Source organism: Macrotis lagotis, chromosome 1 (genome assembly GCF_037893015.1).
Source record: "Macrotis lagotis isolate mMagLag1 chromosome 1, bilby.v1.9.chrom.fasta, whole genome shotgun sequence".
Taxonomy (NCBI): Eukaryota; Metazoa; Chordata; class Mammalia; order Peramelemorphia; family Peramelidae; genus Macrotis; species Macrotis lagotis.
Window position 1 is genome coordinate 697,939,751 of NC_133658.1, and position 72,089 is coordinate 698,011,839.

The following is a 72,089-nucleotide window of genomic DNA, read 5'->3' on the forward strand; positions in this document are numbered from 1 at the left end:
ATTGAACTCTTGTTTTATTCATCATGAAATTAAAGAACCTTCTGCTCAAAGATTTTAGGCAACTTTTGGGTAAATCTGGTATGTGTACACATGCTTAGTCCATTTTGTTTCATCAACTGTAGCACCAATTGTGTCCTCCTTTGAAATCAGTAATTTCCTTTTCATCAGCAATTCTTCTTGCCTCATGTGGAACCATCCTCATCTGCAAACTGCCTTTGCATATCCTTTCACCATTTGTCAATTAGAGAATGGCTTGTTTTGATTTTTTTTAAATGGATGAATATTCACAAAAATATATGGTGCCATAATTTAGTATTTAATTGGAGGTTTTCAATTAATTCTTTCCCTAATTTTTTAGTTGTATGATTAATTAGTTGGTTTCATTTTTACCTATTTTATTCATATAAACATTTATAGATATAAAAATGCCATAATAACTGCTTTTGCTATTTCCCATAAGTTTTGATATATTATCTAGTTATTGTCATTGACTAGATGAAATCATTAATTCAATCTCTAATTTGTTGTTTGATCCACTCATTCTTTAAAATGAGGTTATTTACTTTCCAATTAGTTTTAGGTCTACCTCTCCATGGCCCATTATTGTGATTTTTATTGCATTATTGTCTTTCACATAATTGATTATGAGGTGTTAGGCCCTAGCAATGGTCAAGTTTTGCATAGGTGTCATGTACTGCAGAAATAAAGCATATTTATTTCTATCCCCATTCAGTTTTCTACAAAAGTATATCATGTCTAGGTTTTCTAACATTCTTTTTACCTCCTAACCTTCCTTCTTGAATCTAACCTATTTTATGGTTAGATTTATCTAATTTTGGGACAGGAAGGTTGAAGTCTCCCACCAGTAAAATTTTTTTTGTCCATGTCTACCTGAAACTCCTTCAAATCCTCCTCTGAGAATTTGAATGTTATACCACTTGCTGCATAAATATTTAGTATTGAAATTACTTCATTGTCTATGGTACCTTTTAAGAGAATCTAGTTTCCTTCTTTATCTCTTTTAAAGATATTTATTTTTGAAGCTGCTTTGTCTGAGATAAGGCTTCCTACCCCTGCCTTTTTCACTTCAGTTCAACCATAATATACTCTACTACAACCTTTTACCTTTACTCTGTATTTATATCTGTTTCAAATGAGTTTCTTGTAAGCAGCATATTTTAGAATTCTGATTTTATATCCATTCTGTTATCTGCCTATGTTTTATGGGAGAGTTCATCCCATTCACATTCAAAGTTATAATCACTAACTCTTTATTACCTTCCATGCTATTTTCTCTTTGTAGTTTCCCCTTTTTTCACATTATCCCTATGTCACAATATTTTGCTTCTGAATACCACTTCCTTCAGTGTTTGGCCCTTTAAATTCAAACTTCCTCTCCTTTTTCTCCCCTTTCCCTTTGCCCCATCTTCCTTCTCTTCCTTCTGCCAGTTCCTCTTTTCTCCCCCTCCCTTTCAACTCTTAATACTGGAAAGGTAAAATAATTTTCTAAACTTAACTGAGTCTGTGTGTGTCAATCCTTCTTTTAGCCAGATTGGATGAGAGTAAAATTCAGATGGTTCTCACCTTCTCCTTTCCTTCCCTTCTACTGCAATAGGCCTTTTGTACCTCTTCATGTGATACAATTCAGCTCATTCATTCTCCTTCATCCTCCCTTTTCTTTACAGCCCCTCCCTGATTTTTAAGGAAATATCATTTTTAATTCATTCTATCAGTCACAGACAAGTCATAATTGTCCATTACTTCAGGCAGTTTATTCTTTCTAATACAGTTACAATTCTCAAGAGTTCTGAGAATCTTTCTCCTAGGTGGGGATATAGCCTTTTCTCTTATTGAATAATAGTTTTTTTTTCTTTTCCATTTTTTACCTTTTCATGTTTGTCTTGAGTCTCCTGTTTGAAGTCCAAATTTTCTATTTAGACCTGGTATTTTTATCAGAAAAAAGAAGTCTCCTATTTCATTAAATGGCCATCTTTTCCCTGGATGAGAAGGCTCACTTTTGTTGGATAGTGAAATCTTGCCTGTATTCCAAGCTTCCTTGTTCTTCAGAATATCATATTCTAGGATCTTCAATCCCTTAATGTGGATGAAGCCAGGTCTTGTGTAATCCTTCCTGTGGTACCGTGGTAATTAAGTCATTTCTTTCTGGCTGCTTGCAGGATTTTTTTTTAATCTAATAGTTCTGGGGTTTGGTCACAATATTTCTTATGTTTTTCATTTTGGGATCCCTTTCAGGAAGAGGTCGATATATTCCTTTTTATTTTTTTTTAGGTCTTTTTTTTTTGCAAGGAAAATGGGGTTAAGTGGCTTGCCCGAGGCCACATAGCTAGGTAATTATTAAATATCCGAGACGGGATTTGAACCCAGGTATTCCTAACTCCAAGGCCGGTGCTTTATCCACTACGCCACCTAGCCACCCCTGATATATGCATTCAATAACCATTTTGACCTCTGGTTCCATGATATCAGGGCAATTACCCTTCACTATATCCTAAAGTAGGTCATCCAGAATTTTTTCTCCTCAGTGTTTTCAGGAAGCCCAATGATTCTTAAATTGTCCCTTCCAGATCTATTCTTCAGGTCAGTTGTTTTGCTGATGAGGTATTTTAATTTAATTCTATTTTTTCAGTTTTTTAGTCGTTTAACAAATTCTTGCTGTCTCATGAATTCAGGAGTTTTCACATATTCCAATCCTTTTTTAAGAGAAGATTTTTTTTTATTTATCTTTTACAACTCCTTTTCCAATTGGTCGATTCTATTTTTGAGGGACTTTTCCATTTGTCCAATTGTAGTTTTGAGATTCTTTTTGCTCTTGCCCAATTGTACTTTTGTTTTCTTTTTGCAAGATGATAATTTTCTCTTGCAAAGAATTAATTTTCTCTTGTGTTTCTTTGCCCCAAATTTCCAATTGATTTTTAGATTTCTTAATGATCTTTTCTAAGAAGTTTTTCCTGGGCTAGAGACAAATTTATATTCTCTTCTGGAGCTCTAGTTCTCTCTGAGTTAGGATCCTTGTCTTCATGTCGACATTCAATGGACCCAGCTTTCCCTGACCCTTTTCCATTTTCCTAGGATCTTGTATTGGGGAGGGGCTAGTTACAGACATTTGGTGTTGAAATCCTTAGAGGCTGGACTCACTGGGCATAGCAGTTCTAAGTGGGCTGGTCAATAGGGAGCGCTATACAGTTTCTCTGGAGTGTCTTTGATCTTGATTTGTGTCCCATTCCCAAATCCTGGTGGGATTGGGGCAGTAGAATCTAGGTGTGCTGTGCCCTCGGGCTATATGGTTAATCTCCTTAATCAACACTCAACACTGAGGGAGATCTGCTGCCCACAATTGAACCTGGGGTGGTGGTAGGGGATTCTCACTGTGCTTGCTCTTCGAAGAGTCACTTCCTCCCAAAGGGATGGGGAGAAGGTGACTCAACTGGAAATATGGGGACTCTACTGAAAACATGGGGGCTTGTGGTTCTGGTCTTCTAGACCAGGTGAATTGACTGGATAGATGATGTCTAGTCACACCATACTGAAGCTCTCCCACTCCACACAGTAAACATTTCCCCACTGGTGCTTTCCCTGCCTCACAACATAAGTTTCCATTGCTGTTCTAAGATTAGTCCCCAAGCTTCACCCTATACCCCCTGCCCTGAGTCTCTGCTCTCTGCCCCACTCACCCATGTTCTCATGAGACAAACCTTGTTGGCAGATGTTCTTCTCTTGTGTTTTTCTCTGAGTTCTATGCATTCAAATTCTTTTAATTAGTTTGGTTCATGTGACTTATGAGGGAAAGCCAGAAGAGCTTAAAATAGTACCTGGCTTCTCTCCACCATCTGGGTCTGAAGTTGAAAACTGAATCATTTTTAACTTGAATTCAGCACTATATATAAAAAATCTTTTCCGAGCCATTTCTCAGCAGAATGTGGCAAAACATAACCCAATATACTGGTAACAAATGTGAAACAATGAGCACAAAGACAAGCTTGAAAAAGCTGGAAATGCAAGTAAAAAAACTACAACAATGTACACACAAAGCACAAAAAGTGAGAAATGCAAGGAAAAACATCTACAACCACAGCATAAGATGCTCTTAGTTTTTAGATGCCAAATTTTTTGTAAAAGGGTGTACCTTATACAGGGGAAATATGGTAATCTGTAAACATGTTAAACATAAATGTGTATGTACAACATTCATCAGACTGTTCCTCACTGAAGGGAAGAGGGTGGGAAGGGAGTGTGTAAGAAAATTGTGTAAATTAAAAGTATGCATCTGCATATGGATGAATGTTTAATAATTCCATAACATATAATTAGAAAAATAAAATAAATTATCAATTAAAAAAGAAAAAGAAAAATCAATAAATAAAATGGACCCATTATCGTATATACTATTAATAAGAATAAAAAGACTGACAATTTTTCTGGCAGTGTAGCACCATGCACTCAACGGTCACTCAGGAAATGTTGACCGCCTCCTTTGATTTCATACCTAGTAATTTTCTAAAATATGGTAAGCTAAATTTGTGTTCCTGTAGAAGATATTGCTGTTCAAGTATGAAATTGATGAAATTCCAGGAAACACCTGTAAACTCTAAAATACTGTAAATTAATCATTCAAGCAAAAAGTACTAATAATAGTGAAATACTGAGATAAGCACGGGGAATAAAGAGAAGGCCAAAAGGTCCTCTCAAGGAGTTCACAATCTAATGTGGGAGACAGCACACAAACAAGCATGTAAAAATAACTCTATCCAGGACAAATTGGAAATAATCAATTGATGCTTCAGATAAATTAAAATTTTAAAAGACTGGGGAAGGCTTGTGATTTAGCTGGGATTTGAAGAAAGACATGGATGGAAGAAAGTAGAGATGAAGAGGGTGATCATTTCGGTCTTGGGAGATAGGCAGTGAAAATGCCAAGAGTCTGGAGATGGATTGGATGTGCTACTAAAGGTCACTGTATTATTGAGTATGAGAAGAGGGGATGGGGTACAGGTAATAAATTTTAGGAAGGAGAGAGACAAGTTATGAAGGACCTTGAATGCCAAAAATAGGAATATATATTTTATCATGGAGGTGAGTGGAATTTATTGTGTAGAAGGCTATTGTGTTTAGAATTCTGTTTTATGAAGATTACTTTAACAGTTTAATGGAGGACAGACAGACCAAAGGAAGTCTACTGCAATTGTGCAGGACCTGCAATAGCATGGTAGCATGTCAGGGGAGAGAAGGGGGTCATGTATAAAAGATGTCATGATGACAAAATTATTTTTAATTTATTTTTTTATTTTATTTAATATTTATTCTCATTTTGTACAAATAATGTTTCTTTTATTAATAAAATATGCTTGTTTAAGAGTAAATGAAATACCCCTCCCCCCATAAACATAGACTTGTTTGAGCGATAAAGTAAAGGGGACAGAAAAAAATTAAAATTAAAAAAAATAGTAATAATTGCAGGTATTGCCAGGTGGTGCAATGGATGGAGCACCAGCCCTGGAGCCATGAGCACCCAAGCCCACATGCAGCCCTGTACATCCAACAATCACCCAGCTTTGTGACATGCAAGCCACCCGAACCCCACTGCCCTGCAAAAACCAAAAAGAAAAAGGAAAAAAAAAAAGACAGAAAATAAAATAAAATAGTAATAATAGTAGGGGTGGCTGGGTGGCAGACAGTGCATTGACCCTTGAGCCAGGAGCACCTGGATCCAAATCCAGCCTCAGACACCCAACAATCACCCTGCTATGTGGCCCCAGGCAGGCCACCCTGCACACCCCCTCCAAAATAATAATAATAATAAATATATTTGAGTCTTTGTTCCAACACCAACAACTCTGTTGCGGGTGGATTACATTCTTTATGATAAGTCCATCACAAAGTTACTTCCATATTTTACCACCTTTGCCATTGTTGATCGCAACTCCCTCCTTTCATATTTCTCCACTACCGTGTACTATATTTTCATTCTGCTTTCACTCTGACTCTGCTCTAAGGTAGTTGAGTGGCACAGCAGACAGACCCCTGGCTCTGGGGCCAAGAGGCCTTGAGCCCCTATACCACCCCTTAGGCCTAGCATCCACCTGGCCTTATGGTCCAGGACAGGCCATCCAATCCCAGCCCCTTACAAGAAGTAAAAACAAAATGTGTTATATCTGACCACTCTCCCCCATGGTCCATCCTCTCCTCCATGACTCATCCAGCCCTTCCCCCTGCCCCGCCTTCTTACTCCAGATGTCTATACCCCATTAAGTATATGTTCTGTTTCCTCTCCTAGCCACCTCTGATGAGAGCAAAGATTCCTTCATTCCCCCTTGCCTTCCCCCCTTCCATATCATTGCAATATCTCATTATAATAAAGAAAAATCTTATTCTATGAAATATCTTGGCCTGTTCCCCCTCTCCTTTTTCTTTCTCCCCTTACATTTCCCTTTTTCTCTATTGACTCCATTTTTATACCATGTTTTATCTCTGAATTCCACTTTCTCCTGTGCTTCAACTATAAAAGCTCCCTCTACAGGCTCTATTAACTGAGAAGGTTCATATGAGTATTATCAATGTCATTTTTCTATACAGGAATACATGCAGTTCATCCTCATTAAGTTCCTCATATTTTCCCCTTCTCATCCAATCTCTATGCTTCACCTGAGTACTGTATCTGATGATGAAACCTTCTGTTCAACTCTGGCCATTCCAACAGGAACATTTGAAATTCCCCTGGTTCATTGAAAGTCCATCTTTTTCCCTGGAAGAGGACATTCACCCTTGCTGGATAGTTGATTCTCTGTTGCATTCTAAGCTCTTTTGCCTTCTGGTGTCTTATATTCCAAGCCCTACGAGCTTCCAATGTAGTTGCTGCTAAGTCCTGTGTGATCGTGACTGCAGCTCCACGATATTTGAACTGTGTCCTTCTGGCTGCTTGCAATATTTTCTCTTCGACTTGGGAGTTCTGGAACCTGGTTATAATATTCCTAGGGGTTAGTTTTTTGGGATCTCTTTCTCAGGGGGCTTGGAGGACTCTCTCCATTTCTATTTTGCCCTCTGCTTCTAGAATATCAGGGCAATTTTCCTGTAGTAATTCTTTGAAAATAATGTCAAGGCTCTTTTCCTGATCATGACTTTCAGGTATTCCAATAATTTTTAAATTATCTTTTCTAAGTCTGTTTTCCATATCAGTTGTGTTTTCAATGAGATATTTCACATTTCCTTCTAATTTTTCATTTTTTTTTTGTTTTGAAGTATTGATTCCTGATTTCTAGTAAATTCATCAATCTCCCTGAATTGTATTATTTGTCTGAAGGATTTGTTCTTCTCAGAGAGTTTTCATATCTCTTTTTCCATCTGGCCAATTTTGCTTTTTAAAGCATTCTTGTCCATAACTTTTTGAACTGTTTTATCCATTTGACCTAAGCTGGTTTTTAGCATGCTATTTTCTTCAGCATTTTTTTGAATTTCCTTGACTAGGTTGCTGAATTCATTTTCATGTTTTTCCTGCATCTCTCTCCTTTCTTTTCTCAGTTTTTCTTCTAACTACCCCATTTGATTTTCAAAGTCTTTTTTGAGCTCTGTCATAGACTGAGCCCAATTTCTGTTTTTCTTGAAGTCTTTAGATGCAGGAGCCTGTGCTTCCTCATCTTCAGATTGAGTATTTTGATCCTTCTTGGGCTCATATGCAAAATATTTCTCAATGGTCTTCCTCTTGTTTCTCTGCTTGCTCATTTTCCCAGCCTGAGCCTGGTTTTGGGGTGCTTCTTGAGCTTTTGGGACATTCCCACAAGAGTCGCAGTGTGTGAGGCTCTGTCCTCTCTCTCCTGGTCTGTGAATGACTATATGTGCCCCCTGCTCTGCCACAGGGCTGAGGTGGAGGGGGCCCTGCTGTTCTATGGGCCGGCCTAGACTGCAATCAGGATCTGAATGTGGTCAGAGCCCCAAAGTCCTGTTCCTGGGGCAGAGGACAGAGCCCCACAGTCTCTCTCTCTTTACTCCTCTCCCTGAGTTCAATAGGCTCATGCCCTGGGGGCTCCTGCTTACCAACTCCGCATGCTTCAGTTCCTGGTTCTGGGCTGCTGAAAGACCATGTTTCTCACTGTATGCCCTGAAGGCTGGGTTTCACGTGCTCACTCTGGCAGAAGTCTCCCTGCTGTTCCCCCACTTTGTGCCCAATGCTCCCTGGGGTGTAGCTCTGGAGATTCCTCCACTGCTGTGAGCCTTGGCTTTTGGCAGCCTCGGGCTGCCTCCAGTAGGCTGAAGTTCTTTCGCTCTGGCAGGCCACCCCTCTGGCAGGCCACCCCTCCAACCCCAGGGAGCAGAGCCTTTCTGCTCTTTTCCAGGTTACCTTGAGTAGGAGAATTGCCTCTCTGGGTCCCTCTGTGGGTTCTTTTTCCCGAAAGTTTAGTTAGAGTCCTTAGTTTATGAGTTTTATCAGAGAGCGCCTGAGACGCAATCTTTTCTTGTCGCCATCTTGCCTCTGTCTCCCCATGATGACAAAATTAGAAAAGTTTAGCAATAAATTAGATTTGAAAGATGAGAATGAGAAACGTAGTTTAAGAGAACAAATGATTGGGAGGAAGGAGGAAGATGATTCCTTCCTTAATAGTGGGTTTGGGAAAAGATAGTAGGTTCAGTTTTAGACAATTTGAATTTAAGATATCTATGAGACATCCAATTCAAAACATCTAATAAGCAGTTGGAGATGTAAGGCTAGAGGGCAAGAGAGAGAGAGAGAGAGAGAGAGAGAGAGAGAGAATCATTTACTTAAAGAGGACAGTTGAAACCATGGAAAGTGTTGAGATTACAAAGTGAAATAATTCAGAGGAGAAAGAAATGCTAGAAGAGCCCATTGAAACCAGCCACAGTTAATAGGCATGATTTGAGTGAAGATCCAGTAAAGGAAACTGAGAGATAATACAAGTATGAAGAAAACTGGGAGAGGACAGTGTCATAAAAATCTAGAAAGAGGAAAGCATCAAGAAGGATGAGAATTGAATAAAGTCACAAGATTCCAGAAAATAGTTTTGGTTGAAAGTTTGGAAGTCACTTCCGGTCAAGATGGCGGAGAGAAGACAGGCACAGTTCTAAAGTCTCCTGATCTTTCCCCATCTAACACATTAAACAAACCTCTTAAAAGAAATCTGACCCACAAAACCCAGAAAGAAAAGCCCGAAGAAAGAACATCTACCTCAGGATTTGTCTCAGGCAGCAGCATTGGATGAATTCAGGCAGGTGAGTCTGGGCTGAGAGGGAGTATCAGCCCAAGATCAAGCAAATTAACAGCTGAATTGGAGCTGGGAGTCTGAGGACGTGAGAGCAGGACCTGCTGAATTAGTGGTAGGGCTAGATGGCAGGGGCTTGAGTCAACTAGGGAGCAGAGGTGCTGGTGTTGGTGCTGTCCCCCGGGAGCTTGCTGACAGGGCTGGGGACAGAGTTTCAGAGCAGGAGAGCTGGGGACACTATCCCTGGGCTCCTCTGGTCTGAGGAACTCAAGAGTCCCATCACATCTCAGACTTCTTCCCAGAGTAAACAAAGGCAAACTACTACTGCCTCAGGCCCAGGTGTGTGAGCAGAAGAACCAGCCCAGCTGAAGGATGACCTCAGACCAGGGTGAAGCCCCCCATTGTTTGAAGGCAAAAGAATTCAATAGTTCCAACCCCTCCCTTCAAGCAAAGGGAGAAGGCCTCAATCAAGGTCACAGACACTGCAGAGAAAGTAACCAACACTTCCTACTGGCCAGCCAGAGAAATTGCACTCAGTGAGTAAAGCCTTTAGCAATCCCATGCACCTGTGAACCAGCCCCTCCCCAACTCAAGATTTTAGCAAAATGAAGAATGGTCAGCGGAAAAGTGGATCTATAGAGAAATTCTTGGAAGGGAAAGACCCTAACTCAGAAAGACCTGGAACCTCTGAGGAGAATACAATCTGGTCTTCAGCACAGAATGACTTCCTTGAAGAAATAAGGAAGGAGTTTAAAAATCAACTGGAAAATTTGGGGGAGACAATTATACCTTGCAACAAGAAAACAAAAGCTTAGAAAGTACAATTGGACAAATACAAAAGGAGAATAAGTCTCTCAGATCATCAATTGGACAATTAAAAAATGAGAATAATTTTCTCACATCCTCAATTGAGAAAATGAAAAAAGAAAGTAATTCTCTCAAAACTTCAATTGGTCAAATGGAAAGCTCTTTCAAAGGTAGAATTGACCAATTGGAAAAAGGAGTTGCAAAAGGTTAATGAAGAAAACTACTCACCCCCCAAAAAGAATTGAGTCTACAGAATGTAATGACCCCATGAGACAGAAAGAGTCAGTTAAACAAAATCAAAAAATAGAAAAAAATAGAAGAAAATGTAAAATACCTCATCAACAAAACCACTGACCTCAAGAATATATTGAGAGGGGCAACCTGTAAATTATAGGACTTCCTGAAAACATTGAAGAGAAAAAAAAGCCTGGACTTAATATCACAGGATCTAGTGATGGAAAACTGCCCTGATATCATGGAATCGGAGGGCAAAGTAGTTATTGAAAGAGTACATTGATCCCAACCAGAAAAAGATGCTAAAATGAAAACACCAAGGAATGTTGTGGCCAAATTCCAGAACTATCAGATAAAAGAGAAAATCCTGCAAGCAGCCAGAAAGAAACAATTTAAATATCAAGGAGTCACAGTAAGGATCACCCAGGACCTGGCTGCATCAACATTAAGGGATCAAAGGGCCAAGAATGAGATATTTTGAAGAGCAAGTGATCTTGAAATGCAGGAAAGAATCTACTTTTCTGCAAAGCTGAGCCTTCTCTTCCAGGAAAAAAGATGGATATTTAACAAAATGGAAGAATTCCAAAATTTTCTGATAAAAAGACCAGAGCTAAACAGAAAACTTGGCAACAAACAGGAGGTTCAAGAGACACATGAAAATGTTAAAAAAAAAAAACCCAAAACAACGGGGAGGTAAAAGGAAAAAAAAATGCTATCCAGTAAGTTGAACCTGGCTATATCCCAGCATGGGGGAAAAAAATTCTCATAAATCTTGAGAATTGTTACTCTAACAGAGAGAATATACCTAGCCAGAAATGAAGGATATTCATCACCTATCCATGAGACTGCTATCTAAAGAGAAGTATCTGGCTTTAACCCCACTTGGGAGAAAGTCTCTAATAAAACTCAGGAATTTTGACTCTGTTCAATAGAATATACTGAACTAGCAGCGACAGACACTCAGAATTTTCTATGACTTTTATAGAATGATCTAAAAAACACTACCTCCTTAAAAAGGGGGACAGAAAAGAGATGGGAGAAGGGAGGGGATTGAATGGGGTAAATCTCCTTACACTAAGAGGTACAAAAAAAACTATGGTAATAGAGGAGAAGAAGGGAGCAGATGTGAAACACCTGAATCTTCTCATCAGACTTGGCTTAAAGTCAACCTATACATACTCAGTTAACTTATAAAACATCTAACCTTTCAAGTATTAAAAGGGGAAAAGGGGAGGGGGGATGGAGAAAGGGAAGGGGAGTGGGCAGAAAAGGGGAAATAACAAAAGGAAGGAAATGGGAAAAGGGAAAAAGGGAAAGGGGAAAGAAAGGGGGGGTGTGATATAGGAGGGCAAACACACTGAAGGGGGTGGTATTCGGAAACAAATTACTTGGGAATATGGATGGGGGAAGGGGGAAATACAAACAGAGGGAAGATAGCATGGAGGGAAATAAAGAATTAATAACCATAACTTTGAATGTGAATCAGATGAACTCCACTTTAAAACATAAGCAAATAGCAGAGTGGATTAAAAAACCAGAATCCTACAATATGTTGCTTACAAGAAACTCATTTGAAGCAGAAAGATACATATAGAGTAAAGGTAAAAGGTTGGAGCAAAATATATTTTGCTTCAATTGAAATAAAAAAAAAACAGGGGTAGCAATCCTTATCTCAGACAAAGCAGCAGCAAAAATAGATAGCATTAAAAGATATAAAAAAGGAAACTTTATGCTCCTAAAAGGTACCATAGGCAATAAAGTCATTTCAATTCTGAATATATATGCACCCAGTGGGACAGCACCCAAATTTCTAGAGGAGAAGCTGAAAGAACTACAGGAAGACACAGACAGCAAATCTCTACTAGTGGGAGCCCTTAACATCCCACTCTCAGATCTAGATAAATCAAATCATAAAATAAACAAGAATGAAGTTAAGGAGGTAAATACATTGTTAGAAAAATTAGATATGGTGGACTTATGGAGGAAACTGAATGGAGATAGAAAGGAATATACCTTTTTCTCTTCAGTACATGGAACTTATACAAAAATTGACCATGCACTAGGACATAAATACCTATTGATCAACTGCAGAAAGGCAGAAATAGTCAGATCACAATGCAATAAAAGTCATAAGCAATATTGGGCCAAGGAGATATAGACCCAGAACAAATTGGAAACTGAATAACCTCATTTTAAAAAATGTGGGGACCAAAAGCCATTTTATCCTAGATAATGATAATAATGAAACAACATACCAAAACTTATGGGATTCATTCAAAGAGACTCTCAGGGGTTTATATTATAGCTCTAAATGCTTATATGAATAAACTGGAGAAAGAGGAAATCAATGAACTAAATATGCAGCTAAAAAAATAGAGAAAGAACAAATCAAAAATCCCCAATTAAATACCAAACTAGAAATTCTAAAACTTAAAGGAGAAATCAATAAAATAGAAAGCAAAAAAAACTATTAAATTAATAAATAAAACCAAACGATGGTATTATGAAAAAAAAACAATAAAATTGATAAACCTCTGGTCAATTTGATTAAAGCAAAGAAAGAAGAAAACGAAAATTGCTAGTATCATAAATGAAAAAGGTGAACTCAACACCAATGAGGAAATAAAAGTAATAATTTGAAATTATTTAACCCAACTCTATGCCAATAAATTTAATAATCTAAGTGAAATAGATGAATATTTACAAAAATATAAGTTGCCCAGGTTAATGAAGAAGAGATTAAATACCTAAACAACCCTATCTCAGAAAAATTCAACACACAATCATTGAACTCCCTAAAAAAAAAAATATCCAGGGCTTAATGGATTTACAAGTGAATTCTACCAAACATTTTAGGAACAATTGGCTCCAATTTTATATAAACCCTTTGGAAAAAAATAGGGAAAGATGGAACTCTGCCTAACTCTTTCTATGAAACCAATATGATGCTGTTACCTAAACCAGGAAGAGTTAAAACAGAGAAAGAAAATAATAGACCTATTTCCCTGATGAATAAAGATGGAAAAAATATTAAATAAAATCTTGGCAAAACAATTACAACAAGTTATCACTAGGATAATACATTATGATCAAGTAGGATTTATTCAAGGAATGCAGGGTTGGTTCAATATTAGGAAAACTGTTAGTATATTCAATTATATCCGTAACAAACCAATCAGAAATCATATGATCATATCAATAGATGCTGAAAAATCTTTTGACAAAATACAGCATCCATTCCTATTAAAAAAACTGGAGAGTGTAAGAATAAATGGACTGTTCCTTAAAATAATTAGCAGTATCTATCTGAAACCATCAACAAGCATTATATTCAATGGGGAGAGGTTAGAGGCATTCCCAATAAGATCGGGGTGAAACAATGAAGCCCATTATCACCATTACTATTCAATGTTGTATTAGAAATGTTTGTGTCAGAAATTAGAGAAGAAAAAATAATTGAATGAATAATAATTGGGAAGGAAGAGACAAAACTCTCACTCTTTGCAGATGATATGACAGTCTACCTAGAAAATCCCAAGAAATCATCCAAAAACCTACTGGAAACAATTAGCAATTTTAGCAAAGTTGCAGGTTATAAAATAAACCCTCATAAATCCTCAACTTTTCCATATATGTTTAGCAAGATACAGCAGGATGAGCTAGAAAGAGAAATCCTATTCAAAGTAACCTCAGACAGTATAAAACACCTGGGAGTCTATTTGCCAAGACAGACTCAGAAATTTTCTGAAAACAATTATAAATTAAATTAGATTTAATTAATTAAATTAAATTAAATTAAATTAAATCAGATTTAAATAACTGGGCAAATATCAACTGCTCATGCATAGGTAGAGCTAATATAATAAAAATTATTATTAGAGAAATTCAAATTAAAGTTTCTCTGAGGTACGACCTCACACCTCTCAGATTGGCCAATATGACCAGAAAGGTTAATGATCATTGTTGGAAGGGTTGTGGGAAATCTGGGATACTATTACACTGTTGGTGGAGCTGTGAACTCATCCAACCCTTCTGGAGAGCTATTTCCAACTACGCCCAAAGGGCAACAAAAGTGTGCATACTCTGACCCAGCAATACCACTACTGGATCTATATCCTGAAGAGATGATGAAAAAGGGTAAAAACATTACTTGTACAAAAATATTTATAGCAGTGCTGTTTGTGGTGGCAAAGAATTGGAAATCAACTAAATGTCCTTCAGTTGGGGGATGGCTTAACAAACTGTGGTATATTTATGTCATGGAACACTATTGTTCTATTAGAAATCAGGAGGGACAGGATTTCAGGGAAGCCTAGAGGGATTCGCAGGAACTGATGCTGAGTGAGATGAGCAGAACCAGAAAACCACTGTATACCCTAACAGCAACATGGGAGTGATGTTCAATCTTGAAGGACTCGCTCATTCCATCAGTGCAGAAATCAGGGACAATTTTGGGCTGTCTGCAAAGGAGAGTGTCATCCGCATCCAGATAACGAGCTGTGGAGTGTGAACAAAGTTCAAGGACTATCCCATGCAATTTAGAAAAACACAGATATCTTATTGTCTGATCTCTAAGGATATGATTTCTCTCTCATCACATCCAATTTGGATCAAGGTATAACATGGAAACAAAGTAAAGACTGACAGATTGCTTTCCATGGGGGGAATGGGTGAAGGGAAGTAAGATTGTAAAACTCAAATAATATCTTTAATAAAAATTAATTTTAAGAAAAGAAAGATTGGTAGTCAGACTAAAGAGAAATAATAAGAGTGAGATGAAGGAAAATGTAGGCAGCTATAAGACATAGTCTTCTCAAGGAGGATAGCCATAAAAGGATGGAGAAATTTGGGACCACAGCTACTGTGGGTGAATGAATCAAGAAAAGATTAATCAAGGCTGGGAGGAGACATGGGCATGTTTATAGACATTAGAGGAATAGCCAGTGAGTAGGAGAGATTGCAGTTAGAAGGGCTATGTTAGCGGGTATAATCAGTTATATAAGAAGGTCAGTTAGAAGAGTTTACTTTGGCTAGGAGAAGGGTCACTTCATTATATAAGACAGAGTTAAACAAGGATCTGAGTGATGTCAAATGAGAAGGGGAAAAGCTAGAGCTCCTAGTGAAGGGTCTCATTTTTTCAGTAAAAAATAAGTCAGTTTTCAGTTGAGAGGATGGGAAGAATGGGAATCATCCAGGTTGAGAATGTGAAAAAAAAGGGATTAGAAGAACCATTCTACTAAGATATTGAGCTAATTTGGGAAGTGAAAAAAAGGATTGCCTTGTGACAGTGACAGCCAATATAATGCTATATAATGTAAATTTATGAGGATTCAGATTTCATAATTTTATTTACCTTCATTCAGCAACATGTGTGTAGAAGCAAAGGCAATGAATGGTAGGAGAAATTCAAAACTATTGAAGGCATAACAATGAAGCAAGGGACTCAAGAGAAGAATACAGTATAGCACCTAAGAGATTCCTCAAGGAGTTAAGATATGAAAGGGAGGAGAATGCACTTAGTTTAGGGCTGATGATATAGTTAAGAACACAGTGATTGAGGAATAGGAGGTCCCAGGATAGACCAAAAAACTATTTGTAAGGAAAAGAAGGAGAGATGGAATGACAGTAACTTGTGATTGGATAATGAAATTTCCAAGTTCAAAGACAAAGAAGTAATGCTTTTGTGGGTGATGGGATGTTAAGGGAATGAATGACCATCTTTGTGTGGTTAAAGTGAGATATAGGAAGGGGTGTGTTGGTAAATATTTAACAATAGCAAATGTTAAACAATATCCAAAAAAGATAAAACAAACATCTTAAATTTATTCTGAATTATTAATATTTACATGATCACTTTCTTAAATCTAGCCAATAAACAAAATAATAAATCAAGCCCTGATTTGTAGTTTCTCATTTATAATGTTGAAAGGTAAATGGCATACCTCTGCCAAGGAAACCCCAAATAACATCACAAAGGATGAGACACTGAAATGACTAAACAACAATGTGGAAATACTCACAATGAAAATTTAATAATTGACTCCCAAAGAGGAAGAACTTTTGTCTTATGAATTAAATAAGTTGAAGAACTATGAAATTAGGGATTTTGAGAAAGGAAGAGTGTGCATGCGGAAGAGAGAAGATCAAGACTGGGGGTCAGTCACTGAACTAATTTAAACAAGAAAAGGGGATCACTAGCCAATAAAAATCAAAATTTTGATTAGGTAATTGATTTGTTATGTAACATCAATTCCATTTAATTTCATTTTGTTTCATTAATCACGCCTGTGATTTCATTGGCAAAGGGAAATATTCCAACAGTTAACCAATTTAATTGGTATGGGAATTTCTTCCCTTAAAATAAATATGCTCTTTCTAACCCTAATTTTAGAGAGTTGTTAGGGGGAACTGAGAGCCTAAATCACATATCCAATGAAGTCTGGTCTCTCAGAAACTAAATCCATACCCCCACTAAGTCACCCTACTTTTAAATATCTAATTTAAAGTCAAGGGCAGGGGAGCTTAAATGTGACAGGATTGTATAAGATTTTCAGATTGTGTACTTCCAATCATATTTTCCAATGAGTTGGGTAACATTCCAAGTTTATTAGAAGAGAAACTGCAAACTATAATAACATCTAATAAAATTAAATTGAAATATTTTAAGTATTTATTTTCTACAAAGTTTCTAGGAGCACTAGAAAGGGATTAAAATGAAAAATGTTCATGGACAGTCATAGGTTGGGGAAATGCGCAAACAACAGAAGGGGGAAAAATGACCATAGATGATTACTTTGGTACTATGGAAGATCAAAATGTACATTTCAAACATAACAAAGTTACAGCTACTGTATACAAAGTCTCCAAGAAAAATAAGAATTGGTCTCAGGCTATGGAAGAGTTCAAAAAAAAGAGTTAAAAAATTAAGTAAGGGAGGTAGAGGGAAAATTGAAAAGACAAATGAAATCAATGTGGGAAAATCATGAAAACCAATTTAACAGCTTGGTGAAAGAGCTACAAGCAAATACTGAAGAAAATAACAGCTTAAAAACCAGTTTTGGTCAAATGGAAAAAAAAACAATCCAAAAGGAGAGGAAGAATGCCTTAAAAATAGAAGTGGTCAGATGGAAAAGGAGATACAAAAACTCTCTGAAGAAAATAATAACTTAAAATGTAGACTGGAGCTCAGGGAAGCTGATGACTTTGTGAGAAATTAAGAAACAATAAAATGACACCAAAAGAACAAAAAATGTGAGCTATCTCATTGGGAAAAAAATGACTGACCTGGAAAACAGATCCAGAAGATATAATTTATTAATTATCAGATTACCTGAGTGTCATGATAAGACAAAAAAATCAGACTTCATTTTTCAAGAAATTCTCCAGGAAAACTGCTCTGATATCCTAGAAGCAGAGGGTAAAATAGAAAATGAAAGAATCCAACTATCAGTTCCTGAAAGAGAGATCCCAAAATCAAAACTGCCAGAAATATTACAGCGAAATTTCAAAACTCTCAAGTCAAGGAGAAAATATTACAAGCAGCCTGAAATAAACAGTTAAAATATCATGGAGCTACACTCATGATTACATACTATTTTAATGCTTCTAGTTAAAGGACTTCTAGTGCTTGAAATGATACTCTGGAAGGCAAAAGAACTTGGATTATAACTAAGAATCAACTATCCCTATCCAGAAAAACATACAACTTCAGGGAAAAGATGGACATTTAGCAAAATAGGAAACTTTCATACTTTCCTGATGAAATGACCAAAGGTGAGAAGAAAGGTTGATCTTCAAGTACAGGACTCAGGTGAAGCATAGAGGGTGGGTGGGAACAGTAAATTATGAGGGACTTAATGATGTTCACTGCATGTATTTCTGCATGAAAGATAATACTAATACTCACATAAACCTCTTTTATTTTGGCAGTTTGAGCTTATATAGACAAGGCTCAGGATGGAGTTGAATTTGAAGATATAATATATTAAAAATATGAAGTTAATGGGGGAGAAAGGAATATACTGGGAGAAAGAATAAGCAGGGGTAGAAATGGGTAAATTATTTTACATAGAAGAAACAAGAAGTTTTTGCACTGGAGTGGAAAAGGGAAAACGTGAGGGGGAATGGGTAAGTCTAACTCTTATTGAAATTGGCTCAGAGAGGGAATAACATACAGACTCAATTGAGTATGGAAACATCTCTTACCCTAGAGGAAAATAGGGGAGAAAAGGGATGAAAGAAAGGGGACAGAGGTTTGGGAAGGGGGTGCAGATGATAGACAAGAGAGAAGATCATAGTAGAGGCTAGTCAGACACAACACACTTGTGAGGAGGGACAGGATGAAAGGAGAGAGAATAGAGTAAATGTGGGGAATAGAATTGAGAGAAAAACAGCTGGTAACAGAAACTGTAGGGGAAAAAAGTAGATGGACTTATGCTAAAGAATACTATCCATTCCAGACAGAGCTGATAATGTCTAAATATAGACTGAAGCATAATTTTGTCCCTTGATTTAATGTTTCTTGATGTTTCTCTTTCTTTGTGTGTGGGGGTTCTGTCCAGCTTTTTGTAACCCCGTTTAGGTTTTTCTTGGCAAACATATTAGAGTGGTTTGCCATTTCCTTATCATTTAATAGATGAAGAAACTCAGGCAAAGAAGGCTAAATGACTTGTCCAGAGTCATTCAGTCAGTAAATGTCTTGGGTCAAATTTGAACATAAAGAACTGAGTCTTCCCTGATTCCAGGTTGAACACTCTATGCATTGTAGCCCCAAGTTGCCTCCTTAGTGCTCTAGGCCACTCCTCAAATATATATGTATATATATATATATCTATATATATATATATAGATATATATATATAGATATATATATATAGTGGAGAAGATAGTAATTTGCACTGTTTGCAGAAATTTTCTCATCAAGAAGTTTTCTATACACATGAAATCACAGTTTCAGACTATATCCTTTAAGAACAAGTGATTAGATGGGCTTATCATTAAGAGTTCTTTTTACTAAATAAACTAAAACTTAGTCTATATAATGAGGGAATTGTAGGAATTGAATGGGCCACAGTGATTCCATCTTCTGACAAAGCTGGAGCTAGCTCAGTTCCCTTTCTATTTCATTATGGGTCTAGTCCAATTTCTGTCTTGTAATGAAACTTTATTTCATTATTTACTAGAGATCCTTAACTAATGATCTATGTAATGATAACCAAAACCACAGTCAGATCTTGAGATTGATGCAAGAAGATTTTTCACAATCATGCATATCAAGCAACCCAAATGTTTTGTCTGAAAAATGATCTTATACTAATCAATCAGTTATTGTGATTATTTTGTTTTGATTGAATATAGATTTCAGAGAATTGTACCTGTTTGTTTCGCCCCCCTCAATTCAAAAAGCCCCCAGTCTTTCTTCCAATTAGAAAAGAGATTGCCTAATTTTGTGTACTGGCTAATTGTTTTCTTCTAAGTAATTATTCATATTGCTTAACTATTTTTAAGGATTAAAAACCTATTTCCACCAAAATTTGGAGAATCTGAAGATTGTCTGGTTCTGATTTGCTTTGCAATTGACATGCATTGCTTAATAAAGTTCAGAAACTCAAAGCATACTTTCTACAGTCCTGTTTTGTCCATACAACTACAACTCTAATTAAAATCCAATCTGTCACAGTCTCCACTTTAATGTAATTTAGGTAAAAGTTCCATTGCTTTTGAAATTCACTATATATTCAATTAATTATTTATCTAGACAGTTTACAAACAGTAGTACGGTCCATAGTTTTTATCTAAACCCATTCAAATGTGCCTATACAAATTGCATGTAAATAGAGTTTTATTAGACTGAAGTAGTCAGTAAACTGATTAGCAACTAAAAAAAATTATAAATTTATTTAGTTTTGTAACTTTGGCAGTATCTCCTAAGGTATTCATATCAATATGTGGCAACCTTCTGAAAGAATAATTTGGTTGCTAAATTTAAAGTTCTTAAAGTATCCTATCATCACTGTGGGATATTCTGCAATGCCCTACCATTGAAGAGATAATAATAATAATTCCACATGAAAAATTGCTCTCTATTTTAAACTCACCATCCACACAGTGACAATAATGAATGATTTAAAGCTTGGCATTTTTTCAGGGGGAAGATTTAAAGCCATTATGTTTTTGACTAGTCTTAAAACCTTAAAATTCTCACCTAAAAAGAATTTGATTATGAAAAACACTTTATTAATAATTTGATGTATATGAATGACATCAAACCATATGATTTCACTGATGACAAAAAATGTTAGCTATCTTTTACTCCTGGTGCTTTTTTCAATGATATTTAAATGCCATCTCTATTCAATGAATATAAAAATCATTGAAGTACACTAGGAAATTATAGAAAATAATGACTTTCTGAGCTTGAATCAAAAGGTCAAATTGAACCAATGGATGAAGGTAATACTTAAAAAAAATTTCATCTCTTCTAGGCAAAAGGTATTTTGAATAATGCTATCAAAGAGTATGTTATAGATGGATAAATTGAGAGACTGACTGGTATACTGAAATCCAAATTCATTGGAAAGAACAATATGTTTAAAGTAATTTACATCCACATAATATGAATGTAGTAGGAATCATAAAAATCGATTGTAACCATGTTGAACAAGTATCAGAGTCATACAGATTTGCATATGGCAATTGCTTTCTCATCTGTATAATATGCATAATAATATTAACAATAACACTCCCCTCCTTGTGTTACTGTAAGTATAAATGTTCATAATAGATATAAAGTGCTCTACAAACCTTAAAGTGTCATATAAATGTAGATATTTCGTCTTATTACATAATTATGTAGCTAAGTGATAGCAGATTATAAATGTTAAGCAAACCCCTCAAAAAATGAAACATATAAGTGAAAGAGAAGTTTACTAAAAATAAAATGATCTAATTGCCTGATATAAAAATTAAAAAGATTTTTAATTCAATATTCATATATATGGGGGAGGGTAGCTGTGAGGGGTGGGGGGGGCAGTCAGATTTATTCTTGAACACAAACGAGGAAAAGACAAAAAAGGAATTAGGTTAGTTTTATTGTTCAAATTTGTTGCAAGATTTCAGTTTTTCTGATTTTTCCCTCTTTCCTTGCAGTGAATCTCAGTTTTAATTTTTCCATTGCTAAATGCTGCTATTTCTTGGCTCCTCTAGCTACCATTCTAAGGTTTGTCTGCTTTCACACCATCACCATTCTCCTAAATCAGTAGGGGATGTAAGTGGAGGGGGATAGAAGTAGGAAGGGAAGAACACAACCAATTACTTCCTCTGGATTCAAGAGTTTTAAGTACCAAAATGACTCTTCCTTGAAGCTATCAACTAAACTTTTTTTCATATCCATAGTTTTTTTTTAATAAGAGGTATTATTTCAGACAATTACAGATCTTACAGATAGTGTTCTATAAATTGCATTATTCATCCAGTTAAAATTCATGCAAGGCTAATTACTTTCATTAATGTTCTCTATTCTACAATGCATTCTACTTAAAAAAACAACAACAACAAAAATGGAATACATAATATGTTAATGTCCTCTAAAACTTTGATTAGACTAAATCTTCCCATAGTCTTTAGTGGCAAAAGATATTTTTACTTCTAAAAAAACTTTGTTTCTTTTTGTTTCTTATCATTTTATGAGTTCTTTATAATAGTACTATTCACTTTTCAGTCACACAATCCCGAGCCTTCATTTTAATGAAAAGGAATGGCAAAACAAAAATTAACAACTCCAATTAATTTACAAAGACTACTGAAGTGTGCAGCGTTTTGTATAGGTCACCACCTTTCTATGAAGAGAAGGAAATTATATTACAATTTTAGTCCTTCTGGAATCAAGACTAGTTTTTACATCAATCTGAACTCTGATTTTTTTAAATGTTGTTTTCCTTTATAGTGCCAAGGCTATTGTGCTTTTCCTGTCTTAGTTTTATTTCTCATACTGTGTATACATATCTCCTCAGTTTTTCTAAATTTGTCGTATTTGTTCCTTTTTAATGATAATATTCCTTTACCTCAGTATTCCACAATTTAATTAGCTATATCCTGTTGAAACCTAAAACTAAATAATCTTAAAAATATGGGGTTCAAATAAAATAACAGAAAATATAGGTTAGACATTTTAAGTTTTATTCTCTAAGATTTTACTTCTAACCTGTAGGTGCTTGCCATTAAGAAAATGATTTTGCTTGAATTGTGAGTTTGAATTTTATACAAAAGTAGAGAAGAGGGAAAATTATTAACCTTCTTTGGCAGCCTGACCATGAAAGCTGTACAATATTAAGTTGCCAAACTACACCTCAAAGACTATCATCTTTGTACAATACTATCTGTTCTCTGGTTTTTTTCCTGGTAGGACAAGTCTCCCAGCATCCTGATCATTGTTCTCCTGAGTTTGTAATTAACATGGTGGGAGTTATTTAGGAGTCTTTAATACTTTACTGAGTTGACAAGATGACTGATATGTGAAGACTGAGTAGTCTTTTAAAGAAATCTTTTTACCAGGATTATATTTTGAAAAACGTATTGCTCTTAACATTATTAACCATTTTGATCACAGATGATGCCATTATGTCTGCGATAGATCAACTAAAGAGTTGTATAAAAATATGAGTGGTATATTGGAGGGAGAGATAGAATCTCTTGGAGACCTAAGGTTGCTAGAAAAATGGACAGGCCAAAAGCATGAGATCTATCTATAATGGGGTTCTTAAGGATGGACAATGCATTTACAGGTTCAAGGCAAAGTTTCAGGGATCAAGAGGACAGTTTGCTTTGATTAAATAACCTGTACAAACAAATGGAACACAGCAAAGGAGAATTTAGATCCCTGTCATCTGGAGTCCTAATAATGCAGTTCTGTGGCTTCTGATATTGTTCCAGAGGCCCTCTTCAGTACACATTACTTAAGGAGATGCTTCTTTCTAATAAAACTTCTTAACCCAACTTTTACATAAATTAAGATGTGTTTTATCCAACTTGTAAATAGGACAAAACTCATATTTTCATCATGAGGAAATAAAATGCTGGAACATCATAGATTATGACAATTTTCATTTTGACTTGCCTACTGTCATATTACCCACAGAAAATTCAGTAAAAAATAGAAATTAAGCTAGTTTTGTTTTTGATATCTTATTCCTTTATTTATTCATTCCCCCATTTGAAGGATATAATTCCACTGAAAATAAATTTCCATAAAAATGAGAATTCCACTGAAAAAATGAATTCTTTAAAGATATATAAATTAATTTTGAGTTTGCACATATACATTTGATAAACACTTTAGAATGGTGATTATCCAATAAGTGATTTTTTTTGTTTTAGGGTTTTGCAAGGCAAATGGGGTTAAGTGGCTTGCCCAAGGCCACACAGCTAGGTAATTATGAAGTGTCTGAGACCAGATTTGAACCCAGGTACTCCTGACTCCAGGGCTGGTGCTTTATCCACTGCGCCACCTAGCCCCCCCCCATAAAACAGTTTTACCCTTTTTCCCTTTCTTTTTCCTTTTTTTCCCTTTTGTTACTCTAAGACCTGGAACAGGCAAAAACAATAGATTATTATTTCAACATTCAGTAACATCTCAGTCATTAAAAATAAAATTCTAAAATCAAAGGTTGGAAGGAAGAGTTTTCTACAGAATGATTAAGTTGGCTTCATCTGGAGTCCCTCAGGGTGTCAGTGATGGGGCAGGGGCTGCAAGGATGTTTATTCATTCAATTATTCAATAAATTAGGAAGAACAGAATTGGGGGTGGGGTTAACTACTTGTTTCTGGACTGGCATAAGCTCATCAATGAACTGTTCCTCCTCCATTTCAATGAGCAACTTCACACCACCCACCAATATCTGCACCAACTCCACCTCTGGGAAACCCAATCTGTCAGTTTAGGAAATATCTAAAACATTACCCACAGCTGCTGTGTCAATATCACCTGTCCTCTTCCTTCTGCAACCTCAACTTCTTCTGCCTAGGTGAGGAAATTTGATTTGGATACCTGCTCATAGGTTTGTGGGCACTTTGGTGGGGTATGTTAGGATATAGCCCAGGTGGGGGTTCCACATGAACTCATAGTCTTGGTATTAAAAAGGGTTTTAATCTGAGAGAGTCTATTAAAGAAGCATGTGAACACCTCCTTCTGAGTGTGAACACCCTCTCTGCATGGAGACGACCCCTAAGTTATCTTCTTCATTGCACCATATCAGAAAGGTCTTGTTGTCATTGTGACAAATGCCCCTGTCATCAGGCCAGTCTTGGGTCAGAGACCAAAAGGAGTGGGGAGACATGCTTGTAGAAGTGGAAGTGGTCATCAATCAGCTGCTGCTGTTCCTGCTCAGTCATTTTCTCCAAAGCATAAGACTTCCTATTTAGGTTACCTTCTAAGTTGGCAAGAGCTTCCAAAAGAGTTCCCCTGTGACATGGAGCTCTCCCTGACTACAGTGTGGGGGCAAGCAGAATTCTCAGATGCTCCAACCAGTTTGAACATGAGAACTCAACACATAGTTGAGATTCAGGTCATCATCACCCTGCATATTGTCAGGATTGAGACCAGTTTTATGTTCATCTGAAGGCCTGTAGCCTCCATGTCAAACCTAGGATCAAACTGCTCTTCAAACACATCATAACCCTCTTCATCTCCAGCTACACAGTCCACAGTCATGATGAATGTGTGCCCTAGCTTATCCACACTAGTCTGGATGATATCATCCATAGTGAAGTCACTGTATGCTACCTTATCCCAGAGTTTTTCCTAGAGTTCTGGTGTCAACATCTGAGCCATGTGATCATGCAAGGAGAGATCAGGACATTCTTCCTCAATGGGGTAGTGGGACTTCAGCATGTCTTAACTATTGGATAATAGCTTGGTGGCAGGAGGCACAGGTGCTTAGGGTTTCACAGAAGGCAAGAGATTCTAAAGATGCTGTCCCCACCTGAGCTCGAACTCAGTCATTGAGGTCTTTTTTTCCTTAATATTTTTAAAAAATGAAACAAAATCTTTAATTGATAAATGTATTTTTCTCTTTAAAATATTTGAAAATAGACTATAGCAATGTATAACTGACAATAGCTGCCAAAATTACATGCTAGTCTCATTGGCTGTTAGAAAAATGGCATAAATTTTATATCTGATTTTAATATTAACCACTTGACATGATTATAGAAATTTACCATAAAGATCAGGAACAAAAGGGGGAAAAATTCTTCATTTATTTAGATTTCAATTTCCAGGCAGAGGTCAGATGGATTGTCAAATGCCTTAAGCCAGCCTCTAAATCTGCCAGGTGAGATATTTCCAAATGTCACATTGGAAAAACTGAGTCATAAGAGTCCAATGTAAAGAACATGCTGAATAGTTTAACATTGGTGTTATATCTAAAAGCCCATAGGGTTACTGGCATCAATAGAGCATTGGTCCCCATTTTCTTTGCTCATCATACCTGGAGTCAGAGAGAATAATATCAATCAACAGTCCCATAAGATCTTAAATAGCAAATTCCAAATAATCAGAACTTCAAGTGAGTTCAGCTTATAAGGATTAAATATGAATTATAATCTCACATTGGCACAATGAGAGTATTACAAATCATTTTATTCATGTTCAAATAAACATGAGCAACAAACCACTGCTTCCAGAATCCTTTAAAAACAATTAAAGCATCTTACTATTATAAATAATTTGTATATGGTTCTACAGAGTTTAAATTTTACATGTTAAAAATAAAATAAATGTATTAGATTTCTTAGAATGAACAAAACAAGAAAAAGATTTCCTTAAATTTAAATTTATCAATGGATTTTATGTTTTGTTTCATAAGTTTATTCACTTATACCCAAATATACTCATATCAGTCTCAAAAAGAAAATGAGATTCTTCAGGAATTTGCATATGATAATTTCAAATTTCCTATATATCTTAAAAATTAGCTCAAAACAGAAAGAACTTTTCTACTTGTAATCTTTATAGTAACTTTAAATGCTTTTAATATTAACCCAATGGCTAATTCATTTAATATTACAATGGAAATGTCAAATTTTATATAAAAACTACAAGCAATATCATCACATTATTGCAATAAATTAGCTTATGGATTTGAATATTTATGAAAATTTACAGAAAACTGAAAATTATACAAATAATAGTCCTTATGCAAAAGTTTTTTTTCTGAGAATGTTTCCCTTTTAGAAAGCAGTAATAAATAATCCTAATGTAAAAGGAAAATCACAAGAACCTTTGTGAAATACATTTATTATGAACTTGTAAAGTAATAGATATTTCTTTCTTATTAAATCTTAAAGCAAAAATAAATCCTTAAATTTATAATTTATCAAACCTAAGTTTGGTTATAAAATATAGCATATAAAATATACCAATATAAATATATAAAATATAACAAATAAATATATAAAATATAAGTTGCAATAAAATTTTTCTGTAAGTATCATAAAGAAATCTGAAATGGTTCTTCACACATAATAAACCTCTAATTATCACAAAGTTTCTAAGTACCATTTTCCTTGAGCCAAAAGGTGTTTACAAAAGGGCCTATTTGTTTAAGATAGAGAGAAGATATTCAATTTCACTTAATATATTTCTTTGTTTTGACTTTATCACCACAAATAATCCCACATTAAAATCTTCAAATTAACTTACTTATAAGAGGAAATAATGATACACGAGTTTATTTAATTCTTATTAATTCATTGTTGTTTGTTCCTTGCAAGGCAATAGGGTTAAGTGATTTGCCCATGGTCACACAGCTAGGTTATTATTATGTGTCTGAGGCTGCATTTGAATTCAGATCCTCCTGATTCCAGGACTGGTGCTCTATCTATTGCACCACCTAGGTGCTCCAACAGTACAGTTTTAAACTCCCAGCAATTATTGACCAGTATTTCTTTAGGATACTCAAAATATCAAGATCAAAACTGTTCATTTCAAAAACTTAGAAACTTGTTTTTAGTAATGCACAGAAAAACAGCTATACAAGCTGCTGCTGATCATATATATATATATATATATATATATATATATTCAAAATTGATCATATAGCTTAAACTTCAGTTTCTTAATTTAGGTAGTCTTTGTTGCTTTTCACTTCAGAAATGGACAGTTGGGTGTCTTAGTGGATAGAGTACTGGTGTTGGAGTCAAGAGGCTGAGAGTTCAATCCAGCCTCAGATATTTGACACATACTGAATGACAAACTAATTGTGTATCCCTGATTGCCTTGCATCCAGGTCCATCTCCAGTCATTCTAATTCATATCTGACCACTGGATCCAGATGACTGGCGGAGAAAGTGAGGCTGGGGCCTTGATACAGCACCCCTCACTTAAAATGCAATTCATGAGCTTGTCATGGCATCACCTGCCTGAGATCATCGTCTTCTTTGAGTGCTAAGGACAAACATCGTCATCATCATCATCACCCTTTCAGGACTACAATTTGTATTAAATACACAAAATCTGGACTTATAAACCCTTAACACCTGAATCATATATTCCTCTCTTTTTTTAATTGATCACAGATGATCTCTTAAAAAAACCAAAATAGCAAAAAAATCCATTTCTTTCTACAGCTTCTAACTGAAAACAAAATCAGAATTAATTTTTAGCTTCCATCCTTTATTCTGAAAAACTAAACACTTGATTATTTCATGAGAGTGCACCAAGTTAACATTGTGCTCCCTTTCATGATGCCAGGATTTAATCTAACTCAAACATGAGCACAACCTAAAACCATTTCAGAGCTAGATTCCACAGTTCCAGAAATATTTAATAATCTATCTTTTGATTTATAGTTCTAATACATTCACATATAGACCCAGATACACATAATTTTTAAAACTTACCCTCCTCACATACTTAAATACACTTTTCTTAGGGTCCAGAAACCCAACCTCTCATAACTTCCATTTTCCTTTTAATCTTTTTCTATTCTCTTCCCAAGTCTTTCAAAATCTATTTTTATGTTTCCTTACTATTATTTTTAATATACTGTCTGCTTAATCATATTTTAGACTATTCTTTCTAATAAGAATTCCTTTTTTTTAGCACTATGGTTAGTACCATTTCTTACAGGTACTAACAGTACAACCAACACTAATTAAATATTTAAATTTATCTATCACACTGTTTTTTTTCCTTTGTTATATCTTAGAAATCCCTTAAAAGAGAAAAACATCAGCAACATTCTCTTAAATATTTTTTACCCCTTTAAATTATTTACAAGCTAGAAACAAGCCATTTTCAAGTTACTTTGTCAATATATAGAAAGGAATATGATACTTATTTTAAAGTTTAAAATAAAGATTTTAAAATGTAAATAAATTTCATATATAATTTGTATCAAATTTCTAAATTTTTATAATATGCCTTTAAAATCAACAGAACATTTTACACAGAATAATTCTTAATTTGTAACCTTTAAAATATCCAATTAAAATCTATCTCTCTTCTGTTTTGAGCCCAATTTCCTTAAAACAAACTGAGTTTCAGAATAACAACTAGCCTGTTCTACCTTTTTTTTTTAGATTTACGAGAAGCAGAACTGAGAAATATAGGAGAAAAGCCTCCAATATGAAATGGGATAAGATAAAAGAGGGAGAAATAAAAAGAGTTGCGCTACTTAGTTATCAGAACAAAGTTTAAGAAAAGAATGGACCACTTTTTACCCAGCTAGAAGTAGGGAAAAGGAGATTATCTTTTTTTCCCCTTTAAAAACCTCAATTTATGGCAGAACAAGACCAGGTAGAGAAATATCATTTGAGAGAGGGAGAGAGAGAGAGAGAGAGAGAGAGAGAGAGAGAGAGAGAGAGAGAGAGAGAGAGAGAGAGAGAGAGAGGAAAGGCAACAGATGGCCAAATTCAAACAACAGTTTTTGCCTTTCTTTGCTGCTTATATCAGCTGGGAGAAAGGGTAAGGGAGGAGAGAGAGAGAGAAAAAAAAGAGACAGAGAGCCAGACCCATGCCAGTCAATCAGAACTACAGAAATGTAAAAAGGTAACTGGAAGTAACCAATCTAGTCACAGAGAATGAGAAAGCAGGAGGAATGAAAATTCTCATTGCCAGTCACAAAATTATCAGATCAGAAATTTAAAAAAAAAGGAAGAGGAAAACAGAATTCCTTTCTCTTTTGAAAACAACATGTTTTTCAGGAAAATCTTTCCTGAGGTGCTGAATAATGAGTTTTTGGAAAAGGAAAAAATGTAATTTGCCCTATTTCCTTCTTGTGAAACACAGAGAGAGAAGGTGATGAGATGCTGACCCAGCAGGAGAGTGGAGTGAGAAGAGGGAGCAGAGATTAGCCAGTCAGGACACAGGCATGACAGCAAGCCAACCAGGCAGAGATAGCTGAGAATTTAATTCTACCTTTACCACAAAGACCTCACAATTGTAACAAACATCTTCAAAAGAAATAAACCGAAGCAGAGAACCTCAAAACAAATTCTCATAGCAGAGAGGCACAAGAGACTTCAGGGAAAACTTACTTTGCTCTCACACTAGAGCATCCCCCCAAAAATAGCAGTCAAAGATAACAGGATGCCAGACAAAAGTCCCTTATTGCTAGAAACTCTACTAAGGTGCCAGAAACAGACTTAATAATATACTGGGTCACTTTCCAAAAAAAAGTGCCACACTAAGGTCTCTAGGGACAAGTCATCAATATCCACCTTTTTGAAAATATGCAATGATCACTCTAAAGTGATAAAACCAGAGGTAAAATTCAGAAAATAGAGAATATTTAATTTCAAAATAAAGTAATTGATTTGAAAAAGTGATAGCTTTACCTTATTTCAAGACAGTTTTTACTAAACTCAAATTCTGTCTAGTTTTGTTTAGGAATCCCATGGCCAGCATTATTAAAAGGTAATATTCCCCATTTCCAAATCAAAATTGACTAAACCCATATGTGTCAATTATTACACTGGTTCAGAATAGAGCTAGGGATTTGAAAAGTTGCAGACGTTTTTCCTTCCAAGGAGCATATCTGGGTACAGAATGAAGTCCCTTCTCAAAATTTCCATCCACCTGAGTTATGACACAAAAGTTGTGAAATATATAACTATAAAAATCTTTAAAAATACAGTGTTAAAATAAAATTCTCAATAATACAGGTTAGACATTTTAAATTTTATTCTAACCTATAGGTGAGGGTCATCAAAAGACTTACATACTTGAAGTGGGAAAGTTTGAATTTTACACAAAAATAGAGAATAGGGAAAACTATTGACCTCCTTTGTGGCTTGACTATGAAAGATGTCCAAATTGATCCTAAGAGATCATTATCCTTGTACAGTATTATGTGATCTTTTGTTGTCTCTTCCTGGCTGGACAATGTCCCGGAATCCAGGTCATTTTCCTCCTGAATTTATAATTAACACTGGGGGAGATACCTAGGGGTCTTAATTTCTTAATAAGTTGATTAGATGACTGATGGGTAAAGACTAGGTATTCTTCTAAAGAGTGGGATTCCTTCTATCTGTTATACTATTTTGCCACTCTTTGCTTGTTTGGTTCTTTAACTTTTGATTCAACTGGGCTATAAGCAAAGAGTCTGGGACCTTATTTTTTAACCTCATTTTATATATTAATTTGTTTTATGGCCAATTATTGTTTATAATTATTTGGGGGCAAGCATGCTTAAATGATTGCAGATGCAGAGTCGGTTCAGGTCCTACCATCAAAGAAGCAAAATTCATCCTTAGCATTACTTCCTTTCATTCTTTGCTTTTTTTTTTTTTTTGAAGATCTATCATTTGTGGGAAGGGAAACAGAGAGGAGAGATAATCTGTTTCCTTAAGCTTCCCATAGATGAGCAGGATTCCACATATTGGTGTCTCATCCATGGTTCTTCTCCTTTCATCAAATGCTCTCTTTTTTTTTTAGGGTTTGTTTGTTTGTTTGTTTGTTTTGCAAGGCAAACGGGGTTAAATGGCTTGCCCAAGGCCAAGCCACACAGCTAGGTAATTATTAAATGTCTGAGACCGGATTGAACCCAGGTACTCCTGACTCCAGGGCCAGTGCTTTATCCACTATGCCACCTAGCTACCCCAAAATGCTCTAATTCTTAACTGATTTATCCCCCTAAAACAAAATGATAAAAACAACTTGTCTATTTCATGTAATAGCCAACAGAATGTAAACATCCTCAGGGTTCCAACTTCTATGTTTTTCTTTGTATCCATATAACACCTACCATATCGTAAGTACTTAATAAATGCATGCTAAATAAATGTTTTATATTAATGAATTCTTTCTTGGAAAGTGACTAATCTAATAAGCTGATCTACATTAAAGACTATTAATGTGTTACTGCATTAACCCATTTTCATTCCATAATAAGAATTTTCAATACCTTAAATTAAATAAAATATGTTGAGATTTCAAGTTTGAAAAATAATTTGAATCTTTTTTTTTTCCAGAAACACTGAGATAGACTGATAAGACTAAAATTGGGGTGGGGGAGGGGCTGTCTCATCTATACTTTATGTATTCTGTAGTTCTGACATTCTTTTTTTTAGGTGTTTTTTTTTTTTTGCAAGGCAATGCAGTTAAGTGACTTGCTGAATGCCACACAGCTAGGAAATTATTAAGTATCTGAGGCCAGACTTGAACTCAGATACGCCTGACTCCAGGGCCGGTATTCTATCCACTGCATCACCTAGCTGCCTTGAGTTCTGACATTCTTAATGGCCTTGTTTGGCCACAAGCAGAAGTTATGATCTCAATATAACAGAGCCCTTCATATTGGGAGAAGTGGGAGACATTCTATAGTGCCTCATGTATCATGGGTAAAACTCTTAGCAAAACTTGAACTTCAGAATTTTTATTTTTCGTATTGGTGGCTAGAAGAAAGGAGAACAGAGTTTGATTTAGTCAGCTTGCTATACTGGTAATGTGGGACATTAAAAAAATGTTGTTTTGAAGTATAAACTAAGTAAATTGAATAAGGAAGTCATCGGTAGAAGTTATGGAGGACATTATCAAACATGAACACATTTTATTGCTACTTTTGAAGTGAATTACATTATCCTCTTATGTCTATATATCAATTATAAAAACATACTTCCCAGTAGATTAATCATATACACATAAGTATAATTAGATTTATACATACATACATAATATCACAATCACAAATCTGAAAAATATTTAAAAGATAAATCTAATCTAACCCACTCATTTTACAGATAAAGCAACAGTCCCAGGAAAGAATAGAAACTTGACCAAAGTCACACATTAATTGAGCATGTACAAGGATAGAGGTTATCTCCAGGTTGAATTCTCCTTTCACTACCTTACAATGCTTTTAAGGAATTTGTAATACAATTTCATCCACCATAAAAAAAGAAAATTAATTTGTATCCCACTAATTGAGAATTGCGAAAATTCAAAGATGATTGGGTTGTTAATATTTATGAGGAAAAAAAGATTTATAAAAGCAAATAAAATTTTAGAAGATTACAATAATTTTCCCTGCTTAAAATTACAAACTATTCAAACTCCTTATAACCTTGAAACATTTATGTACTGACAGTAGATATGCTAATTACAACTCCCTTTTATCTATTCATTAAAACAAACTTCCTAAGGAGCAAAGCTAGGTAATTAAAAAAAATTCTTAGAGCTGTGTGTGAGCTATTATTTGGTTGGTATATTTCAAGTTATGTATAATCCCTTTCTCAGATTACTTCCACAGTTCCTGCTTGCACAAATGGATTGGGTCTCCAAAGGAGAATTAACTACTTCTTTCCTTTCAGGATTCAATCAATGGGAAATCTTACAGTGACAAAGAAATTTCTAATATTGTTGCTCATGATCCCTTCCTTAATGTATTCCCCAATATCAATCAACCAATTGACATCAATTAGCTTTTGCAAGTGAAGATTTAATGAGAATGTAGACAAAGGACAGAAGTTACAAGTATCCACCAAATCAGAGGCATACTCACCTTTCTGCATATACATAGAGGCTGTGGATAGATAATGGGCTTAAATGTGAAGTACATAGATGGTCAGGCACACATAAAGAGAATACATGGGGCTGACAGCCTTTGATTCCTAGTCCAATAAGTCCTTTTCAGCTTTAAAGTAGTCCTCCCTAGTTCACTTTAGGTACTATATTATTCAGTGATCAAGAGTTCCATGTTTAATTTGGTTGATTTCCTCCAGGCTGTGGTACCTTGATTTATGGATCAATTCATTTAAGGGTTAGATTAAGTAGGTTAATAAGTTTGGAATTTGATCTTCACCAAACTAACATGCTGCTACCACTAGTTTCAAATTTCTAATGTCAGTGTGAGTTTGGATGACTTTGATTAATCTGGTCTCACTGGTAACACAAATCTTCAGTCTCAGGATGCTCAATCATCTAATATCAGGAAATAAGAAACATAAGACACAAAAATGCCATGTATTCACAGGCAGTGGTGAGGGAATAAAGCTTTTTTTGTTGATGTCTTATTTTTCCAAATCTATATTAGGAATGTTTCTTTTTTTTACTTAAAGATTTTATTTATTTTGACTTTTATAATTTTTCCCTTAATCTTACTTCCCTTCCTCCACCCACAGAAGGTAATTTGCCAGTCTTTACATTGTGTCCATGGTATACTTGATCCAAATTGAATGTGATGAGTGACTAATCATATCCTTAAGAAAGATAAAGTATGAGATAGCAAGATCAGACAATAAGATAGCAGTTTTTTTCTAAATTAAAGATAATAGCAGGGCAGCTAGGTGGCACAGTGGATAAAACTCTGGCCCTGGAGTCAGGAGTACCTGAGTTCAAATCCGGTCTCAGACACTTACTAATTACCTAGCTGTGTGGCCTTTGGCAAGGCACTTAACCCCATTTGCCTTGCAAAAAAAAAATTCAAACTCCACAGTTCTTTCTCTGGATAAAGATGGTATTCTCCATTGCAAAAAACCTCAAATTGCCCTGATTGTTGCACTGATGGAATGAGCTAGTCCATCAAGGCTGATCATCAACCCCTTGCTGCTGTTAGGGTGTATAGTGTTTTTCTGGTTCTGGTAAACTCACTTAACATCAGTTCATGCAAATCCCTCCAGGCTTTCCTGAATTCCCATCCCTCCTGGTTTCTAATAGAACAATAGTGTTCCATGACATATATATAGATATATATATATATATATATATATATATATATACATATATATATATATATATACCACAGTTTGCTAAACCATTCCTCAATTGAAGGACATTTACTTGATTTCCAATTCTTTGCCGCCACAAACAGGGCTGCTATGAATATTTGTGTACAAGTGATGTTTTTACCCTTTTTCATCATCTATTCCAGATATAGACCCCAGTAGTGGTATTGCTAGATCAAAGGGTATGCACATTTTTGTTGCCCTTTCAGTATACTTCCAAATTGCTCTCCAGAAAGGCTGGATGAGTTCACAGCTCCACCAACAATGTAATAGTGTCCCAAATTTCCCACAATCCTTCCAACAATGATCATTATCCTTTCTGGTCATATTTGCCAGTTTGAGAAGTGTGAGGTGATACCTCAGAGAAGCTTTAATTTCCGTTTCTTTAGTGATTTGGAACAATTTTTCATATGACTATGGATTGATTTGACCTCTTCATTTGTAAATTGTCTTTGCATATCCTTTGACCATTTGTCAATTGGGGAATGAATTTTTTTGAAAAAAACGTGTCTCAGTTCTCTGTGTATTTTAGAAATGAGTCCTTTGTCAGAAACATTAGTTGTAAAGATGGTTTCCCAGTTTACTACATTTCTTTTGATCTTGGTTACAGTAGTTTTGTCTGTGAAAAAGCTGGCTAATTTAATGTAATTAAAATCATCTAGTTTGTTTTTAATGATGTTCTCCATCTCTTCCTTAGTCATAAATTGCTTTCCTTTCCATATATCTGACAGGTAAACTAGTCCTTGATCTTCTAGTTTGCTTATAATATGGTTTTTTATGTCTAAATCCTGTATCCCTTGGATCTTATCTTGGTATAGGGTGTGAGGAGTTGGTCTAATATAAGTTTCATCCATACCAACTTCCAATTCTCTCAGTAGTTTTTATGGAAGAAAGCATTTTTATCCCAATAGCTGGACTCTTTTGGTTTATTGAACAGCAGATTACTGTAACTGTTTCCTGCTATTGTACCTAGTCTATTCCACTGGTCCACCACTCTATTTCTTATTCAATACCAGACAGTTTTGATTATATATGTTTTATAATATAATGTTTAGATCAGGTAGAGTCAAGCCACCTTCTTTTGCACTTTTTTCCATTGAATCCCTGGAAATTTTTGACTTTTTATGTGTCCTTATGAATTTGCTTACCAATTTTTCTAACTCATTTAAGTAATTTTTTGGAATTTTGATTGGTAGGGCACTAAACAGATAGTTTAGTTTTGGTAGAATTGTCATTTTTATTATATTAGCTCTACCTATCCATGAGCAGTTGATATTTGCTCAGTTATTTATATCTGATTTAATTTGTGTGAGAAGTGTTTTATAATTATTTTCAAAACGATTCTGAGTCTGTCTTGGCAAATAGACTCCCAAGTATTTTATATTGTCTGAGGTTACTGTGAATGGAATTTTTCTTTCTAGCTCTTCCTGCTGTATCTTGCTAGACATATATAGGAAAGTTGAGGATTTATGAGGGTTTATTTTATAACCTGCAACTTTGCTAAAATTGCTAATTGTTCCCAGTAGTTTTTTGGATGATTTCTTGGGATTTTCTAGGTAGACCATGATGTCATCTGGAAAAAAGAGTGAGAGTTTTGTCTCTTCCTTCCCAATTCTATTCCTTCAATTTCTTTTTTTTTCTTTAATTGCTGACGCCAACATTTCTAATACAATATTGAATAGCAGTGGTGATAATTGGCATCCTTGTTTCACCCCTTATCTTATTGGGAATGCCTCTAGCCTCTCCCCATTGAATATAATGCTTGTTGATGGTTTCAGATAGATACTACTTATTATTTTAAGGAACAGTCCATTTATTCCTACACTCTCTAGTGTTTTTAATAGGAATGGATGCTGTATTTTGTCAAAAGCTATTTCAGCATCTATTGATATGATAATATGATTTCTGATTGGTTTGTTGTTGACATAATTGAGTATACTAACAGTTTTCCTAATATTGAACCAACCTGGCATTCCTAGGATAAATTCTACTTGGTCAAAATGTATTATCCTAGTGATAACTTGTAATCATTTTGCTAAGATTTTGGCATCTATATTCATCAGGGAGATAGGTCTATAATTTTCTTTCTCTGTTTTAATTCTTCCTGGTATAAGTATCAGCACCATATTGTTGTCATAGAGCTAGGTAGAATTCCATCCTCCCCTATTTTTTCCAAGAGTTTATATAGAATTGTAACCTACTGTTCCTTATATATTTGGTAAAATTCACTTGTGAATCCATCTGGCCCTGGAAATTTTTTCTTAGGGAGATCAGTGATGGTTTGTTGAATTTCTTTTTCTGAGATAAGGTTGTTTAGGTATTTACTCTCCTCTTCATTTAACCTGGGCAATTCACATTTTTGTAAATATTCATCCATTTCACTTAGATTGTCAAATACATTTGCATAAAGTTAGGCAAAATCATTCCTGAATTATTACTTTAATTTCCTCCTCATTGATGGTGAATTCACCTTTTTCATTTATGATACTAGCAACTTGGTTTTATTCTTTCTTATTTTAATCAAACTAAGGAGATGTGTATCAATTTTATTGGCTTTTTCATAAAACCAACTCTTGGTTTTATTTATTAATTCAATAGTTTTTGCCTTTGATTTCATTAATTTCTCCTTTAATTCTTAGAATTTCTAATTTGGTATTTAATTGGGGGTTTTAATTTGTTCTTTCCCTAATTTTTTTAGTTGCATATTTAGTTCATTGATTTCTTCTTTCTCTATTTTATTCATGTAAGCATTTAAAGATATAACATATCCCCTGACAGCTTCTTTGAATATATTAAATAGGTTTTACTATGTTGTTTCATTATTGTCATTATCTAGGATAAAATAACTGATCCTTTGTATAATTTGTTGTTTGATCCACTCATTCTTTAAAATCAGGTTATTCAGTTTCCAATTAGTTCTGGATCTATATCTCCCTGGCCCAATATTGCATATGATTCTTAATGTATTGTGATCTGAGAAAGATGTATTCACTATTTCTGCTTTTCTGCAGTTGAACATTAGGTTTTTATGCCTGAGTATATGGTCAATTTTTGTATAAGTGCCATGTACCACAGAGAAAAATGTATATTCCTTACTATCCACATTCAATTTCCTCCATAAGTCTATGCTAAGTTTTCTAACAATCTATTTACCTCCTTAACTTCTTTCTTGTTTATTTTATGATTCAATTTATGTAAATCTGAGAGCAGGAGGTTGAAGTCTCCCACTAGCAGAGCTTTGCTGTCTATGTCTTTCTGTAGTTCTATCAGCTTCTCCTCTAAGAATCTGGATGCTATCCCATTGGCTGCATACATATTTAGTACTGCAATCACTTTATTGTCTATGGTACCTTTTAGGAGGATATAGTTTCCTTCCTTATCTCTTTCAACACCATTTATTTTTGCAGTTGCTTTGTCTGAGATAAGGATGGGTACCCCTGATGTTTTCAGTTTGGCTGAAGCAAAATATATTTTGCTCCAACCTTTTACCTTTACTCTATATGTATCTCTCTGCTTCAAATGAGTTTCTTGTAATCAGCCTACTGTAGGACTCTGGTTTTTAATCCAATCTTCTAATCACTTATGTTTTAAGGAAGAGTTCATCCCATTCACATTCAAAGTTATAACTACTATCTCTTTATTGCCCTCCAGGCTATCTTCCTTCTGTTTGTATTTTTCCCCTTTTTCCCCTTTATCCTTATTCCTCAGTATTTTGTTTCTGAAAAACACCCATTGCAGTGTTTGCCCTCCCATATCCTTGCCCTCCCCTTTCTTTACCCTTTCCCTTTTTCCCTTTCCCTCCCCTTCCTTCTGTTAGCTCTTTTTCTTCCCCTTCCTGTCTCTATCCCCCCCTCCCCTTTTCCCCTTTTAATACTAAAAAGATAAGATGTTTTTTATTTTGAGTGTGTGTATAAGTTAAACTTTAAGCCAAGTCTGATGAGAGGAAGATTCAGGTGTTTCTCCTCTCCTCCCTTCTTCCCCTCTATTACCATAGGTATTTTGTACCTCTTAATGTAATGAGACTTATGCCATTCAATCCCCTCCTTCATTCTGTCTCCTTCCTGTCCCCCTTTTGAAGGAGGAAGTGTTTTTAAATAATTCTATCTGAATCATAGAAAATTCTGAGTATTCATCACTTCTGGCTAAGTATATTTTCTCTAATAGAGTTACAAAAACTTCCCTTTGAATCTTTTTTTTTTGTTTTTCTTTCTTTTTTTTCTTCTTATTTTGTACAAATAATGCTTTTTTTATACATTACTAAAATATTCTTCTTTGAGAATAAACATAATACCCCCTCCTGCCAAGAAAATATAGACTTGCATAAGTGACGAAGTAAAGGTGAAAGAAAAAATTAAAATTAAAATTAAATAATAATAATAATAATAATGATAGGTATGGCCAGGTGGTGCAGTGGATGGAGCACCAGCCCTGGAGCCAGGAGCACCTGAGCCCAAATCCAGCCCCAGACACCCAAGAATCACCCAGCTGTGAGGCCCCAGGCAAGCCACCCAGTCCTATTTGCCCTGCAACACCCCCAGAAAATAATAATAATAATAAAAATGTACTTCATTCTGTGTTCCAACATGACCAGCTTTGTCATGAGTAGATCACATTCTTTAGAATAAGTCCATCACAAAAGTTACTTCCACATTTTTCCACCGTTGACATGGATGATTGCAACTCCCTCCATTCACACTTCTCTACTACCATGAACTATGTTTTCTTTCTCTTTTCACTCTGACTCTGCTGTAGGGTAGTTGAGTGGCGCAGCAGACAGATCCCCAGCCCTGGTGCCAAGAGACCCCAAGCCCACATACCACCCCTTACCCAGCATCCACCTGGCCCTATAGTCCCGAACAGGCCATCCAATCTCAGCCCCTTGCAAGAAGTAAAAAAGAAAATATGTTATATATGACCGCTTCCCGCCCATGGCCCATCCTCTCCTCCATCACTTACATTTCCCCCTTCCATCGTCCCCTTCTCTCCTTCTTACTACAGCTGTCTATACCCCATTGAGTATATACACTATTTCCTCTCCTAGCCACCTCTGATGAGAGCAAAGATTCCCTCATTCCTGCTTGGCCTCCCCCTTCCATGTCATTGCAATAGCTCTTTGTAATAAAGAAAAATCTTACTATATAAAATATCTTAGCTTATTCCTCCACTCCTTTTTCTTACACCACAATATATCTTAAAATTCAGTTTTCTCCTGTGTTTCATCTAAAAAAGCTCCTTCTACCTGTTCTGTTAAATGAGAAGTATTATCAGAATCTTTTTTCTATACAGGAATACATATAGTTCATCATCATTAAGTCCCTCATATTTTCCTCTTCTCCTCCACTCTCTTTTTTTTAGGTTTTTGCAAGGCAAATGGGGTTAAGTTCTCCTCCACTCTCTATGCTTCACCTGAGTCCTGTATTTGAAGACAAAATCTTCTGTTAAGCTCTGGCCATTCCAACAAGAACATTTGAAATTCCCCTGGTTCATTGAAAGTCCATCTTTCTCCCTGGACAAGGACATTCAGTTTTGCTGGGTAGTTGATTCTTGGCTGCATTCTAAGCTTTTTTGCTTTCCAGAATATTATATTCCAAGGCCTACAAGCTTTTAATGTAGTTGCTGCTAAGTCCTGTGTGATCCTGACTGTAGCTCCATGATATTTGAATTGTGTCCTTCTGGCTGCTTGTAATATTTTCTCTTTGAATTTGGAGTTCTGGAATTTGGCTATAATATTCCTGGGGGGTTGTTTTTTTGGGATCTCTTTCTCTGGGAGATCAGTGGATTCTCTCCATTTCTATTTTGCCCTCTGCTTCTAGGATATCAAGGCAATTTTCCTGTAATAATTCTTTGAAAATGAAGTCAAGGCTCTATTCCTGGTCATGACTTTCTAGGTATTTAAATAAATTTTAAATTATCTTTTCTAAATCTGTTTTTCCATATCTGCTGTTTTTTCAGTGAGATGTTTCACATTTTCTTCTAATTTTTCATACTTTTCGTTTTGAAGTATTGATTCCTGAATTCTTCTAATATCAGCAATCTCCCTGAGTTCTATTCTTGTCTGAAGGATTTGTTTTCCTCAGAGAGCTTTCTTATCTCCTTTTCCATCTGTCCAATTCTGCTTTTTAAAGCATTCTTCTGCTCAATAACTTTTTGAACTGTTTTATCCATTTGACCTAAGCTGGTTTTTAGCATGCCATTTTCTTCAGCATTTTTTTGGATCTCCTTGACTAAGCTGCTGACTTCATTTTCATGTTTTTCCTGCATCTCTCTCATTTCTTTTCCCAATTTTTCCTCTATCTCCCTCACTTGATTTTTCAAAGTCTTTATTGAGCTCTGACATGGCCTGAGCCCAATTTCTGTTTTTCTTGGAGTCTTTAGATGCAGGAGCTTGTACTTCCTCATCTTCAGATTGAGTATTTTGATCTTTCTTAGGATCACAGGCAAAGTATTTTTCAATGGTGTTCCACTTTTTTCTCTGCTTACTCATTTCCCCAGCCTGTTCCTGGTTTTGGGGTGCTTTCTGAGCTTCTGAGTATTAGTGGGACACCCCCACAAGGATCTCTGTGTGGTATGCTCTGTCTTTCATCCTGGTCTGTGAATGACCATAAGTGCACTCCTTTGCCATGGGGCTGAGGTGGGGGGGGCTGCTGTTCTATGGGGGGCCTAGACTGCTATCAGGATCTGAATGTGGTCAGAGCCCCGGAGTCCTGTTCCAGGGACAAGGGACAGAGCTCAGCAGTCTTTCTTCACTCCCCTCTCTAGGCTCAGTGAGCTCATGCCCTGCAGACTCCTGCTTACCAGCTCTGCCTGCTTCTGGTTCCTGGATCTGGGCGACAGTGGCCATGCTGCTCACTGTGTGCCCTGAGGGCTGGGCTTCATGTGCTCTCTCTGGCAGAGGTTCCCCCATTGTTTCCCCAGTTGTGCCTCATGTCCCCTGGGGTGTAGATTAGGAAACTGCCCCTGCTGCTGTAAGCCACTCCTCTCCTGTTGCCATCTTGGCTCTGCACACTAGAGTTAGAAATCTTGAGAGTTATTACAGTCTTTCTCCCAAGTAGGGTTATAGCCAGTTTCATCCCATTTCATCCCAGTCTCATGTATAAGTCATGATTGTTCATCACTTCTGGCTAGGTATATTCTCTCTGTTAGAGTTACAATGCTCAACAGTTATGAGAATCTTTTTCCCCTGCTGGCATATAGCCAGTTTCATCTTATTGGATAGCAGTTTTTTTTTTCTTTACCCCCTTTTTTACCTTTTCATGTGTCTCTTGAACCTCCTGTTTGATATCCAAATTTTCTATTTTGCTCTGGTCTTGTCATCAAGAATTTTTGGAATTTTTCCTTCATGTTGATGCAGCCATTAATGTTGATGCATAATCCTTACTGTGGCTCCTTGGTATTTAAATCATTTCTTTCTGGCTGCTTGCAGGATTTTCTCTTTTATCTGATAGTTCTGGAATTTGGCCACAACATTCCTTGGTGTTTTTATTTTAGGATCTCTTTCTGGAGGGGGTCAATGTATTCTTTCAATAATTGTTTTGCCCTCTGGTTCCATGATATCAGGGCAATTTTCCATTAATAAATCCTGTAATATTAAGTTGAGGCTTTTTTTTTCTCTTCACTGCTTTTAGGAAAATCAATAATTCACAGATTGGGCCTTCTCAATCTATTCTCAACATCAGTGGTTTTCTCATGAGGTATTTTAAATTTTCATCTATCTTTTCTATCCTTTTGGTTTTGTTTAATAGACTCTTGCTGTCTCATGAAGTCATTACTTTCCATAGACTCCATTCTTTTTTTAGAGAAGTTTTCTTCATTTACCTTTTGGAATTACTTTTCCAATTGGTCAATTCTATTTTTGAAAGAGCTTTCCATTTGACCAATTGAGGATTTGAGAGAATTATTTTCTTTTTGCATTTGCCCAATTGAGGATCTCAGAGAATTATTCTCCTTTAGTATTTTTCTAATTTTATTTTCCAATGATTTGTTTTCTTGTTGCTATGTGTTAATCATCTCTTGGGTTTCTTTTTCCCAAATTTTCCAATTTATTTTTAAACTTCTTCCCTTTTTCTTCAAGTAAGTCCTTCTCAGCTGGAGACCAGATCATATTCTCCTCAGAGATTCTAGGTCTCTCTGACTTGGGGTCATTTCCTTCTAATAATTTTTCTATAGACCCTCCTTTCTGCTGACCTTTCTTCATTTTGCTAAGAACTTGAGTTGGGGAGGGGCTGGTTCACAGAGATGTTTGGTGTTGGAATTCCAAGAGGCTTTACTCATGGAGTGTAATATCTCCAGCTGGCCAGTAGAGGGTGATAGAGGATTTGCTCACTGGGTGTAATTTCTCCAACTGGCCAGTAGGTGGTTCTGGTTGTTTTCTCCTGAGTGTCTGTGACCTTGATTGAGGCCCTCTTCCTTGGCCTGGAGGGAGTGACTGAAGCTATTAAATACTTTTGTCTTCAATCAATGGAGAGCTATACCCTAGGGTGAGGTCTTCACTTTTTCTATTGTCAGCTGGGGTGGTTCTTTTGATTACACACCTGTGCCTTGGGCAGAAGGTCTGTAAATGTGTTTGTTCTGGGAAGAGGCTACAGCTGAAATGGAGGGGTGGACTTGGAGTTCCTCAGACCAGAGGAGGCCAGGCATCATGTCTGCAGCTCTCCTGCACCAGAACTCCCCCACCCAGCCCTGTGGGCAAGTTCCCTAGGGTCAGCGCAAACACCAATACCTGGGCTCCCTAGTTGACTCAAGCTCCAGCAATCGACCAGGCTCTAGACCTTTCGCTGACCAAGCAGGTCTGGTTCTCAGGCCCTCAGGGTCCAAGGCCTTAGCTCCACTGCTAATCAGCCCAATCCATGGTCAGTCCAGGCTCTCAAACTCTCCCTGGTCCCATACCCCTGGCAGAGTCTGCCCTCTGCTCCCAGACTCACAACTATGGAAGACAAATCCAGAGGTAGATGTTCTTTCTCTTGGCTTTTCTTTCTGGGTTTTGTTGATTAGATTTCTGTTAAGAGGTATGGGGAAATATCAGGAGATTTTGGAACTGTGCCTGTCTTCTCTCTACCATCTCGACTGTAAGTCATGAAAGTTTTTCAACATTCATCCGTATCCTTTGTATTTAAGTTGTTTCCTTTTTTTTGCCATTTACAGAGTTTTCTCCATTATTTGAGAGTTCTAGAATTTTGCTATTACAACCCTTGGAGTTTTTAATCTAGGATTTCTTTCTGGAAGGATCTGTGTATTCTTTCAATGGGTATATTGACTTCTTGTTCTAGAATATTTGGACAGTTTTCTCTCGTAATTTCTTGCTAGATGTTTTCTAGGTTCGTTATTTTTTAATCTAGGCTTTCTAGTAGTCCAAAGATACATGACTTATTTCTCCTGGATCTATTTTCCAGGTAGTTTGTTATTCCTAAAAGGCACTTCATATTTTCTTCAATATTTTCAAATTTTTATTCTGATTGATGGAATGTCATAGTCTAGTAGCTTCATTGGTTTCTACTGACTCAGTTCTAATATTTAGGGTCTTGTTTTCTTTAATCAGCTTTTATTTTTCCTTTTCCAGTTGATTATTTTTACTTTTTTGTGCATAAATTGGGTTTTTTCAAAAGTCCATCTCTTTTATTTTTTTCTAACATTCATCCAAAAGCATATGTATATTTTTAGATTAGAAAATTCCCTTCCACCCTCCCTTCACCACACCTTCCTCTCAATGGTGAACAGTTTACATATATGTATAAACATATAGATACACACATATATATATATATATACACTATATACATATATATACACACTATATACATATTTACTGTTGTCAGTTTTTTAGTGTATTTTATTTATTCTGGATGTCTCGTAGATAGTTAACTTCCACTTGCCCAATTCTAATTTTATTTATTTATTTATTTTCATCCATATGAACATGCATGTTTTTAAGTTACAAAATTTCCTTCCAACCTGCCTTCCCACCCCCTTCTCCTCAATGGCAAAAAGATTATCATTGTACACACATATTTTGATAAACATGTTCACAGATTAGTATTAGTTATTTTCATTAAGAGGAATTAGGATTAAGGGAAAGAGCTGCATAAAAGATAAATTTTATAAAGTGTTCATAAGATTCTGAAGGATTCGGTTTTTTGATTTGATTTTGTTTTGTTTTTCTTCTTCTGGATGGGGATAACAGTGTTCATGACCAATCTAATAAGATTGTTCTAGCTCTCTGAACTGTTAAAAGGAACTGCTTCCATCTCACAATGTTGTTGTTAATGTGTGCATTGTTTGCTTGATTCTACTCCCTTTGACCTGCATCAGATGCTATAAGTCATTCCATACTTCTCTAGCAACTAATCATGTATGTTTTCTTATGGAACAATAATATTTCATAATATTCATGTAGCAAAACTTATTTAGTCATTCCCCAATTGATGGGTATCCCCTCAATTTCCAATTCTTTGCCACAACAAAAAGAGAATTTTTTGGAACATGTGGGATTTTCCTATTTTTTTCCTTTCAGATATAGATATAGAATTGGAAGTGCTGGGTCAAAGGGAATGAACATTTTATTGTTCTTATGGCATAGTTAAATATTGCTCTCCAGAATGGTTGGATCCATTCACAACTCAATCATCAATGTATCAATGTCCCAATCCTCCTTCAGCCTCTCCAGCATTGATCATTTTTCCTTTTTCTCTTCTTAGCCAAGCTGATAAATATAAGGTGAATCCTCAGAATTGTTTTAATTTGCATTTCTCTAATCAATAATGATTTGGAGCATTTTTTCACATGATTATAGAGCTTTAATATCTTCATTTGAAATGTGTCTATTCATAACTTTTGACCATTTATAAATTGGTGAATGTCTTGTAACCTTATAGATTTAATGCAGTTCCCTAAGTATTTCAGCAATAAGACTTTTATCAAAAGCCCTTGTGGTGAAGATTTTTTCCTGGCTTTCTGCTTTCCTTCTAATTTTGGCAGCATTGATTTTATGTGCAAAACTTTTTAATTTAATATACCTCAAATCATTCATTTTATAGTTTATAATGTACTCTAATTCTGGTTGGTCATAAATTTTCCCCTTTCCATTGATCTTATAAATAAAAGTATTTTTGATATATAAATTTATTTATGGTGTTGCCTTTTATGTCTAAATTTTGTGTCCATTTTGATCTTATTTTGGTGAAGGGTCCGAGATGTGGGTATCTGCTTCATTTTTGCCATACTATTTTCCAGTTTTCCCAACAATTTTTCTCAAATAGCGAGTTCTCATCCCAGAAACTGATTGTCAAATTAGTTTGGTTTTGATGTTCTCAATTGTAGATTGCTGTTTTGTCAAACAGGAGACTTTGGTTGTCACAAATAGTAGATTGCTGTAGTCATTTACTGTGGCTTCTTTTGAAACTATTATAATCCACTGATCCATTATTCTATTTCTTAGCCAGTACCAGGCAGTTTTGATGACTTCCACTTTATAATATAGTTTTAGATCTGGTAGAGATAGACCTCCTTCCTTTTGCACTTTTTTCATCAGTTCCCATGCTATTCTTGACCTTTTTTGTTCCAGATGAATATTGCTACAATTTTTTCTAGCTTGGTAAAATAGCTATTTTGTGGTTTGATTGATATGGCACTGAATAAGCAATTTAAATTGGGTAGAATTGTCATTTTTATTATATTAGCTCAAACTAACCATGAGCAATTGAAATTTTTCCAATTATTTACATCTGACTTTATTTGCTTGACAAGTGCTTTATAATTGTCTTCCTACAGTTTCTATTTGTGTCTTGGTAGATAGATTGTCACATATTTAATGTTGTCTACAGTTGTTTTAAATGGAATTTCTCTTTCTATCTCTTGCTCTTGGGCTCTGGAAGAAGAGAAATGCTGGTGGTTTATGTGAGTTTAATGCTGCTACTTTTCTGAAATTGTTCATTGTTTCAAGTAGCTTTTTAGACATTTTCTCAAGTTCTCTAAGTATACCATCAAACCATCTGCAAAGATTTGCTTCCTCACATTATTTTTACTTTTTAAGGAGTTGATTTCTTTGGTCCCATTTTTCATAATTTCCCTGCATTACTCTCATTTCTTTTTCCCATTTTTCTTCTTCTCTCTTATTTGGTTTTTAAATCCTTTTTTAAGCACTTCTATGTACTTTTGGATTTGAGTCATAGACTCTTTTGAGATTTCCCCATGAGTAATTTTTTGCTGATTTCTTCTTCCTACATGGCATTGTTATCATCTTTATCTGAAAAGCAGTAAACTAGAGTGAGCACTGTTTTAACTTTTTGTTCATCTTTTTTGTTTTAGCTCTGCTCCTGGATATGGTGCATGAAGTTCCAAACTTTTATGCTGAGGCTGGGGTCTGATCTTTGTGTTGTGGTTGGTCAAGATTTTGCCTATGCAGTCTAGACCCTGCCTATGCAGAGGTTTATTTCCTCCTTTATTTCCAGTTCTGCCTACGCTATAATTTGTTCCCAACTCAGTCCTGTCTTTTGTACCAGTATTCCCAGGGTTCAGACTTTCTTTGGAATTGGAACCATCCCTGCTGGCTTTCTATCTAGCTGCTGGGACCTATGCTGTTGTCAAGCTTTTGGAACCTGCACTACACGTTGACTTAAAGCTTCCTGCTGGCTTTGCCCCTCCCCAGCCTTGATTGGTTTTACTCCCCCCTTTTCCACCGAAGAGACAGATCTTCATGGACGATCCTCCACAATGTCTACTGCTGAAAACTTCTTTTAATCCTCTCTTTTTCTTGGTGGGATCTGTAGTTTAATGTCTATGCAGAGGCTTCATTTATCTTTGAAAGGAAAAAGTACTGGGAGCAAGTTAGCTTCATGTTGCCATCTTGGCTCTGCCTGGGAAGTCTGAGAATAAAGCTTATAGATGTCTCTTTTTCACTTGGGAGCAGATTATTTCATCCAAAAACCTCCAGGGGAGAATAGAAAGTTCCTCTGCTTAAACTTCTTTCTGCACACTCAATTCTGCTTCACTGTCTTAGTGCTCAATCCAACCTTCTGGGTTCTCAGTCAATCAGAATTTTCCTGGCTGTTCTACAAGGCCAGCATTTCAGCCATTCATGACCTCAATAAATCAAAACATGTTGGGTTGTAAAGAGGCAGGGATCTGGCAGTAAAGATTTACTGGCACCAACATGCCTCTTGTGAAAGGTTTCTTGTACCCCTCTCCTGAGGAGTAGCAGCTGAACCACAAGACGAAATGCCTCAAGCAGAGACTGAATTACTATTTCATGGATGCAAAATACCCCGGGTGTTATAAAATCACCACTATCTTCAATCACACACAGTGGTTCTCTGTATTGGATGCTGCACTGTACTCTGTTAGCCTACTGGAGGAAAGGCAAGACTTACAGAAGGATGCTCCTTCAGATGGAAGCAGAACTAATGACTTAATCAAGATGAATGAGGAGCTGTAAAAAATAAAAGAAATGTGATAAAAAAAAAGAAAAGGAAAAGAGGTAAGGAATAGTCTGCATGCTCTGGAGTAGGCATATTGAATTCATGTTTAAAAGCAAACACATCCCAAGCTTCTATCTGCTATCCTGCAAAGCTGACTAAGACCCTAAGTAAAGATTATAAAAGAAAGATTTAGTACATATATGTGAAAATTAAGCCAAAAAATGACTTGGGGAATGGGGCTTAAGGAGTGATGTAGGTTCTTTTTTATAAGTGATGAAATCACAGGAGGCTCTCTGACCCAGGAGGGTAAGAAAAGGCTTAAATTTTAATTCGCAAGATACTGTAAAAGTATACGAGTTACTAAAAAGAGTTCGTAGGTTAAGTTCATTGGAGAAATAGCAAGATAATGAGTTTCAGAAGAAGTAGTGGAGTTAAGCAAAGAAGAAATAGCCACAAACTGGGCTCATCAGAACATCAAGGATAGCTAAAAAAGGAGGAAAGAGAAATAGTCATTGTATGGTGGCTGAGCTTAGATCAACATGGATCCAGCATGGAGAAGAAGAGGGTGGACAGCACTGGTAAGATTCAAATAAATTAACAAACTGTTCTTTGCCCTAGTGATAAATTTAAGTATACAAAAAGATATATTGAAAGGTAGATTAATATTTTATGCATTTAATACTCACAGTAAGCAACCATATCCTTACAGAGTGAAAGCAGTCAGGTGACCATAACAGCCAATGCTGGAACATATGCAGAATCAAAACTCATTCTACCTATTCTCAATCTTTTTTCCTTCTACTTCTATGACTTCTGAGTAGGTGATAACTTGTGAAATGTATATTTCCATTGGTTCATTGTGTCCCAGTTTCCTATGGGTTCCCATTCAGGGAACACCAGTACAATTATAATATCTCAGGGAAATTGGGCATAACACAAAGTAGAAACAAATGACAGCTTGCCACCCCCTGGTTGTTTGGCACATTTTCTCTTTATGTTATATGTTTGATTACTGAAGTAACAAAAATGAGAGAATTAAAGTAAAATATTTCATCAAATGTGCAATATGTTTTAAGAAATAAATAAATATTGCAAACATAGTTCTGTCAATTTTTCTCACCTATGGATGGAATTAACATTATTTTGGGGACTTAGAAAATGCTGTTGTTCAGATGAGCATTTAAAAAAAGAGTAAGGAATGTAAATTTGTGATTTCTACATTGAGTGGCTGCCCAGGCACCCACTTTAGAAAGAACCTTGATTACAAGTGACATTTTAATAACTTGTTCACTGAACTCAACATAAATTAGGTATGGGTTCTACCAAAGCAGTGTAAATGAGCTGAATCCCACCAATGGTGGGCAGAAGCTTTATAAGAAGCCTAGCCTACCTCTTGTTTAGGGAGGAATTAGGGGAAGAGGATCATTGAGTGACTCACCTTAATATGACTGGAATCAAGCATATATGTTGGAAAGCTAAGTGCCAGACAAATGGAGGAGGGGTAGGGGGAAAGAGCTGAGGCTACTTTCTATTGTCTTAGTGAATTTATATTTGATAAGAGATTTGGACTGAATAATGGGGAGGAAGTCAGTGATTCACAGAAAATGCCAAATAAGCACAGATAAAAATTCCTTTAATATTACAGGAAAGGCTAGACAAATATTTCTCTAATATTTTATGCAACAAAAACAAATTCATAGAATTTACAATTGAATAGGTCCTTGGAGATTGTCTAGTCTTTAAATATATATTTTACATACTTTATGAATATGTATATTTATTATGTTATAATATATAAAATATGTTATTATATATTATATAATATATAGATATAGCATATATATTTACACACGTATGTATTTTATAGGGGAACTAAGGCTCAGAATATTCTATTCAAGTTTATCTAGATAGGACAAATGATACAATGGAGAGGGGAGTTTGGAAAACCTTAGTGATTCAGTTTCCTCATTTGTAAAATAAGGGGGGTTAAATTAGATAATTAGAATTATAAACAGTTCTAACTCTAATGCTACCTTTCATTAATTTTTTTTTTTGTTTTTTCTTTCTTTTTTTCTTTCTTCATGATAATGTGTGGTGGTTAGTATAGACACTAGTATTCCGATTTTATAGAAGTAGTTGAAGCCCAATTAAGTGTCTTCTCATATAGACAGTATGCATTAAAGGTATACTTGAGGTGTACTACCTCTAATCTATATAGGTGGAAGCCATTAAGGTAATGACCACCCCAAACTGGGGGAGAGTAAACAGTAGGAAAAATTATTAACTTCCTTTGCGGCCTGACAGTGCAGATTGCATAATATTAAGTTACCCAAATGTTCCTCAAGGACTGTCATCCTTATATAATACTATCTGATCTGTTGTCTCTTCCTATCAGAAGAAGTCTTCCACTGTCCTGATCATTCTCTTGCTGTGTTTGGAGTTAACATAGGGAGGAGATACCCAGGAATCTTGACTTTTTACCTAATGGCAAGGTGACTGTTATATGAAAGCTGAATATTGTAAAGAAATCAGTCTTTTTTACCAGGAATATAGTTTTGAGAAACTTTGACAATGATTTGAATTCTATCCAAATCAATGTGTTTTTTTCAAATCTTATCATACTGCATCTCAAGTAATAAATTCATTTTTTAAATTCTACAAATTAGACTTTCCTCCAATTCAGATAGTTTTTACTATTTTAGTCAAAATTGCTAATATTTTGCTATTCTTCCACTCCTTGATAAATGCTATGATTTTTTGATTCATTTGGTTTAGTATATAGTTTTGATTGCTCATAATTAGGCCCCCTCTTCATTTTCAACTATGCCAATGCATTCATACCCCTTAACAGTTCTCCTCATTGTCTTTCCCAACAAGAATATAAATTCCTTAAGGGCAGGGTCTGTCTTCTTTTTATTTATATCCTCAGTTCTTGACACAAAATTAAACACATAGTAAATGCTTAATAAATCCTGTCTATCCCTCCATCTATCCATCCCTCTACCTATCATCTATCTATGTATTGTATATTTATCTGTCTATATTTTTTTAACATGAAGCTGAGCCAGAATAAAAAAATATATTTTGCCACAGAAATGAATGGAAAAAGAAATGAGAGAACTAAGGGAAAATTGGAAGAAAATAAGACATATAAGAGAACTGGAAAGAAATGTGCTTGGCACACAATTAAAATGGACTGAATAGAAGTCAATGATTACATGAAACAAAAATATTAAATTCAAAAGCCTCAAAAATAGAAGAAAATGTAAGGTATTTTATATGGAAAACAACCTGGAAAATGAAATAAAATGTAAGAACATATAATTATCTAGAAATCATAATCTCCCTCTCAAAAAGAGTCTAGATACGAGATTGAAGGAACTCTAGAACTATAAATATCTCTTAGATCAAATAGAAAGAATTCATTGGTCACCTGCTGGAATTAATCACAAATAAAAACTCCCAGGAATATTATAGTCAAACTCCAGAGCTTCCATGCAAATTAAAAAATATTGCAAGTATCAAGAATTCAAATCCTGAGGAGGCACAGTTAGGTTCACCGAACATATCAAAAGAACAGAGCCTATTATATGATATTCCAAAAGTTAAACTGGTTTTAAATAAAGATAAATTTTCTAAGTGAGAGTATAATGCTATAGGAGAATGAATGTACCTTTAATGAAATAGAATACTATCAAACATTCCTGATGAAAATATAAGAGCTGTGTAGAAAGAGATATAATTACTGAAGTCAAAGGAAAAAGGCAACTATGAGTGCACAATCATAAAGGACTAAACAAGAAGAATCTTTTTTGCACTCAAATATGGGGAGATGATATTTAGGCCTCTTTAAAAGCATGTTATCATTAGGGTTTATAGAGGGTGTGAAATAAGACAGGACTTTAACATGATTGTATATTTTGATGATATTAAGAGTGGCAAGAGAGGAGAAGAATAGATCAAGTGAGACAAAGTAAAGAAAAGGTTGGAGAAATAATCACATTTAATTGGTGTATATAAAAAGATTAGACAAACAAGAAATGAGGTTGGAGTGGAGTGACACTTAAACCCCAGTTTTATCTGACTCATTTTCAAAAGAGGGAAGAATACGCATGTGGAATATGTGCCAAAATATGCTTTTCTTAAGAGGTAAACATGATGGAAAGGGGAGATGGAAGGGAGGAGGGAAAAATGGGGCTAGAGATTAAAAGAGCTCTCCAATCTGAGATCTCCCTGAAATTCTTATATTATATAAAATACTTGATGTCAGAAGAAGTAGCAGCAATGGGAGGACCAAAAAAGGATATGAAACAGTATGAAACATGAACTAACTATTTCCTCCCTAGTTATACAGAGACTGGTCCAAATATAATGAAAATTTTGGAGCCAAAGTTGAACATAAAGCTTAGCATTAAGGGAAAATCTCTAATTACAGAGAGTGCGAAAACCAAGCAAAAAAAGATAAAAACATGACATGTGGACTCTGAGGGAAGAACAGAAGTGAGAGAAAGGACTGTATCAACAGACTCCATCAAACCTGGAGCACTGGTACTGAACACACTCTTTGGTCACCATCCTCTTCTTTATAAAAGAGAAGGTGGGTGGGGGATGGTTAAGGGGAAGCACAAGAGAATAGAATGGAAGAAAATACTGAATTAAAAATCATAATTGTGAATGTGAAAAACTTGAAAAGATTAGTATAAAATGATGTGTACAAGATAAATTATATCACAGCAATACCCAAGAGGTGATGGACTCAATGTGTAGAGATATTTTTATTTGTTTTCCTTGACTAAATAAACTTGTTACAAAAGTTGCAATTTTCTTTCTTTATCAAAGGAGATGTACAAGTGGAAAAATATTTTAATTAATTAAAAAATATACTTAGATTTTAAAATGAACACATAATATTGAAATGAAGCAAGCTCCCTTTCAAGTCTTTAGGCAAAGTCTAAATGAATAGTTGATAATGTTGCAAAGGGTATAAATTGGAATAAGTGATTCTGAACTAATCAATATTTTCTGATTGTGTTTTTGAAACTTTCTGTCTAATGCACTATTTATGATTTTGACTGTCAATGACCAAAAAATCTAAGAGATAGATGTATTACAATAGTTGTGGTTCTTTTGTAAATACATATTCTTGGAAGTTCTTTTAAATACATTGTCTCTGATTACATTTTATGTACAAGGTTTCATTTACAATGAAAATCATCAGGTATTTATGTCTCACACAGCCTATCAATCAACAAGCATTTACTGAACATTTATTACATGTCCAGCTTAATGGAGTATATTATATCTACAATTGAAATTTACCATAACCCTTTCCTTGTGGCTAATTTTGGCTATAAATGACAAGGTATTAAATCATAGTATAATAAAAGAATTACTGCTGGGCTCAGGGAACTGTGACACTTATCCTCTTACTCTATATGTATCTGGAACCATATTTATGAAGCATGTTCAATCCCAAGAGAGTACACTACTTGTAATGCTACAATGGCTGTCAATGTAGCTAATAATGGTTATCATTGTCCTAATGGAAGTCATTGTTCAGCCATGCTTGAATGGCATCTATTTCTTGTTCTTTAAAATTAAGATATATTATACTCCTCAATTTCATTTTTCTTTTCTTTATGGGCAGAAGAGTACAAAACATGCATGCATAACTATTTCAATATATATATATATATATATATACATATATATATATATATCATACACACACACACATATATATATATACATGCATATATATATAAATGAATGAATATAATTATTATAAATGTATATTTCATTTGGGTATATTTTATCTCCTCAACTCATCTATAAATTTCTTGAAGGTAAAGTCAATCTTCTGCAGAGGGGGTGTTCTAGAGCCTTACTGCATAAAATAAAGCTAATATCAAAGATGGAGTTTAATAAATATTTTGTTGATGTCCTTCATTCTTAAAGGGGACTAAAATGGTATCATCAATTTAAGGTCAAGGTTACTGGGTGTCTTAGAATGGCAGATCAGGCCAACACAAGATCAGAAGACTCTACTACAAGTTAGGCACAAATAATCCATGTAATATTTGAAATAAGATGTCTATAAATATGCACATTGCAGGGGTGGCTAGATGGCGTAGTGGACAAAGCACCGGCCCCGGAGTCAGGAGTACCTGGGTTCAAATTCTGTCTCAGACACTTAATAATTACCTAGCTATATGTCCTTGGGCAAGCCACTTAACCCCATTTGCCTTGCAAAAAACCCTTAAAAATATGCACATCTCAGATATTTTTTGAGCTATTGAAATTCTTTTTGGTTCAAATAGCATCAAACCTTCTTTAATGTGAGCATGTCATGCTGCGCAATGCTGTGGCAGTGTCTTCCATATCTCACATCAATTTCTTTTTTTTCCCCTTTTAGCTTTTTTTGGCAAGGCAAACGGGGTTAAGTGGCTTGCCCAAGGCCACACAGCTAGGTAATTATTAAATGTCTGAGACCGGATTTGAACCCAGGTACTCCTGACTCCAAGGCCGGTGCTTTATCCACTACGCAACCTAGCCGCCCCTACTACATCACCTAGCCACCCCTTTTCACATCAATTTCAACAAAAACATTCTAATGAAAAGATTAATGCATTTTCCCCTCTGGTATTTTATTATGTGTTCCCTATCATTAGGTAAGGAAACTACATAATTCCAAAGACTTTTCTCAGATTGTTAGTCTTTTCACATCTTCCTAGACAAGATTAATAATAACTGTTTTTAAACATTTAGTGTTCAGATGTATTTATTCACATATGCATTCAATATTGGCAAAAGAGCTATTGAGAAAGATCAAACCATTTTTGGATAGGCTGATGCAAACATACCAAAAGCAACCAACTAAAGCATATTGGAAACTTATTAATAAGGAAATTCAAGTTTATTACAGGATACAGAATAATCTCACTGATCTAGTCAATGAGAAGATTTACTCCATTTTCTGCTTTATGTTAGAGCTGGAGAACTAGTTGCAACAGTGGTTGTAGAAATAAGACATGAATCATATGATGGAAGGGGGGGTAGAAATCTCAACAACTTTAAACTACATTTTTTATAAAATACTAAATAGAAAATAAATAGAAGAAAACGTTGCTAACTGCCTTTCATCCTCTTTTCTATCTGCTATTTTTCTTAGTGCTTTATTTTATTGCTTTGATTTCCTCTCTCTCATACCCACCTGCTCTGCTTGGTTTCTTTCTTTCCCTAAGGAAAGCTTTTTTAAAAAATATCTTCCAATTATATAAAGAAATAATTTTAGCGTTCATTTCTATAGTCTTCTGCCTCCCTCCTTTCCTTCTCCCCACACTAGAATATCAAATAATCTGAAAAAGGTTATACATGTACATCTGTTACAAATATTTCTATATTAGTCACTTGTGAAAGAAGAATCAGAATGAAAGGGGGGAAGGTGAGAATAGTATGCTTTGATCTGCATTCAGATCCCATAATTCTCTTATTGTGGGTGGTATTTTTATTGGAGGCTTTTTAGAATTGCTATTGATTGCTGTGTTGCTGAAAAGAGCTAAGTCCATCATAGCTGAATGTTTTCCTGGTTCTGCTCACTTCACTCTGAATCAATTCATTTTTAAGTCTTTCCATTTTTTTGAAATCTTCCTGCTTATTTTTCCTTTTAGAGCAATAATATTCTATCATATTCATATGTCACAATTGGTTCTGCTATTCCCCAATTGAGGGGCATGCCCTTAATTTCCAATTCTTTGTCACTACAACAAAAGCTACTACGACTATTCTTGTAATTTCTTTGGGAGACAGACTTAGTATAGGTATTGCTAGATCAAAGCATTTTATTGCCTTTTGGGTATAGTTCCAAATTGCTCTCCAGAACTTTTAGATCTAATTCCACCAACAGTGCATTAGTGTCCATGTTTTATCACATTCCTCCAATATTTATCATTTCTCATTTGGGTCATATTAGCCAATCCAATGAAAGCCTTTCAAAAGAATGAAAGGAGAATTTTTTTTCCTTAATAAACTATATGTTCTATGTAGGTTAATGAATTTCTTTAAACTTCTATAAAACCTCATTGAAATTGTAGTTCAATTTTATTTTTAACAAAAAAGTCTGATAATAGCATACAATGATCAGACAAATTATCTATGAATTTTTTTGCATTATAGACTCATTTATATTAAAAATAATTGCCAATAGGAAATTGTTGCTCTGGTCCCATGATTATTTTTATAAACAAATATTTAACTCTAAATGAATCAATCTGTCCCTAGTCCTAGTTAAGTGAAGTGATAAAGAGTATTGTTTTTTGGTATAACTAGGACACACTAAGTGAAAGAATTTGCCTTATGTCACTGTTTCATCATTTGCAAAATAGAAGTAACAAATTTATCAACCTAAGAATTTTAGAAATACACTTTAATGAATTGCAGTACTAATGAACTTTAACCAAAATTAATGAGGCTTCTTCTTAACACTTTAACCAAGACTTCAAAAAGCTTATCACGTTTCCTTAGTATTTTTTTTAACAATGATTAACGAACTTAGTAAAGTATAACAAGGTTTAACCATGTTTAATAAGGTTTATATCTGAAAGATAGAACAACTTATCTTGGTTCAGCAAAGATTAACAGTACTCAATACGGTTAAGCCAAGAGGATGAGAAAATATAAGGTATTCTGAATTAATTAGCTTTTATGATGCTTAACCAATCTTGGGTACTCTTGTTGAGACTTTAATTTTAGTGCTATCAAAAATTAGCAAAGTTTAAATATGCTTAACTAAGTCTAAAAAAAGGCTAAAAGAGCCAAAAGTAGATTTAATGAAGTTGAAATGAGGTTTAATGGAGCTTTAAAAGTTTTAATGAGGTTTGAGCCTTAAAGAATCTAAGCTATCTCCTAGTGCATATGTAGATTATGCAGATTAGTCTCTTAATTTATGGAGAGTGTTTTACCTTTCAGGTTAACTTATAAATGGAAAGCAAAACTTTTGTTTAAATCTACTGAAGTTAAATTGCTTCTAAAAGAGGCAGTTCATTGAAAATGGCACATAGTTATCTGAATGCAAATAACAGGAAAGTCAACTATTAGAATTGGATGAGACCATAAATGTCACCCAGCAGCATCTCCTACCTAAAGATGAAATTTTCTGAGACATTACAAAGAGCTTGCCATGTAGCCTTTGATTCATTTTTGGAGAAGTATAGCTTTATAAATGACCTTTTGTCATTGTGGACCATAGCTATTTTCAGAATGCCCTTCCCTAAATAGAAGCTAAATCTACCAGATATTTATCTTAGTTGTTCCTTCTAGATGCCCCCATACAATAAACAGAATTTTCTTCTATGTGAAATGTCTTATATTTGAAGATAGACATGAGATCCCCTCTAAGTCCTCCAAGAGTTTTCATCTCTAAGTTAAAGTCTTAATACTTTTAGTTATTTGTTTTTTTTTATTACTTCACACAATTTCCAGATATTTCACTTTAACCTAGGTGCTTACTCTGAATGGTTTAGTTCAGTGTGCCGATATTCTGCTTCAAATGAGGAATCTCAAACTGAATACTCTATTCCAAATTTTCTGATTAATGAACAGCACAGTATAACATTACTTCATTGAATCATAGATATAGTATTTTGTCTAAGAAAGATTGCTTGTATTGGAATTTTTGGTCATCCTGTCATCTTGTTGGCTCATGATGAGCATCTAAGCAATAAATGATTTTAAGTATATAACATGTGGATTACATATATTGCTGTTATATAACTTTCTAATATATTCATACATGCATATGTATGATTATATTAATTACTTTATGTTAAGAAATTTTTAAAAATCCTAATATTGTATAACTTTGAATCTCGGAATGGCAAGGACTCAGAAAAATGGCAAATTATAGGTGGGTGAAAAAGTGTAAGCAAGTGGCCACACTTGTGGTGGTCATACAAGTGGTCATACAATCTATAATGATTTTTATGTATGTAATTTTACTAAAAAAATTAGGAAGTACATATATTGATACTTGGAAGGAAGAGAACTTGTCCAAAAGTGAAAAGAAGGAAAAACAGGGAGTCCACATGCGGCATGATGATCTATGAAAAATTAAAACATCTGAAGGAAGCTTCCATTGTGTTGGGAGCAAAATTCCATGGAAGGTTTATATAGAGACAAAGACAAGAGTTGTACAGAAAACAAGGTTAAGGGTAGATTTTGATATGTATGAAGTAACCATATTAATGGGTAACTAATCCAGTAGACAGATAAACAGTAATAATGATAATAATATTTATCCTTCATTCTTGAAGACCACAACATCAAAGAAGTGATGCCATGACGAGCCCATTAATGGGATTTGAGTGAGAGGATGCTTTGCAAAGTAACCAGTCTCACTTTTTCCTCAGGGGCCATCTGAGTCCAATGGCCAGATATGAATCAGAATGACTGTATACGACTCTGGATATGAAGCATTCAGTGATAAGTGACTTGCTCAAGGTCACACTGCTAGTTAGTTTTGTGTCTGAGACTGTATTCAAACTCCCGTCCTTGGTCATCCTGATGCCACTCATCCAGTGCACCACCTAGTCTCCCATAAAACAGTAAGCATTTACTATGTACCAAACTTTGTCTTAAGTACAAAAAAGGAAGATGGTACCTCAAGGAATTTAATATTCTAATAAAGGAAGACAAGGTAGCTGGAAAGAAGGACTATGGGGTTGATTTTTTGGGGGGAAGGGATGTGTAGTGAGCATGACCTGGATACTTTGTAAAATGGTGATCTGTACCAGAGACTCACCAGTCAGAAGAGAGTCTTTAACAAATTACAGTAGGAACTGTGGGACTTAATTCTCATCTCTAATAATTTTGATCTATGTGTTTTTGACACATCATTTAAGACTGTCCATCATTTTTGATTGAATCTTGTTTCTAACCTTCAAACATTCATTTTTCTTTCAGCTGTATGGTATCCTCAATACTGATAAGCATACCTAATATCTTTTCATCCAAATAATTTATAAAAATGGTGAATCAGACATGGCTATATACCCTGTGTGATATGTCTATCAGAGTTAAAGGTAAGTATATAAAAAAGGATAAGAAAACAGTGGTATCCAACTATCAAAGTTAAAGGTAAGTACATAAAAGGGTAGGAATACACTGCCATCCAAAATAGCCTAAAACACTATTTTTAACATCAGATTAAAAAAATTTAAGTTTATTTAAGAGGCCAAAATTTTGACCTGGAGATTTTGATTGTAGGCATGATAGAGTGCATTTGTGTTAAGAGGATTGTAAAAAATACATGAAGAATGTTTTGAAGAAGGGAAAGAATACAAGGATGAGAGTTCTATTTAGGAAACTATTACAATGCTTAGTTAAAAGGAAGGGTCTGAGTTAGAATAACAACATGGATGGAGAAGACAGATATTGTAGAAGTAGAGTTGACAAGATCAGGCAATTTATTCAATGTAGAATGCAACAGAATGGAAGATAATAATCAATTTAGAGCTGAAAAAACCTTAAATATCATTTAATTTAATTACCACTCATTTTATAGATGTGGAACTCAGATTAAATGAATTACTCAATGTCACACAAGTAGCAAATAATGGGGATTTAAATTCAGCACCACTAAATTCCAAAATTATTGATAAAAGTTTATAGAAAAAAAGTTAATTTTGACAAGCTTAGAGGAGGATGCTATTGTTACGAAACTATAAACTGTGAAGGAGGGTAGTTTCTGATTAATGTTTAGAAAGTCCAGATCATTCCAAATGGGAAGTAGCTCATATATCATGTATAGTTTTAGCATCATGTTCTTCCTTTTGCCTTTCTTTATATAAATTCTTTCATCTTCAACTCCTTGGAAATGTTTCATTCTCCTTAAAAATGTAGAACACAGAAAGGCATTGCTCCATTTATGAATGTCCAATTATAAGCTTCAAATCTCTTCCACCAAAGGTGGCTATATTATATAGTACATGGAGTACTGGACCTGGAGTCATAAACATCTGAGTTCAAATCTAGATTCAGGTACATATTAGCTTGGACAAGTCACTTAACTTACATGTCTTAAATGTCTCAGCTTCATCAATTATAAAATGGCAATGATATTACTCTATACTCATAGGATTTTTGATAAAAAAGCATACATATATTTATATTGTCTGAGTCTTATATTTCCTGATTCTCCAAATACAATGCAAGCATCATATATTAGTTAAAACCCTTTGAAATTTACTGGTTCAGATCCAAATGGTCAAATTTCATTTTTTGATATGAAATGCACTCATAACCCACAAAAAAGATAGAAAGGGTCAAAGGGCCAAGGAGAACTTGCAATCCAGAAGGGGGTCTCTTTTGGGAAGTTTGTGTGTGGACACCAGACATAGCATACAATTATACTACCAGATTTTAAATTAAGAATCTTGGACAGTTGAATTATTTCACTTAAATCTATGCTGATCATTTTCCAACTAACTAGTGGCAAAATATGTTTTGTAGTCTCGGATGGGTATGTTTGGATTTTTATTATTAATTTAGCAAGAAAAACTAGTCAGGTAGTAAGAAAGAAGAAAAAAGTAACTAATAGTCTGCATGAAAAATGACAAATGAGCAATTTACTAAAGTCACTATCTAATAAAACAAAGGAAGATTTGACATCTCATTTAAGTGACAGTTTGCCCATTAATGCTTTAGAGTTAGCTCATATTAAAACTTTAAGTGAGGTGGCAGATAAGTAGTTAGTTGAAAGACTATTTCTCTTGAAAACCTTCCCCTTTTTGTGACACTTCACCAGACAGCCTGCATTGTCTCAAATCAAATTACATTCTCATGAGACTTTAATAATAATAATAATAATAATAATAATAATAATAATAATAATAATGATTATGTTGATGATGGGGAGGAGGAGGGGCAGTCACAGGTCACCTAGCTTTAGCTTCAATCTTATTGAAAAACATCATAGAATTCTGTTTCCAACAATAATTACAACTAATGTTTCTGATAAAGGACTCATTTCTAAAATATACAAACAACTAGTTCAAAAATTTTTTTTTAAAAAAAGGCATTCCCCAATTGACAAGTGGTCAAAGGATATGCAAAGATAATTTACAGATGAGGAGATCAAAGCAATCTATAGTCATATAAAAATTGCCCTAAATCATTACTTTTTAAAGAAATGGAAATTAAAGCTTCTCTGAGATACCACCTCACACCTCTCAGACTGGCCAATATAACCAGGAAGGATAATGATCATTGTTGGAAGAATTGTGGGAAATCTGGGACACTATTATATTGTTGGTTTTGCTGTGAACTCACCCAACCTTTCTGGAGAGAAATTTGGAACTACACCCAAAGGGCAACCAAAATGTGCATACCCTTTGATCCAGCAATACCACTACTGGGTCTATAACTTGAAGAGATGATGAAAAAGGGTAAAAATATCACTTGTACAAAAATATCCATAGCAGCCCTGTCTGTGGTGGCAAAGAATTGGAAATCAATTAAATGTCCTTCAATGGAGGAATGGCCTAGCAAACTGTGGTATATGTATGTCATGGAACACTATTTTTCTATTAGAAACCAGGAGGGATGGGAATTCAGGGAAGCCTGGAGGGATTGGCACGAACTGATGCTAAGTGAGATGAGCAGAATCAGAAAAAACATTTTACACCCTAACAGCAACATGGGGGCGATGATCGACCTTGATGGATTCATTCATTTCATCAGTGCAGCTATCAGGGACAATTTGGGGTTGTCCACAATGGAAAATACTATCTCTATCCAGAGAATGAACTGTGGAGTTTGAACAAAGACCAACAACTATTACCTTTAATTTAGGGGAAAAAACTGATATCTTATTGTCTGATATTGCTATCTCTTATATTTTATGTTTCTTCCTTCTCTATCATCACATTCAATTTGGATGAATATATACCATGCAAACAATGTAAAGAGTGGCAAACTTGCCTTTTGGGGTGGGGAGAGAAGGAAAATTAGGGGGAAAATTGTAGAACAAAATAAATAAAATCTTTAAAACAAATTCCATTTCCAGTCTTTTTATCTAAACCATTTAGGATCTATCTCATGTGAATTGTTTATAACTATATAGAGAAAATTAAACTTTTAAAACCCTTTGAAATTTTTAGAGGTCTTATTTCAAAATTATAATAATCTATAGACATAAGAATTAGTAGTGTTAACATTTGGTCTTTTAAATAGCTAAATTAGAATTCTAAACTTTTTATATAATAAGAAATAATATTTTTTATTTCCATAATGAATGGGTAAAAAAAATACTAAGTGTTTCATTCTGATGATGTATAATATAAATCATTGACTCTATCACAGACCCACATGTTGAACTTCTCATATGACCCTGACTCAACCCCATGTCCTGTTAATAACAAACAAGAAACTACACTGAATTATTAGTTATTAATAGACATAATACCTTTTAACCATTTTTTAAATTTATAGGCATACTTCCTAGAGTTATCTATCTAACGGTAGTAACTTAGTATCATTGAGAATAAAAATTTTAATTTTGCTTGCAACCAAATTTTATTCAAAAATTAATTTATACACTATTGTGGTGATTCCCAGTGTCATTCAATTTATGTCATACAATATAGTTCATCAGTTTCTCTCAGGGGCTTCTTTCTTCAAGATAGCAAATCTAAAAGGCACATTAAATTCAGCTTTCTCTCCCTTCTCCACTGTAATTTGCAAACTTCTACCTCATGGAATTAAACAAAAATAATACATCTTAATTTTTTTTAAATGAACAAGGAACAACAATTAAATTTCCTCTTTGAAGACATCAGGAACAAGAATAATAAATACATAATGTAAGGATTCCCAGTAATTGGAAATACCTATTATTCTTCCTAGCGCTCTATAACCCTGGATGCCTTTATTTCAGGTGCTTACCTCCTGGTGCCCCAATCATCACCTCTCAACGTATTGAAGAGAACAGGAAATATACCACCACTTCAAAGCTTCCTCCCTTTTGATGCACTTAGCAACCACACACACATACTCTTCATAACCATAAACATATATTCGATTCACAATGACATTCACAACCTCTCCTCTCTTCTCCCCAAAACATACAGGATTAGTTTAAAAGACCACCTTAGGAAAACAAGGAAATGTAAAGTCTATAGCAAAACAGGGGATACTTCCCCATAATGATGTACTCCAGATGAAATATCCTCCCTCTATCCAACCCCAGCAATAAATCTTGGGGACAAACAGGAATCCTGGAATTTGGCAATCACTTAAAATTCAAGGATTTAGTTGAGCTTTCTGTTTGTTATTTTAATTTTTCATACATTTAATAGTTTAATAATTTAATACATATTAAATTAATACATATTAAATTTTAAAATAGGTATGACTACTTTTTTTTGGAAAGCCAGGATATTAAGCACTTACAATTCAGCCCCTGAAGTTCTCTATAAACACTGCTTGAGCTCAACAGTAGTAGGATAGAAGGCTGAGGAAATAAAGTCATCACTAGACTGGAGGCCTAGAGACTAGAGGATAATTAAAAATGATGAGCATAATTATCATTATGATCATGATAATAATGGTGATGACTGCAATTTAGATAATGACTTAAGGTTCACAAAATGCTTTATATTCATTATTTCCTTTAAGTCTCATAATACCTCTGGTCTCTTCCATGACAAGACTTTTTTTGCAGCAGATAAAAATAAAAGAGAGAGAAAAAGAGTATCTGGACTGCTGTTTGTTAGACTGTATGATTGTACTGTTTTTTAGGACTGTTTGTCACAGAAGACAGAAGCACCAGTGAGACTTCCTTTTGAATAATTTTTGACTCGTGTTCCCTAAATTGTGTTTGTGGTGAAATTTTGTGAGTTAAGCTTGCTGCAAGTTGGGGACGGGAACAAGTTTGAGTTATAATGAGTTAGCATCACAAGATCAAAAGCAAGAAATCCTTAAAATTTTTTTTCAACTTTTCTTTATCCTCTCACAGATTCTTAGATAGTGGTGATTTCTCAGTCAGATATCTTTTTGTAACATTAATATCATGGAAATCATGAGGGTGAAAACTCCTTGATTCTCACCCTGTTGCCCTGCAAAGATTGATGGAGGATTTCAGTCTGACTGCTCTATTGTGATGCAGCAGAAGCACCCAAGAGTGGTGACTAACTGACACTCCACTTGTATCTCTGACTTCAGTAGCCTGATTACCCAGTATGGCTTCCTGTCCTAAATTATAGAACACATATTATTCCTCCTCTTGTAGAACAGTCTTTTTTTAGGATGCAATCATGAATCTTTAGAATGTACTTGGTTAAGGTAAATGATGTTTCTGAAAAATTGATTGGAAAGGAAGACACTTTAGATCATATGGTTCCTGAGGGCACTTTGCTAAGTAATCATGAACAGTTTAGACTTATTTTAGGATAACTGCACACACACACACACACACACACACATACACATACTCTCTCTCTCTCTCTCTCTCTCTCATAATTCTAGTGTCATTTTTAGTAATAGAATAAAACAACATCGACTAAGATAATCATTAATAATCAGTAATGAATTCCCCAGTCAAAGGCTAATGGGTCTTCAAGAGTGTAGTTTTAATATAATTTGAATAGGTTAAATAATAAGGTTATATGTCAGGCACTTTTGTTAGATAACTTGGCATAACAATGGACTAATTCTGCTCAAATCAACTGAACAAAAACTAAGAACATAATTTGTGGAGAGCTTGGTAATGGGTGCTGATAGAGATATAAAGTTTAGAAAAGGCATAGTCTGGCCTTTATGGATAATTCAGTAAGGAGATAAACAAAAAGAAGTAGATAGATAGATAGATAGATAGATAGATAGATAGATAGATAGATATAGATTCTGATATATATATAAATACATATAGATATAGCTGAGATATATATCTACATATCTTTATATATCTATATAGGTATAGAAATAGAGATATCTTTCTATATATATTTATATATATGTTAAGTGAACTTTATATATATATATATATATATATATATATATATATATATATATGTTAACTTTATATGTTAAGTGAAGTTTGAAAAGATAAATTTCTATAGATGGGGGAGAAAAGGGAAGAACTAATGGAGGAGGTAGCATTCGAATTTTGTTCCAAATGGTATATAAGATGAGTTTAGAGTTTAACAGATTAAGTAGAAAAGGAAGTTTATCATAAAAAACACAGGGAAAAGACCAAGAGCCATAAAGAGATAAGGATAATGGATTTTGGGCCAGGACACCAATAACTTGGGATTTGGAGCTGTATCTTACTTTTCAGGTACAAGAATTCTCAATTTTTATTCTAGCATAAACAAAGTCAGGGAGGTTGTAAAGTGTAGAATATTTTCAGAGTGGCAGAGTGCAGCTGTTTGCTGTAGATATAGGAGCATGAAGAGAAAATAATAAGAGGCAATAAGAAATATAGAAGGGTGCTATATTGTGAAGAATCTTGATTTGGGATTTTATTGAGAAGATAATAAGGACCTACTGATTATGGCAAAGTTCTCATCTGAGCCTAGATAACTGAAGCTCCTGGCATTGTGTATATATATATATATATATATATATATATATATATATATATATATATATATATATATATATATAAGATTCTTAAAAAACTCTTTAACTAGCCAACCTTGAGTGAACCCACTCCCTAGTTCAACTTTGTATTCAGAAATTCCAAAGTATGGTTCTGGAAATGGGAAAAGGCCAGGGATGAGAGGATAACATCTTGCTACTTATCAATTACCATCCTGGAATCTCTTCAAAGGAGGGAAAAACTCTAACCTACATTAGGGATTGGTCACCTATATTAGGAGCTCCCATATCACCTCAGTATGAATAATAAACATACTATTGCCCTCAATATGGATGCAGATTTTGAGGCACACAGCACTTCATTCCCATATGCAGCTAACTCTAAGGAATATTCTTTAATAAATTTTCATCTTTACTGGCATGCCTGGCTATCATTTAATCACTAATTTTGAGGGTCATTTCCTGCCAAATAAAGGAACTAAAATGAGTAAGGAAAGCCTGAATAGATGTCTTCATTGTTAAATTTTCTCAAACCAAGGGAGCTCTCAGTCCAATTGCTGCAGGGAATGACTCTAATTAGGGAATGAAAAATCCTTCAGATTGGGTTCACATGAATAGATCCATCAGGTCTCTATTCTATGAAGTTTCTATAGTAACATCAGGTGCCTAGATCATCACTTGGAGAAGATTAGATTCACAGGACAGTTTATGTTTTTTGTTAATTTTGGTTCCTGTGGGTTTTTTGGTTAGGCAGGCCAGACAAATATGGAAGGTTACATAGTTCAGAACCAGGTTTCTTTCTGAAGTTACTAGAGGTAAAGGAGAGAGAGAGAAAGGCATGGAAAGGAAACTCAATTCAGAGGATGTCTACCTCTAGGACAACTCAATCGCATGCAATACCCAAAGTTGATGCTCTCTTGGATGCAGTTCTTCTCAGATCAAGTATTCAGGGGCTTTTCTCCTGACTTCAAGTTCCAGGATTCAGACAGACCAAAGAAGAGCTGGGAGTCGAGGAGGGGAGATTCATACAGGTTATTCTGTAGCAGCAATGACAGGAAGCTACAAGAGACCCAGAAACAACAAGTCCACACACACACAACAGCCCACAAATCAATCTGCAAGTCCTCACTGTCTTCCCACAGGGCAAGGTATTTATAGGGCATAGAACAAATCTGGCATTGTAACAATTTTGAAGGTTACACAAATCTTAAGATATAAACAAGCTGTATAATAGACACTAAGGGAATTAACATTCAGACACATTGTATGACTTTTAAATCAGACCAAAAGCCTAGCTTTACCAGACAAAAGGAGATTTCCTGTCTTTGTAATTTAATTTATTTTATTCATTTTTATCCATTTGTACATGCATATTTCCAAGTTACAAAGTTTCCCTCCACCCTCCCTTCCCAACCCCCTCCTCTCAGTTGGGAACAGCCAGGTTAGTATTTTACATACAAATTCTGTTAAACATATTTACAAATTAGTGATTTGGCATGAAGAAATAGAACTAGGGGAAAGAGATACATAAGGGAAAATGTTTATAATGTGTTCATCAGATTCAGCAGGGGTGTTTTTTTCTGTGTTTTGACTTGTTTTGTTTTTCTTCCTCTGGTTGAGGATAAAAGAGGCCATAATCTGTCGAATACGGTTGTCATAGCTCTCTAGACTGCCGAGAGGGGTTGCTTCAATTAAGGTTGTTCATCTCATAATGTTGTTCTCTTGGATCTACTCCCTTATCTCAGCATCAGATCCCACAAATCCTTCCATGCTTTTCTAGAGTCTGACATTTTATTGTTTCTTATACAACAATTCCATAGTATCCATGTACCATAAATTGTTTAGCCATTCCCCAATTGATGGGCTTCCCTTCAATTTCCAAATCTTTGGCCCTTGAAAAAGAGCTGCTATGAATATTTTGGAACATGTAGGACTTTTTCCATTTTTTTTACAGCTTTTACTGGATATAGACCTAGAATTGGACTTTCTTGGTGAAAGGGTATGAACAATTTTACTGCTCTTTGGGCCTAGTTCCACATTGCTCTCCATTAAGTTTGGATCCATTCACAATTCCACCAGCAATGCTTCAAATGCACCAATCCTTCCACAACCTCTTCAACATTGATCATTTTCCCTTTTTTCTTAATTGGGTTGATCTAATAGATGTGAGATGACACCTCATTGTTGTTTTAATTTACATTTCTAATCAATAGTGATTTGGAATATTTTTTCATATGCTTATATATAGATTTAATTTCTTCATTTGAAAACTGTCTCTTCGTATCCTTTGACAATTTATCAAATGGGGAATGACTTGTGACCTTATAAATTTGCTGCAATTCTCTATATATTTTAGAAATGAGATTTTTATCAGAACTGCTGGTGGTGAAAATTGTTTCCCAGCTTTCTGCTTTTCTTCTAATTTTGGCAGCATTTATTTTATTAGTGCAAAAACATTTTTAATTTAATATAGTCATAATCATTCATTTTGCAGTTTGTAATGTGCTCTAATTCATGTTTGGTCATCAATTTATCCGTTTTTCATAGATCAGATAGAATATTTTTGATCTATTAATTTATCCATAGACATAAAGAATGATATGTCCTATCCATATTTTGACCTTATTTTGGTATAGGGTGTGAGATGTGGATCTTTGCCTAGTTTGTCCCATACTATTTTCCAGTTTTCCAAACAATTTTTGTCAAATAGTGAGTTCATATCCCAGAGACTGATGTCTTTGGGTTTATCAAATAGTAGATTGCTGCAATTTTTTACTGCAATTTCTTTTGAACCTATCCTGATCCATTACTCTATTTTTAAACCAGTACCAGGCAGTTTTGGGGTTTTTTTTAGGATTTTTGCAAGGCAAATGGGGTTAAGTGGCTTGCCCAAGGCCACACAGCTAGGTAATTATTAAGTGTCTGAGACCAGATTTGAACCCAGGTACTTCCGACTCCAGGGCCGGTGCTTTATCCACTACACCACCTAGCTGCCCTACCAGGCAGTTTTAATGACTGCTGCTTTATAGTATAGTTTTAGATCTAGAAGAGCTAAGCCACCTTCCTTTAGATTTTTTTTCATCAGTTCCCTTGCTATTCTTTCTCTTTTGTTGCAACAGATGAATTTTATCACTATTTTTTCTAGCTCCCTAAAGTATGTATTTGGTAGTTTTATTGCTATGGCACTGAATAAGTAATTTACTTTGGGAAGAATTGTTATTTTTACTATATTAGCTCAACCTAACCATGGGCATTTGACATTTATTCATTTCTTTTAGAACTAACTTTATTTGGGAGAGGAGATCTTTATAATTGTGTTCATACAGTTGCTGGGATTGTCTTGGGAGGTAGATTTCCAAGTATTCAACATTATCTACAGTTATTTTAAATAGAATTTCTCTTTCTATCTCTTGTTCTTGGGCTTTGTTGTTCATATATAGAAATGCTTATGGTTTTTCTTTTATATCCTGCTTTTTGCTGAATTTGTTAATTGTTCCAAGGAGGTTTTTAGATGATTTTCTTGGGTTCTCTACGTATACCATCATATCATCTGCAAAGAATGAAAGTTTTGTTTCCTCATTGCCCATTCTGATTCCTTCAATTTATTTTTCTCCTCTTATTCCTACTGCTAGCATTTCTAATACTATCTTGAATAGTGATAGTGGCTATCGTTCTTTCACCTCTGAATTTACTGGAAATGATCCAAGTTTATTCCCATTAAATATAATATTTGTTGATGATTTTAGATAGATACTATTTATTTTAATGTAAGGAAAACTCCATTTATTCCTTTACTTTCTAGTCTTTTTTAATAGGAATGAATACTGTATTTTATCAAAGGCTATTTCAGCATCTATTGGAGTGATCATATGGTTTCTATTAGTTTTACTGTTCATGTGTTTAATTATTTTGAATGTTTTCCTTTTGTTGAACAATCTCTGCCTGCCTGCTATAAATCCAACCTAGTAATAACTTGCTGTAGACTAATCTCTAAAATTTAATTCAAGATTTTTGCATCGATATTCATTAAGGAGATTGGTCTATAATTTTATTTGTTTTGGTTCTTCCTGGTTTAGGTATCAGCACCCTGTGGGTGTCATAAAAGGAGTTTGATAGAACTCTTCCATCTCCTATGTTTTAAAATAGTTTATGTAGAATAGTAATTAATTATTCCTTAAATATTTGGTAAAATTCACTTGTAAATCCATCTGGACCTGGGAACTTTTTCTTAGGTAGTTTATTGATGGTTTCTTCAATTTCTTTTTCTGAAATGGGGTTATTTAAGTAATTTATTTCCTCTTCTGTAAATCAGAGCAGTTTGTATTTTTTTAAATATTCATCCATTTCACTCAAATTGTCCAATTTATTGGCATATAGTTTGGCAAAGATGCTCTGAATTATTTCTTCGATATCTTCTTCATTGTTGGTTAGTTCACCAATTTTATTTCTGATACTGATTGTTTGGCTATTTTCTCTCTTTTTTCTATCAGATTAACCAGAGATTTGTCTATTTTATTGGCTTCATCATAAAAACAACTCTTACATTTATTTGTGAGATCAATGGCTTTTTTGCTTTCTATTTTATTAATCTCTCCCTTGATTTTGAGAATTTCTAGTTTGGTATTTAATTGGGGATGTTTAATTTGCTCTTTGTCTAGCTTTTTTAGTTGCATACCCAATTCATTGATCTCCTCTTTCTCTATTTTATTCATATAGTCAGTTAGAAATGTAAAGTTTCCCCTCAAAACTGCCTTGGCTGTATACCATAAATTTTAGTAGGTGCCTCATTACTATCATTTTCTTTGAATGATTATTTCTATTATTTGCTCTTTGATCCACCCATTATTTAAGAAAAAGTTATTTAATTTCCAATTCGTTCTTGGTTTATTTTTTCCTGACCCTTCATTACATGTAATTTTTGTTGTATCTGTGAGTTGTCTGCCTTTCTTCATTTGATTTTAAGCTTTCTGTGTCCTAATAGATGGTCAATTTGGTGAAGGTGCCATATATAACACTTTTTTATTGTTTGTTTTTTGTTAGATTTATCTAGTTCTGAAAGAGGGAAGTTGAGGTTTCCCATTATTAAAGTTTTGCTGTCTAGTTCTCTTTGCAATTCACTCAGTTTTTCCCCCCTAGGAATCTGGAAGCTATCCTACTAAGTTCATACATGTTTAGTAATGACATAGCTTAATTTCCAATGGTGGTTTTTAAGAAGATGTAGTTTTGGGGACGGCTAGGTGGCACAGTAGACAGAGCACTGGCCCTGGAGTCAGGAGTAGCTGAGCTCAAATCTGGCCTCAGATATTAAATAATTACTTAGCTGTGTGGCCTTGGGCAAGCCACTTTAACCCCATTGCCTTGCAAAAAAAAAAAAAAAACTTAAAAAAAGATGTAGTTTCATTCCTTATCCCTTTTAATCAGATTGATTTTTGCTTTTACTTTGTCTGAGATTCAAATCACTACCCCAGATTTTTTTCTTCAGCTGAGACAAAATATATAGTGCTCCAACCTTTTACCTTTACCCTTGTGTAACTTTCTCCTTCAGATATGTGTCATATAAACAATGTATTGTAGGATTCTGTTTTTTTTTTAATTTTTATTAAAGATATTGAGTTTTACAGTTAATCTTGCTTCTCTCTGCCCACCCCCACCCCACAGATAACACTCCTTCAGTCTTTACTTTGTTTCCATGTTGTACCTCCATCCAAATTGGGTGTGATGAGAGAGAAATCTATCCTTAAAGAGAACAGAATTCTCAGAGGTAACCAGATCAAACCATAAGACATCTGGTTTTTTTTTTCTGAATTAAAGGGAATAGTCCTTGTACTTTGTTCAAACTCCACAGCTCCTTATCTGGATACAGATGGTACTCTCCTTTGCAGACAGCCAAAAATTGTTCCCAATTATTGTGCTGATGGAATGAGCAAGTCCTTCAAGGTTGAACATCACTCCCATGTTGCTGTTAGGGTGTAGAGTGTCTTTCTGGTTCTGCTCATCTCACTCAGTATCAGTTCATGCAAATCCCTCCAAGTTTCCCTGAAATCCCGTCCCTCCTGATTTCTAATAGAACAATAGTATTCCATGACATACATTATACCACAGTTTGCTAAACCATTCCCCAATTGAAGGACATTTACTGGATTTCCAATTCTTTGCCACCACAAACAGGGCTGCTATAAATATTTTTGTACAAGTAATGTTTTTTCCCTTTTTCCTCATCTCTTCAGGGTATAGACCCAGTAGTGGTATTGCTGGGTCAAAGGGTATGCACATTTTTGTTGCCCTTTGGGCATAGTTCCAAGTAGCTCTCCAGAAGGGTTGGATGAGTTCACAGCTCCATCAACAGTGTAATAGTGTCCCAGATTTCCCACATCCCTTCTAACAATGATCATTATCCTTCCTAGTCATACTGGCCAATCTGAGAGGTGTGAGGTTGTACCTCAGAGAAACTTTAATTTGAATTTCTCTAATAATTAATGATTTAGAGCATTTTTTTCATATGGCTATGAATTTCTTTCATCTGTAAATTGCCTTTGCATATCCTTTGACCATTTGTCAATTGGGGAATGGCTTTTTGTTTTAAAAATATGACTCA

At 34.9% G+C, this 72,089-nt stretch overlaps 1 pseudogene; it reads right to left on the bottom strand.

Moving 5' to 3' along the window:
- Positions 1-24,031: 24,031 nt before the first annotated feature.
- LOC141506271 (creatine kinase B-type pseudogene) lies at positions 24,032-43,130 on the bottom strand (annotated as a pseudogene).
- Positions 43,131-72,089: the final 28,959 nt, after the last annotated feature.